We start from the raw sequence: 70,751 nt of genomic DNA on the forward strand, positions 1-70,751 counted from the left end.
TGTGCCAGGCTCTCACCACCTTCATGGGGAACAACTTCTTCCTAACATCCAATCTCAATCTACCCATTTCTGGTTGTATTCCATTCCCCCCAGTCCTATCTCTTACTCATTCACCCTGCCTGCTGGCCCACACTGAGAGGCTGGCTCAGACAGGACTAGCAAAGCCCTCTTGGCTGTGCCTTCCTTGAAAGCAGCTCACTGTGCATCATGGAAAACGAAAAATGGAGCCCAGCAAAACACTTCATGGCCAGGAGCTGGGACAACAAAAGAAAGGCTCTAAAAATTAGACTTGGCAAAAAGGCAGGGCAGATAAAATCCTGAGGAAAGGACAGGAACACATGAACACAAAATCTTTCCTGGGGAAATGGAAAGTTTCATAAGAGCATATTTTAACATCAACAGAGTTTTCCAAGGAACAAGGGGAAAAAATATCCCCTGGAGCCCTTCAGATGTTGGCCAAAACTGCCAGAAACCTGGGTTCCTTCCCAGGCAGGTCTGGCAGCAGCAGCCCCCAGCAAAAGGAGCTCAGGACAGATGGCAGCTGGAAATCCCCTGGTCCTGAAGCCACTGGCACTGCTGCCTCCAACCCTTCTTCAGCCACCAGACCCAGGAGGATGCAGGTGCATCCTGAACAACTCCAAGTGCCAGGTGCTGCACTTTGGCCACAGCAACCCCATGCAGAGCTACAGGCTGGGGTCAGAGTGGCTGAGAGCTGCCAAACAGAAAGGGACCTGGGGGTGCTGATTGACAGCTGCCTAAACATGAGCCAGCAGTGTGCCCAGGTGGCCAAGAAGGCCAAGGGCATCCTGGCCTGCATCAGGAACAGTGTGGCCAGCAGGAGCAGGGAAGTCATTGTGCCCTGTGCTCAGCACTGCTTAGGCCACACCTCGGGTCCTGTGTCTAGTTCTGGGCTCCTCAGTTTAAGAAGGACATTGAGAGACTTGAAGGTGTCCAGAGAAGGGCAACAAGGCTGGGGAGGGGTCTGGAGCACAGCCCTGTGAGGAGAGGCTGAGGGAGCTGGGGTTGCTTAGCCTGGAGAAGAGGAGGCTCAGGGGAGACCTCATTGCTGTCTACAACTCCCTGCAGGGAGGTTGTAGCCAGGTGGGGGTTGGTCTCTTCTCCCAGGCAGCCAGCACCAGAACAAGAGGACACAGTCTCAAGCTGTGCCAGGGGAAGTTTAGTCTCAAGGTGAGGAGAAAGTTCCTCACTGAGAGAGTCATTTGTCATTGGAATGTGCTGCCCAGGGAGATGGTGGAGTCCCCATCCCTGGAGGTGTTCAAGAGGGGATTGGATGTGGCACTTGGTGCCATGGTCTAGTCATGAGGTCTGTAGTAATAGGTTGGACTTGATCCTCGAGGCCTCTTCCAACCTTGGTGACACTGTGATACTGTGTGAAACTCACCAACCTCTTGCCAGCTGGGAAAGTCAGTGCTGGTTCAAGAGGAGCTGCACAGCATCCAGGCAAAGCCACTCACTGAGGCCTGATCTGGGGCTCAGAGTATGCTTCTGCTCTCAGGGTTTTTTTGGCATGTCTGTCTTGGTGTTGCTTTCCTGTGCTTTCTGCCCTCTGATGCCTTCCCATCCATCATCAAGACCAAGGGCAGGGTCCTGCAGCTGGGTCAGGGCAATCCCAAGCACCAATATAGGCTGGGCAGGGACTGGCTTGAGAGCAGCCCTGAAGAAAAGGCCTTGGGGGTGCTGGGGGAGGAGAAGCTCAACAGGAGCCAGCAGTGAGCACTTGCAGCCCAGAGAACCAAGCAGAGCCTGGGCTGCAGCAAGAGAACTGTGGCCAGCAGGGCCAGGCAGGGGATTCTGCCCCTCTGCTCCACTCTGCTGAGACCACAGCTGGAGCTCTGTGTCCTTCCTAGCACAGGAAGGATCTGGAGGTGCTGGAAGGTGTCCAGAGAAGGGCCATGAGGATGAGCAGAGGGCTGGAGCTGCTCTGCTATGGAGACAGACCCCCTCTGCTCTGCCCTGGTGAGACCTCACCTGGAATATTGCTTCCAGTTCTGGGCTCCCCAGTTCAAGAGGGACAGGGATCTGCTGGAGAGAGTCCAAGGGAGAGCTACCAGGATGCTGAAGGGACTGCCCTGTCTGGATGTGTTCCTGTGTGACCTGTGCTGCATTCTATGGTGCTGCTCTGGCGGGGGGTTTGGACTCGATGATCTTTGCAGGTCTCTTCCAACTCCTGACATCCTGTGAGCCTGTGAATGACACTTAAGGAATGGGCACAAGGTCTCTGCTGTCTGGGGGTGGTAACTCTGGGGATTGTGTGGTTTCTTGCTCTGGTTTGCAGGAGCTATCAGCTAACTCCAGCTCCCACTTCTGCCACAAGTGTGGGAAATATTGCTAGGAATAGATGTGTTTGTTATTTTTTGAAGTCACCTGGTCTCAAACTCCTTGTGAGGTGCATCTAGGACTAGCTGCTCCACTGAGGGACTGGGAGAGCATCCATCCTCTTCCAGCCACAACCAGTTCCCCTTTAGCAGTCACCTTCCTCATCCCCCCTCGGTGACCGCCGTGCTCCTCCACGCGGTGCGTCCCTGGCTCACAGGGCACTGCAGAGCCTTGTCTGGGTGAAGACACATTTCTCCCTGCCTTCCCCAGGCCTGGAGGGAGCCTCTCTGTCCTTGAGCACCAGTGGCTCCAGCTAGCTGGGCAGCACTGTGATGCCAGCCGTGCAGTTTCATGTCAGCCCTTCTCACCCACTGCTGTGCTGCCGAGGGCTGCCTTAGATTCATCAGAGCTCATCTTCATCAAAGGGCAAAGGGACAAGGGGCTGTGGATATAAACTGCAGCACAGGAGGTTCCACCTCAACATGAGGAGAGACATCCTCACTGTGAGGGTCCCAGAGCCCTGGAGCAGGCTGCCCAGAGAGGTTGTGGAGTCTCCTTCCCTGGAGCCTTTCAAGCCCTGTCTGGATGTGTTCCTGTGTGACCTGTGCTGGGTTCAATGGTCCTGTTCTGGCACAGGGGGGATGGACTGGAAGATCTGCAGAGGTCCCTTCCAACCCCTAACATTCCAGCAGTGTGCCCAGTTGGCCAAGAAGGCCAATGGCATCCTGGCCTGCATCAGGAACAGTGTGGCCAGCAGGAGCAGGGAAGTCATTGTGCCCTGTGCTCAGCACTGGTTAGGCCACACCTTGAGTCCTGTGTCCAGTTCTGGGCCCCTCAGTTTGGGAAAGATGTTGAGCTGCTGGAAGGTGTCCGGAGAAGGGCAACAAAGCTGGGGAGGGGTCTGGAGCACAGCCCTGTGAGGAGAGGCTGAGGGAGCTGGGGTTGCTTAGCCTGGAGAAGAGGAGGCTCAGGGGAGACCTTCTTGCTCTCTCCAGCTCCCTGAAGGGAGGTTGTAGCCAGGTGGGGGTTGGTCTCTTCTCCCAGGCAACCAGCACCAGAACAAGAGGACACAGTCTCAAGCTGTGTCAGGGGAGGTTTAGGCTGGATGTTAAGAAGAAATTCTTCCCAGCAAGAGAGATTGGCCATGGGAATGTGCTGCCCAGGGAGGTGGTGGAGTCACCACCCCTGAAGCTCTTTAGGAAGAGCCTGGATGAGGCACTTGCTGCCATGGTTTAGTTGATTAGATGGTGCTGGGTGATAGGTTGGACTGGATGATCTCAAAGGTCTTTTCCAACCTGGTTAATGGCACTTGGTGCCATGGTCTAGTCATGAGGTCTGTGGTGACAGGTTGGACTCCATGATCTTTGAGGTCTGTTCCAACCTTGGTGATACTGTGAGACTGTAATTCTATGACTCTGTAGATCCCCTTGAAGAGGCACAGCAGCAGCTGGGAGTGTGGGCACAGCCTGGTGAGCAGAGCTGATGAACTGCAAAGCATCCCAAACGGGGAAGCAGGACACTTTCCCAAGAGCTGCGCCTCTGTGGCATCTGCTCTGTAAACCCAGATAGCAATCCTGTTCCTGCTTTGCAAGTTTATCTTTACCAGAGGGTTGGAAAATAGGCACCATGACAGTTTAATTAATGCATGCCATTAATCCTGGAGATAACCAACTCCCTGATAAGCCTCTGATCTTGTAAAAAAAAAGAAGGGGTGGGTGGGGTGGAAGAATTAGAAAGCACTGAAACCTCTTTTGCTGTCTGTGAACCTTGTAATGAGATGTTGCATGCTTGGAGGGGGAGCCATGCAAAGGAGCAGTGCCAGAGGACATATTCTCAGCACATTTCACCACTGGACTGCTTGTGTGATGTTGTTCTTGGCAGGAAGGTTGCAACTGGAGCCTAAGGCCATCAACACTGGCTGCCAGAGCTCTCCTTCTGCTACCAGTACATAAAGTTGTGGATGTAAAGAGGAGCTTTAACCTCTCTACCCTTTCAATAGATTCATAGAGTGGTTTGAGTTAGAGTCATAGAATCATAGAATCAGTAAGGTTGGAAAAGAGCTCAGAGATCATCAACCTGTCACCCAGCACCTCATGACTACTAAACCATGGCTCCAAGTGCCTCATCCAGTGCCACTTGAACACCCCCAGAAGTGGTGACTCCACCACCTCCCTGGGAGCACTTTCCAGTAGCAAATTACTCTTTCTGGGAAAAACTTCTTCATAACCTCCAGCCTGAACCTTCCCTGGCACAGCTTGAGGCTGTGTCCTCTTGTTCTGCTGCTGGTTGCCTGGCAGAAGAGACCAACCCCCACCTGGCTACAACCTCCCTTCAGGGAGTTGTAGAGAGCAAGAAGGTCTCCCCTGAGCCTCCTCTTCTCCAGGCTAAGCAACCCCAGCTCCCTCAGCCTCTCCTCACAGGGCTGTGCTCCAGACTTCTCACAAACCTTGTTGCAGAATGAAAGGGATCATAAAGATGAGGCACTTCCAACCCCCCAGCCATGGGCAGGACACCTCCCACCAGCCCAGGCTGCTCAAGGCCTCATCCAACCTGGCCTTGAACACCTCCAGAAGGGAATATCCCCACCCTCTCTGGGCAACGAGTTCCAGTGTCTCACCACCCTCACTGTAAAGAATTTCTTCCTAATCTCCAGTCTAAACCTGCCCCCCCCAAGCATCAATCCATTCCCTCTTATCCTAGCACTACAGCCCTTGTAAAGAGTGCTGGAGCATGTCCAGAGCAGGGCCACGAGGATGAGCAGAGGGCTGGAGCTGCTCTGCTATGAGGATAGACTGAGGGAGTTGGGGCTGTTCAGCGTGGAGAAGAGGAGTCTCCAAGGAGACCTCATTGTGGCCTTCCAGTATCTGCAGGGGGCTACAGGAAAGCTGGGGAGGGACTTTTGAGGGTGTCAGGGAGGGATAGGACTGGGGGAAATGGAACAAAACTAGAAATGGGGAGATTGAGCTTGGATGTTAGGAAGAAGTTGTTCCCCATGAGGGTGGTGAGAGCCTGGCACAGGTTGCCCAGGGAGGTGGTGGAAGCCTCCTGCCTGGAGGTGTTTGCAGCCAGGCTGGCTGTGGCTGTGAGCAACCTGCTGTAGTGTGAGGTGTCCCTGGGCATGGCAGGGGGGTTGGAACTGACTGAGCCTTGAGGTCCCTTCCAGCCCTGACAACGCTGTGAGTCTGTGATTCCCTGATTTCTTGTAGCCCTCAGGCACTGGAAGGCTGCTCTTAGGTCTCCCTGGAAGCTTCTCTCCTCCAGGCTGCACAGCCCCAGCTCTCTCAGCCTGTCCCCATGGGGGAGGTTCTCCACTATTTGGGGACATTTACACTAAATCCTGCTTTCAGTCCTGCCTGTAGCTTTATGCTTTTACTTGTGAAGTGCAGCTGATGTGTTGTTAGCAATTATCAAGAAGTGTTAGAGAAGCTGCCTTGGAGGATGCAGGCTAACAGATGTGGACAGGGATTTGAGGAGCTCCTTTAACACTTGGATTCAGAGCAAAATGTCATGTACCAGGGCAGAATGTCCTGGTATCTGCTGCTCCTCTGGAGACCTGGGAACCAGCTGTGGCTGCTGAGGAGCATGGTGGGAAGGAACAATAATAAGTGTTGCTTCCCTTCCTCTCCAGAGACCCAAAGAAAACTTAATTTGTCCTCTGCAAAGCAGACTGGGGCCAGGAGTCTGCCGTGCAGGGAGGGATAGAGCTGGGTGAGAGCTTTTGTCTGGCTCCCAAAAGAGACTGAACAGATGGAGGAGCCAGAGCAGGACTGGGTTAAATAAACCCCTGGAGGGCTGGGGTTGGAGGCATGCAGGAGGAGGGTGATGAAATGAGAACATTTGTGGCAGAGTTGGAGATGTTTGGGTTGCTGTGTTTGGGTTTTTTTCCTTTTTCTTTTCTTTCTCTGTTCTTTTTTTCCTTCCTCTGAGGCTAGAAGCAATGCACAGTGCAAGGAGAGCCAAGCAGCATGTGGTGCCCCAGCCACAAGCTGAGGTCATGCCCATGCAAGCATGAACGTGACACCTTGGAAAGCAGGGGGCTTGGGCAAGTGAGGGGAGGAAGGGGCTGCAAGGGGGCTGAGGCAGTCAGGGCACCGTGAGCTCTGCCTGTGCTCTGCCACAGTTAAGGGATTGGCTGGCTGGGGATTATTGCAGCAGCAAGGGGGAATGTGCTCAGCCCCTAGAGATGCTCTCCCAGGACAGGGGAAATGTGCTCAGCACCTAGAGATGCTCTCCCAGGATAGAGGAAAAGTGCTCAGCACCTAGACATGCTCTCCCAGCACAGGGGAAATGTGCTCAGCACCTAGAGATGCTCTCCCAGCACAGGGGAAATGTGCTCAGCACCTAGAGATGCTCTCCCAGGATAGAGGAAAAGTGCTCAGCACCTAGACATGCTCTCCCAGCACAGGGGAAATGTGCTCAGCACCTAGAGATGCTCTCCCAGCACAGGGGAAATGTGCTCAGCACCTAGAGATGCTCTCCCAGGATAGAGGAAAAGTGCTCAGCACCTAGACATGCTCTCCCAGCACAGGGGAAATGTGCTCAGCACCTAGAGATGCTCTCCCAGGACAGGGGGAATGTGCTCAGCCCCTGGAGATGCTCTCCCAGGACAGGGGAAATGTGCTCAGCCCCTGGAGATGCTCTCCCAGGACAGGGGAAATGTGCTCAGCCCCTAGAGATGCTCTCCCAGGACAGGGGGAATGTGCTCAGCCCCTGGAGATGCTCTCCCAGGACAGGGGAAATGTGCTCAGCCCCTGGGATGCTCTCCCAGGACAGGGGAAATGTGCTCAGCCCCTGGGATGCTCTCCCAGGATAGGGGAAATGTGCTCAGCCCCTAGAGATTCTCTCCCAGGATAGGGGAAATGTGCTCAGCCCCTAGAGATGCTCTCCCAGGACAGGGGAAATGTGCTCAGCCCCTAGAGATGCTCTCCCAGGACAGGGGAAATGTGCTCAGCCCCTAGAGATGCTCTCCCAGGATAGGGGAAATGTGCTCAGCCCCTAGAGATGCTCTCCCAGGACAGGGGAAATGTGCTCAGCCCCTAGAGATGCTCTCCCAGGACAGGGGAAATGTGCTCAGCCCCTAGAGATGCTGGGCCAGAACAGCTACCAGAGAGGGTGCACCCCAAGGCTGTTTCAGTTCAGACCTTTCCTACCACACATGAACAGCATCTAGAGGAGCCATACCTGAAAAGTGTTGAATCCCAATATAGCTTGACCAGAAGCCTTCAAGACTGAAGATGTGGTCAAGATCTCAAGGAGGGGAAACTTTATTGTTTGTCCTAGCATCTCTGCTATAGAACCACAGAACTGTCAGGGTTGGAAGGGACCTCAAGGCTCAGCCAGTTCCAGCCCCCTGCCATGCCCAGGGACACCTCACACTACAGCAGCTTGCTCACAGCCACAGCCAGCCTGGCTGCAAACACCTCCAGGCAGGAGGCTTCCACCACCTCCCTGGGCAACCTGTGCCAGGCTCTCACCACCCTCATCCTATCATCCTATCTGAATCATCATCCTACCCTATCATACTCATCCTATCCTATCATCCTCACATCCAATCTCAATCTCCCCATTTCTAGCTTTGCTCCATCCCCCCCAGTCCTGTCACTCCCTGGCACCCTCAGAAGTCCCTCCCCAGCTTTCTCCCCAGCTTAAGATTAAGCTTTCTCATAGGCTCTTTAAGATTAAGCTTTCACCTCCTACCCATCAGTGTAAGGGCTGCTGGGCAAAGGGCACAGTGGCTTAGCCCATGAGACACACCACTTTGAGGCAATGCCTCTGCAGGCTGAAGAAAGGGCTCAGGCCCTGCATCTGGCCCAGCCACAAATACATCTCAATCAAGTTTTTCTGACCCTTCCCTTAGGAAGGCAATTGTTCAAAAGAGGAGATGCCTGGGGGCAAAATCAGCAAACAGAAAGACAGCTCAGGGAGACAAAGCAGAGTGTGACTTCTGCACGTTTTGCCTGCCTTCAGGCCAAGCCCTCTTGCTGGGCACAGGCACAAAGCCTGCTGAACTCTGGCTCCCGTATTTCCAACCCCATCTGCTGGTCCCAGGCCCTGGGCACGCTGACGTAGCTGCCTGTCAGACTTTCCAAATCTGAGGGTTTTGCATTCCCATCATTAAATAAACACATTCCAGCAGCGAGCCCCGCAGCAGGCAGCAGAGCTCCAGCAGCTGGGCTGAGAGCTGCAACCATTGGGCTGAGTGGCTGAGGCCTGAGAGCAAAGTTGTTGCTGGCAGATTTCTAGGAAAACCTATTATAATGCAATGCTATTTCCCTCCCCACCCCCCTTCCATCCCTCCCCACCCCCCTTCCATCCCTCCCCACCCCCCCTTCCATCCTTCCCCCCCCCCCAAAAAAAGAGCTCTTTTCTTTCTAGCTGAGTGCTGCATGCAAAAGCTATTAACCAAGCCCTGCACAAACAAACATTCTCTTTTCCATCTGACCTTTTTCTGCAGTGCTCTCCAAAGGATATTGTCTCTGCAGGCCAACATGCTGGTTTGGCAGCTTTTATTTATAGCTTAAAAGAAAAGGCTCCCCCCAAACTCTCACCAGAAATGTCCTTCTATAGGCATGCTGTCAGGGGAATGGCTCTCCTTCCCTGGGTGTCATCCTGGGCTCAAAGCAGAGAACCATAGAATGGCTCAGGATGGAAGGGACCACAGAGATCATCCAACCTCCCCTGTCATGGGCAGGGACACCTCTCAGCTAGACTCAGCTGCTCAAAGCATCATCCAGCCTGGCCTTGAACACACCAAGGGAGGAAGCATCCACAACCACTCTGAGCAACCTATTCCAGAGTCTCACCACCCTCATACTGAAGAACTTCTTCCTAAGCCCTAGTCTAACCCTGCTCTCCCTCAGTTTAAAGTCATCCCCCCTTGTCCTTTCTCTAGACACCCTTAGGAAAAGTCCCTCTGAAGCCTTCCTGTAGGTTCCATTCAAGTGTTGGAAGGCAGCTCTAAGGTCCTGTCAGAGTCTTCTCTTTCCCAGGCTGAACACCCCCAGCTCACTCAGTCTGTCCTCACAGCAGAGCTGCTCCAACCCTTGGATCATGGTTGTGGCCTCCTCTGGACTCACTCCAACAGCTCTCTGTCCTTCTTTGCAGGGGACACCAGAAGTGTACACAGTATGCAAGGTGGGATTTCACCAGGTACATTTTACTGAAGCACAAAGTGCCTCCACCAGCCATAGCATCATGAACCAGCCAGGTGGATCACTCTGGCCTAGGAGGAATTGTGAATACAGTATGAAAAAGCAAGGGTCAAACACAAGAGATAACCAAGAGGCAATGGTTTGCTGCCATGCAAAAGGAGGGCTACACACAAGAGATAACCAAGCAGCAGTGGTTTGCTCCCATGCAAAAGGAGGGCTACACACAAGAGATAACCAAGCAGCAGTGGTTTGCTCCCATGCAAAAGGAGGGCTAAGCACAAGAGATAACCAAGCAGCAATGGTTTGCTCCCATGCAAAAGGAGGATTAAACACAACAGATAACCAAGCAGCAATGGTTTGCTCCCATGCAAAAGGAGGGCTAAGCACAACAGATAACCAAGCAGCAATGGTTTGCTCCCATGCAAAAGGAGGATTAAACACAACAGATAACCAAGCAGCAATGGTTTGCTCCCATGCACACTCTCTCTGGTTTCTAATAACATCAGCAGACACTGGAACCCTTAAAGAACATTTTTATTCTTCTCTAATGTGCAGCAGGCAAGAACAGCATTTGCAGCAGTATGCTAAAACATCACATTACCTGAGGCCCCAGGACTCTGTATGTGTCTTAAGTTAGGAGCTGTAAGGGAAGGCCATGGGGCTTCTCAAACTGTGTGTACTCTGGGGATAGCCAAACTGACCAGACAGGGCAGCTTACAGATTGCAATAAATTTAGGAGCTCCTTTGCTGAGAGCTAGAGAGGCTGCTGCAGCTCCATGGGACATCCTCAAGTGGAGCACAGGACTTCATTCCTCGTTGTGCTGTTCAGGAACTTACTGAGATGTGGAAGAGCCAAAGATGTGCAGTGAGATAAGATGCAGTCCTCTGGAAAGTTCCCATGTACTTCAGCTGCCAAAGCAGGAAGGCTGGTCCCATGGATGGATCCTTGGAGGAGCTCAGCATTTGGTGCTGCCATGACTGAACACTTCAGCCAAAGCTGGTATTCTGCTCAAAGGCTGCTGCTTGCATTTGTTGTTTGATGACTGAACAGTGTTACCTATAAAGGTGAGGATCAGCCCCTGGGAGCTTGCTTTTGCATCCTTGTATCCTCAGTTTGGGACAGTCCACTTCTGGGCTTTGGGAGCTCCCCAGCTCACTCCTTCCCAGCACAAAGGGTGGTTTTGTCTCTTGCTGGAGCAGTCACTAAGCCAAGCTGTTCAGTTCAGACCTATCCTTGGCATCTTTCTCATGGCTTTTATTTTTGCCTTTCTCTTTGTGTTTCATGTGCCAAAACACACCTCCTACAATGGCACCTGGGAAACAGAGAGCACTCATCAGGAAAGGGAAGGGAAAGCTTCCTGCAAAAGTGTTTTAGCAAAGGTTCTGACACCCACACTGTAATATCTACACCTCTTTACCTCTTGAACAGAAGCAAACCCTTTAGGGAATGGCTTATGCAGTGTTAGACTGGAGTGTTCAGGCACCTGAGGCACTGGTGGGCAAGGCTTCAGGGCTCCCAGAGATGAACTTCTCCTCTAGAATCTGACTAGATGGCAAAGGGTGGGGTTTAGCCTCCTTTCCTCTGAGCAAGGATTTGTCATGTTTCTGTCTTGAACTGTTGCTTTGGGTTTATTTCCCAATGGAATGGCAACAGTTCAAGACAGAAACATAATGGTGAATGGTGCCACAGCCAGCTGGCAGCCAGGCACCAGTGGTGTGCCCCAGGGATCAGTGCTGGGCCCTGTGCTCTTTAACATCTTTATTGATGATCTGGATGAGGGCATTGAGTCCTTCATCAGTAAATTTGCTGACGACACCAAGCTGGGGGCAGGAGTTGATCTGCTGGAGGGTGGAGAGGCTCTGCAGAGGGACCTTGACAGGCTGGACAGATGGGCAGAATCCAAGGGCAGGAGATTGAACACATCCAAGTGCCAGGTTCTGCACATTGGCCACAGCAACCCCATGCAGTGCTACAGGCTGGGGTCAGAGTGGCTGGAGAGCAGCCAGGCAGAGAGGGACCTGGGGGTGCTGGTTGACAGCAGCTGAACATGAGCCAGCAGTGTGCCCAGGCAGCCAGGAGGGCCAATGGCATCCTGGTCTGCCTCAGGAACAGTGTGGCCAGCAGGAGCAGGGAGATCATTCTGCCCCTGTACACTGCACTGGTTAGGCCACACCTTGAGTCCTGTGTCCAGTTCTGGGCCCCTCAGTTTAGGAAGGAGGTTGAGATGCTGGAAGGTGTCCAGAGAAGGGCAACAAAGCTGGGGAGGGGTCTGGAGCACAGCCCTGTGAGGAGAGGCTGAGGGAGCTGGGGTTGCTTAGCCTGGAGAAGAGGAGGCTCAGGGGAGACCTTCTTGCTCTCTACAACTCCCTGCAGGGAGGTTGTAGCCAGGTGGGGGTTGGTCTCTTCTCCCAGGCAACCAGCACCAGAACAAGAGGACACAGCCTCAAGCTGTGCCAGGGGAAGTTTAGGCTGGAGGTCAGGATGAAGCCCTACACAGAGAGAGTGATTGCCCATTGGAATGGGCTGCCTGGGGAGGTGATGGAGTTACCATCATTGGAAGTGTTCAGAAGGAGACTTGGTAGGGTGCTTGGTGCCATGGTTTAGTTGATTAGATGATGTTGGGTGATAGGTTGGACTTGATGATCTTGAAGGTCTCTTCCAACCTGGTCTATTCTATTCTATTCTATTCTATTCTATTCTATTCTATTCTATTCTATTCTATTCTATTCTATTCTATTCTATAACAAATCCTTGCTCAAAAGAAAGGGGCCTTTGGGGCACAATTCTCTGTGGCCTATCAGCTATTCCTAGCAGATACTAAGGAGCTGCTGAAGAACAGCAAAGCTGAGACCACTGACAGCAAAACTGTTCTGTAAGGGACCAAAAGTGAGGCATTGTGTGATAATTAACAATGGAAGAAGCTTGAACAGAGATGGTAAAGATGCTGCTGGAGAAGTTCCTCTGTTCATGGGAGGTCTGAATATGCCTCCTTCCATGTGAAGCTCTTTTGCAGCTGTGTGTTGACGCAGGAGCACAAGCCAAGCAAAGCTATTCCTGCGATCCAGAGCTTGCAGGTCAGAAGCAACCATGAGATCTTCCCTCTTTACCCCCAGAAGGTGAATCAGCATCACAAATGCATCAGCACCCTCGTGCCTGGCTTTGCATCAAGCAGGAAATTGTGACTTACCAATGATGAGCAGGACTGCAAGGAGGATCCCAACTGCCTGCCCAACAGTTGGCCAGGAGTGCTCTCGTTCTACTTCAATAAAACAGGACATTTCACTTGAGCACTTGCAGATGTTGACTGCAAAACCAGATGCCAGGAGGTTAATCAGAGGCTTCCCAGTCCTGTTGCCTGAGTGCTCATTGATTTGTAGATTCATGGAATGGTTTGGGCTGGAAGGGACCTCGAAGATCATCCAGTTCCAACCCCCCTGCCATGGGCAGGGTCACCTCTCACCAGCCCAGGCTGCTCAAGGCTTCATCCAACCTGGCCCTTTTCAAAAGTCCCACCCCAGCTCTCCTATAGCCTCCTTCAGGTACTGGAAGGCTGCTCTAAGATCTCCCTGGAGCCTTCTTTTCCCCAGGCTGAGCAGCCCCAACTCCCTCAGCCTGTGCCCACAGGGGAGGTTCTCCAACCCTCTAATCATTGCTGTGGCCTCCTCTACACCTGCTCCAGCAGCTCATAACTGTAACTCTTGTCTTGAAACCAACTGTTATGTGCAATGTATACCTGGCAGATTCACTTCTCCTTGCAAAGGTGGCTTCCCATTGTCATTAACTGTGACTGGAACATAGTAGACCTTCTCCTCAAAGCCAGTGTGCTTCGGGGAGAGGTAAGCATGAGTAGCTGTAAGAAGGAAATGGAACATTCATGTCAGCATGAGACAGGGATTGAGCTCAACACTCACACCAGCTGCAGGAGCTGGGCTTTAAGGCTGCTTTGCACAGCATGGCAGTTCTGGTTTCCCCCATGTCTTTCCAGGTCTCAGTGGTCTGCAGACATCAAGTCAAAAGGGACCACTGACACTCCTAGTCTGGCCTTTAGCTGTCAGGGAATTTCCTTCCTGATTTCTACAGCAGGCCAGACTTGATCTGGGGTAGTGCAGCTTCACATATAAACCAAGACCTTATAGCAACCATAACCAACTTAAATTATCCCCCAGAAGACTTAGTAGGACAGGCCATCCTTCTACAGCACTTACAGAATCACATCTAAGAGTCTTGAAAACTCTTGGCCAAGTAAAGCTATCACAGCTGTGGAGATCAGCCCAAAGGTTGATCAATGGCAGTATCTTGTCTGTGTGTCCAGCAGAGCCAGGGAGGTTCTCCTCCCCCTCTACTCTGCCCTGCTGAGACCTCACCTGGAATATTGCATCCAGTTCTGGGCTCCCCAGTTCAAGAGGGACAGGGATCTGCTGGAGAGAGTCCAAGGGAGGGCTTACAAGGATGCTGAAGGGCCTGCAGCACTGCCTGGTGAGGAGAGGCTGAGAGCCCTGGGGCTGTTTAGTCTGGAGAGGAGAAGACTGAGAGGGGATTTAATCAATGTCTATCAATATCTGAGGGCTGGGAGTCAGAAAGGAAGGAACAGGGACAGGCTCTGCTCAGTTGCACCCTGGGATAGGACAAGGGGCAATGGATATAAACTCCAGCACAGGAGGTTCCACCTCAACATGAGGAGGAACTTCTTCACTGTGAGGGTCACAGAGCCCTGGAGCAGGCTGCCCAGAGAGGTTGTGGAGTCTCCTGCTCTGGAGCTTTTCAAGCTGTCTGGATGTGTTCCTGTGTGACCTGTGCTGGATTCTCTGCTCCTGCTCTGGCAGGGGGGTTGGACCTGATGATTTTTGAAGGTCCTTTCCAAATGCATCCAGATGGGCCTTGAATGTCTCCAGAGAGGGAGACTCTGCAACCCCCCTGGGCAGCCTGTTCCAGGGCTCTGCCACCCTCACAGGGAAACAATTCTTCATCCTGTTTCCATGGAACTTCCTCTGCCTCAGCTTCCACCACTGTCCCTTGTGCTGTCCTTGGGCATCACCCAGCAGAGCCTGGCTCCAGCCTCTGGGCACTCACCCTGCGCAGCTTTAGCAACAGGAATGAGGTCACCCTCAGGCTCCTCCTCTCCAAGCTACAGAGCCCTCAGCTCCCTCAGGCTCTCCTCATCAGGAAGATGTTCCTCTGCCTGCATCATCTTTGTGGCTCTGTGCTGGACGCTTTCAAGCAGTTCCCTGAGCTCCTTCTTGACCTGAGGTTCCCAGAACTGGACACAATCTTCCAGCTGTGGCCTCACCAGGGTGGAGTAGAGGGGTAGGAGAACCTCCCTTGACCTACTGACCACAGCCCTTCTAATCCACCCCAGGATGCCCTTGGACTTCTTGGCCTCAAGGGCACATTGCTGGCTCACAGTCCAAGGTTGGTACAAGAGCAGAAATGAAAAGCAATTCAGTATTTGTATTTCTCAGAGTCCTTAGAGCATCCCACAGAATTATCAGAACAGCTTTATCAACTCACCATTGACTTTTGAGAGTTCCCAGTTACTTCTTGTATGCAAATCATCAGCCAGAGTAAAGGTGAACGTTGAAAACCACCACAGTTGATCAGCATCAACAGCTTTGATCAAAGCCCTCTCTCCTCCACTGAGAGGGTAGCAGAAGAAAGGAGGATTATCTGTATCCAAGCCTGGAGGGTTGTCATTGACATCTTTTAAGTGTAGCACCAGGACTGCCCTGGATTTCTGAGCTGCATTATCTGTGGAGTTCAACAGAATGCAAAGTTACATCACACCTCCTACTTACAGCCTGGGTGGTTGTGTGTGTAGCTGTAGGGTAGGAACACCACCAGGCAGGCAGTGGGAGGTGCTGGTCTGTCTGCAGCTTGCAGGCTGCTGAGGCAAGGGCTCAGGAGGACTGGAAGGACTACTGGTAGCTGCCACCTCTTGCAAGTGAAAGGAGGCAGAGAGACCACCCGTGGCACCAGGCAGGGGTCACACCCAAGGTGATCAGTGCTCTTTGGAGTGCTCTGTTATACTTAACATTCCTTAAGTTTCCCATTTCTCTTCTTTCTATAGCAAATGCAGGTCAATAACCTGCCTTGGGGCCAAGAGAAGGGGCCCAAGGGCTTTCAGACCCTGTCACTCCTCCAGCCTGCTCCTGCAGGAACAGCCCCACTCTGTCTCTTTAGAATAGGATAGACTTAACCAGGTTGGAAAAGTCCTTCAAGATCATCAAGTCCAACCTATCACCCAAACACCATCTGATCAACTAAACCATGGCACCAAGTGCCTCATCCAGGCTCTTCCTAAACACCTCCAGGGATGGTGACTCCACCACCTCCCTGGGCAGCACATTCCAATGGCCAATCTCTCTTGCTGAGAAGAACTTCTCCCTAACATCCAGCCTAAACCACAGAATCACAGAATCACCAAGGTTGGAAGAGACCTCAAAGATCATCAAGTCCAACCTGTCACCACAGACCTCATGGCTAAACCATGGCACCAAGTGCCACATCCAATCCCCTCTTGAACACCTCCAGGGATGGGGACTCCACCACCTCCCTGGGCAGCACATTCCAATGGCTAACAACTCTCTCTGGGAAGAACTTTCTCCTCACCTCCAGCCTAAATCTCCCCTGGCACAGCTTGAGACTGTGTCCTCTTGTTCTGGTGCTGGGTGCCTGGGAGAAGAGACCAACCCCCTCCTGGCTACAACCTCCCTTCAGGTAGTTGTAGAGAGCAAGAAGGTCTCCCCTGAGCCTCCTCTTCTCCAGGCTAAGCAACCCCAGCTCCCTCAGCCTCTCCTCACAGGGCTGTGCTCCAGACCCCTCCCCAGCTTTGTTGCCCTTCTCTGGACACCTTCCAGCAGCTCAACATCTTCAGTGCTCCAGCAAACACTCCTTTTTCCTGCCATATGGAAACTACCTTTTGACCTATATCCCCCTAAACTACAGCTAGCATTATTGTTCAGCTGTGTTTAACAAGGGAAATCCAGATTTATACCCCATCAATCAGCTACAGTCTAGAGTTTTTCACCCCCAGATGGCCTTTTGGAAAGATTCCAAGATCTGGAATAATGCATTTGAGATAAGCTGGTGTAGAGAGCTGCAGATATGTTTTCAGGAAGCCCAAACATACCTACAAGGAAGATTAACATTTTTGTAGCTATAGAGGAACACAGTGGCAGAAACCTTTGATGCTGGAAACACTGAAGAAATTCTAAGCTTCTCCAGGTGACCTGTGGCAGATGACTCCATGAAAGCTGTTTTAACCTGCACTGCCTACAACATCAGGGCTTCTTTTAAGCTAAGTTAAATGCTTAAGAAATGTATACTTCTGAGGGTCCATCACATGTTCCTCTACTTTTTGTGGGAAGTCATAGTATCATAGTATAACAGTATCAGTCAGGGCTGGAAGGGACCACAAGGATCATCTAGTTCCAACCCCCCTGCCATGGGCAGGGACACCCCACACTAGATCAGCCTGGCCACAGCCTCAGCCAGCCTGGCCTTAAACACCTCCAGGGACAGGGCCCCAACCACCTCCCTGGACAACCCATTCCAGGGCTTCACCACTCTCATGGGGAAGAACTTCCTCCTCACCTCCAGCCTGAATCTCCCCACCTCCAGCTTCATTCCATTCCCCCTAGTCCTATCACTGCCTGAGATCCTGAGCAGTCCCTCCCCAGCCTTCCTGTAGCCCCCTTCAGATACTGGAAGGCCACAATGAGGTCACCTTGGAGCCTTCTCTTCTCCAGCCTGAACAGCCCCAACTCCTTCAGTCTGTCCTCACAGGAGAGGTGCTCCAGCCCTCTGCTCATCCTCCTGGCCCTTCTCTGGACACCTTCCAGCACCTCCACATCCCTCTTGTAATAGGGGCTCCAGAACTGGACACAGAAGTCCTTCAAGATCAGACTGGATGTGGCTCTGTGCAGCCTTCATCTAGTTGGAGGTGTCCCTGTTGACTAGAGGGGTGTCCTGAAGGCTCAAAGGAGAGGCTGAGGGAGCTGGGATTGTTTAGCCTGGAGAAGAGGAGGCTCGGGGGAGACCTTCTTGCTCTTTACAACTCCCTGAAGGGGGATTGTAGCCAGGAGGGAGTTGGTCTCTTCTCTCAGGCACCCAGCACCAGAACAAGAGGACACAGTCTCAAGCTGCTCAAGTTTAAGCTGGAAGTGAGGAGAAAGTTCTGCACCGAGAGAGTTGTTCACCATTGGAATGTGCTGCCCAGGGAGGTGGTGGAGTCACCATCCTGGAGGTCCTCAAGAGGGGATTGGATGTGGCACTTTGTGCCATGGTCTAGTCATGAGGTCTGTGGTGACAGGTTGGACTTGATGATCTTTGAGGTCTCTTCCAACCTTGGTGACACTGTGATACTGTGAAAGCCCCAAACAAGCCCTAGCCCAGCCAAGAGGCTAAGCAGCTGTGAAGATGCTAACCTGGACAGTTCCTGGGGTCCAGATGGTCAAGGTAAATGTATAGCAGGTGTGATTAACCTTGTGAGCACCTGTGAGTGAGTGTGCAAACCTCGACCCTTCCTGGGCTCCAGATAAACAGGGAGCACTGTGCTTAGCTGTGTGACACAGCTGTGAACTGTGTGTGCCCCTGGCCATGTTTGGATATGCCCCATCCTATGGGTCCAGTGATCAGGGGCCTGTGTTTCCAAAGGGCATTAATTGTCTTGGGACAGTATTTGAACCAGCCAAGAAGTCAGGCAGCTTGCCTTGTCCTCACCCAGACAGCAGCAAGAGCCAAATGCTGCCAGAGTAGCAGCTGGAGAACCTGCTCTAGCAGACCAACAGCTTCACCCAGGCCTTGCACCTGGGCCAAGGCAGAAAGGGGAAAAGCTCCAAGGGAATGGAATGCCAGAAGAGGCTGCAGCCCAGTAAGGGAGCACACAAGAGAGAGGCCTCCTAGACCTCTCTGAGCCAAGGGCAAGCTCCAGGCTGTGAACTGGGCATGACAAGAGAGAGGTCCTTAGCCCTCTCTGAGCCAAGGGCAAGCTCCAGGCTGTGAACTGGGCATGACAAGAGAGAGGTCCTTAGCCCTCTCTGAGCCAAGGGCTGCTCAAATCACAGCCACAGCATCTGGGAGGACACCAGACAGAGAGGCAAGTCATGAGTCCCCAGCTAATCTGCCATGGAATCCTGTTTGGAGGAAACCACAGATCACAGCACCTGTACTTCCCATTTGAATTGCTGCAGTGGGAAGGTTAGATCTGTGCTTGAATCATGCAACTGTCTCTGTATGTGCAGTGCAATCCCCACAAACCAACAACTGAACCTGTGGATACATCTTGTAAATGAGTTGCAGTGGTGTTTGAAGATTCAACTGCCCAAGGTATTAATTATATATCAAATACACATTTGAATTACAGGAGGGGGTGGGGTGGACAAAATTACTTTTGAGGCTCCCTTCCAACCCAATGCAAGCTGTGAATCTGTAAAGCCTCACAAAGCAGTAAGGGCAGTGTGGTAGAGGTGGTTGCTTCATCACTTACTCATCTCTGCTGCCACAACATCCACTGTGTATATTTCTTGCTGCTCTCGATCCAAAGCAGAAGCAGTGTGTACCTGCCCAGTGGCTGGGTCAATGCTCAGCCATCTCCTCACATCACCTTCTAAGGAGTAGCTTTGGAAAGAAGTAGGAGAAAACATAAAATAAAGTCATGTACACTGTTCCAAACCAAGGGAAAAAAAGAGAGAGACTGGGGCTGTTCAGTCTGGAGAAGAGAAGACTCTGAGGTGACCTCATTGTGGCCTTCCAGGATCTGAAGGGGGCTACAGGAAGGCTGGGGAGGAACTGCTCAGGATCTCAGGCAGTGATAGGACTAGGGGGAATGGAATGAAGCTGGAGGTGGGGAGATTCAGGCTGGAGGTGAGGAGGAAGTTCTTCCCCATGAGAGTGGTGAAGCCCTGGAATGGGTTGTTGAGGGAGGTGGTTGAGGCCCTGTCCCTGGAGGTGTTTAAGGCCAGGCTGGCTGAGGCTGTGGCCAGGCTGATCTAGTGTGGGGTGTCCCTGCCCATGGCAGGGGGGTTGGAACTAGATGATCCTTGTGGTCCCTTCCAACCCTGACTGATACTATGATACTATGAAACTGCTGCGAGAGCAAACCCTTCCTTGTGGATTTTAGGCAAGCAGCCTGGTTATGATTCTACTCAAAGAGAGAGAGAGCCAACCAAGGGAGACAGAGTGAGGAAGGGGAGCCAGAATCATTGAGGATAAGAGTTACAGCAGAACTGTGGAGACACCCCCTCTCCTCCAGCCTGCACACTGCAACTCCACCTTCCTCCTCACTGAGAAACCTGGGATGCTCCTGAGCTTTGGATCCCAAAGTGTGCTCTGTCCCAACCCCATGTCCCTCTCTCCCATCACATCCCCCCCACCATGCTTTTGATGGGGGCACAAGCCAAGGGCTGGGGGACAGAGGGAGCATTGCAGCCAGGCAGCCCTTTTGGGATCAGCACAGGGCCCCAAGGTTTGGTTTGAACTGTAGTGGTTCTCTCCTGCCAGTCTGGAGCAGCCTGTAACACAGAGTGCTTTCAACTTCACCACTTCATTATCTTTCCATAGTAGTATTTTTAAACACACACACCACCCCCCCACCCCCCCCCCCCAAGGTCTCTGGGTGTTCACTCAAGGAAATGTGACAATGAACACATGAACCACTTCAAGCACAGGCAGCTGCCTGAGCAGATCTGACCTGACCTCTTCATTCAACATCTTTGTCCTTTCAGTACCCTCTTTTAAACCCAGCACCTGGACATCTTGGACATCCTTTTATGCTGGTTTGAGTTGGGTTGTAGTATTTCATGTCCTTTGACCTATTCTTTTGAGCAGCAATGTGATTTTTATATACATGTGAATTCTGCTCATCTGTCTCTGTCATCATCCCCTAGAGCTTCTGGACTCTGTGGCTCACTTTCAAACCAGCTTGACAGAAGGCCAGAAATGCTAAGTTCCCAAAAGTCAGGGGAAAGTGGAATGCCAGATGAGAAACCTCTGGGACTAAACATCCATGGGAGGCCTAACAGCTGTATTCTACAACTCCATTAACTACTTGATGTTTTGCTGAACTGCAGTTAAATCTCGAGGGTGGTTTGCTTTTGGGTTGATCTCTTCAGTATCCCAGCTGAGAATCATGCAGCCAGAGCCACAAACACATGTGCCTCTGCTGTGCAAGGCAGGTTTACATCATGCCACACAGCACTGTGCATAGATCCATGGACTGGCAGAGACTCAAGATGACTTGGTCACACCACAAGGTGCTGGGCCACCAAATGAGCCTGTCTGAGGTTTTGCATCCCACTCACAGGCACGGGAGCTGCCTTTGCACAGAGCTTTTCACCCACAGTGGAAGCAGGCATATTGGCTTTGGTAGCTGGAAAATGACATGAATGAGTTGTCAGTTACAGACTTGAGCTTCACTACAGGTTTGTGTTTTTGGACAGCTTCCTGTGGGACATGAAGAGCAGCTCCTGCCCTGCTGCTTCCTAGGGGTACACAGAACATCCTTCATTTGTTAAAAGCATTATGGAAACCTTGCTCTGCCTCTTTCCTGGAGTCATGTTTTGGCCTCCTTCCTTTTTACTTCCATGATTCAGAGGCCCCACTGGTTGATGTTTGTCACAGCACAGAGATTAAGCTAGTCAGAAAAAGCACTGCCCAGCAGCATGCTGCAGGAGGGTGACCAGCCACCACCACACCACACAGGATCCCAGGATAGGATAGGATAGGATAGGATAGGATAGAATAGAATAGAATAGAATAGAATAGAATAGAATAGAATAGAATAGAATAGAATAGAATAGAATAGAATAGAATAGAATAGAATAGAATAGAATGAAATAGGATAGAATAGAATAGAATAGAATAGAATAGAATAGAATAGAATAGAATAGAATAGAATAGAATAGAATAGAATAGAATAGACCAGGTTGGAAAAGACCTTTGCGATCATCAAGTGCAACCTATCACCCAACACCATCTGATCAACTAAACCATGGCACCAAGTGCCTCATCCAGGCTCTTCCTAAACACCTCCAGGGATGGTGACTCCACCACCTCCCTGGGCAGCACATTCCAGTGGCCAATCTCTCTTGCTGGGAAGAACTTCTTCCTAATACCCAGCCTGAACCTCCCCTTGCACAGCTTGAGACTGTGTCCTCTTGTTCTGGTGCTGGGTGCCTGGGAGAAAAGACCAAGCCCCACCTGGCTACAACCTCCCTTCAAGGAGTTGTAGAGAGCAATGAGGTCTCCCCTGAGCCTCCTCTTCTCCAGGCTAAGCAACCCCAGCTCCCTCAGCCTCTCCTCACAGGGCTGTGCTCCAGACCCCTCCCCAGCTTTGTTGCCCTTCTCTGGACACCTTCCAGCATCTCAACATCTTTCCAAAACTGAGGAGCCCAGAACTGGACACAGGACTCAAGGTGTGGCCTAACCAGTGCTGAGCACAGGGCAGGATGACTTCCCTGCTCCTGCTGGTCACACTATTGCTGATACAGGCCAGAATGCCATTGGCCTTCTTGGCCACCTGGGCACACTGCTGGAATGTTAGGGGTTGGAAGGGACCTCCAGAGATCATTCAGTCCCAGCCCCCTGCCAGAGCAGGATCACAGAATCCAGCTCAGGTCACACAGAACACATCCAGACAGGGCTTGAAAGTCTCCAGAGAAGGAGACTCCACAACCTCTCTGGGCAGCCTGCTCCAGGGCTCTGTCACCCTCACAGTGAGGCAGTTCCTGCTCATGTTGAGCTGGAACCTCCTGTGCTGCAGTTTATACCCACAGCCCCTTGTCCCTTACCCTTTGCTTTCACCTTCTCTACCCCTTTTAACGAATCATGGTCAATCCTTGATGTTTTTTTACCGTACAGAATCCCCCTCAGGATCAGAGGCCTCCACTGTCATGACCAGAGTGTTGACAGGAATGTCTTCAGACACTTCTTCTTTGTACACAGGCTTGTGGAAAACAGGTGGCTCGTCCACATCTGTCACAAAGACTTTAAAGGTGGCAAGGGAGCTGGAGTTGTACTGCACGCCCGACACCAGGGGCTCGGGGTTTGTGGCGTTGATCACCAGGTCATAGGCTGGAGCTGTTTCAAAATCAAGAGCCTGGAAAACATGGGGAGGGGGAAATGGTGGTTTAAGCCATGGTGCTTACTAACCTGGAGTACTGCATTCAGGTCTGGAGACCTCAACACAGGAAGGACATGGACCTAAGGGAGAGGGTCCAGAGGAGGCCATGAAAATGATCAGGGGGTTGCAGCAGCTCTGCTACAAGGAGAGGCTGAGGGAGCTGGGGGATGTTCAGCCTGGGGAAGAGAAGGCTCTGGGGAGACCTAATAGCAGCCTTCCAGTACCTGAAGGGGACTACAAGAATCACAGAATCACAGTATCACCAAGGTTGGAAGAGACCTCAAAGATCATCAAGTCCAACCTGTCACCACAGACCTCATGACTAGACCATGGCACCAAGTGCCACATCCAATCCCCTCTTGAACACCTCCAGGGATGGGGACTCCACCACCTCCCTGGGCAGCACATTCCAATGGCCAATCTCTCTTTCTGGGAACAATTTCTTCCTCACCTCCAGCCTAAATTTCCCCTGGCACAGCTTGAGACTGTGTCCTCTTGTTCTGGTGCTGGCTGCCTGGGAGAAGAGACCAACCCCCACCTGGCTACAACCTCCCTTCATATAGTTGTAGAGAGCAAGAAGGTCTCCCCTGAGCCTCCTCTTCTCCAGGCTAAGCAACCCCAGCTCCCTCAGCCTCTCCTCACAGGGCTGTGCTCCAGACCCCTCCCCAGCCTCGTTGCCCTTCTCTGGACACCTTCCAGCATCTAAGCATCTTCAAGTGTCTCAATGTCCTTCTTACACTGAGGGGCCCAGAGAGACTGTTTGCAAAGGCCTGCAGGATCAGGACGAGGGGCAGTGGCTTCAAACGAGCTCAGAACAGATTTAGATTGGATGTTAGGAACAAGTTCTTTACCATGAGGGTGGTAGAGCACTGTAGTAGGTTGCCCAGGGAGGTGGTTGAGGCCCCATCCCTGGAGATATTCAAGGTGAGGCTTGAGAAGGCTCTGAGCAACCTGATCTAGTTGAGGATGCCCCTGCTTATGCAGAGTGGGGTTGCACTAGATGACCTTTGGAGGTCCCTTCCAGCCCAGACCATTCTATGATTCTATGAATCTATGAATCTATGATTCTTTGTTACCAGGGGGAGCTCCCACAGGACACCACAAAGTCTGCCTCTTCTCAAGCAGATACAGATGCTGGGTGCAGACAAAACAAGGGAGAGCTTTCAGCTGCAGGGACACTGGGAGAAGCCCTTTTAAATGAAACCTTTTGTCCACATGGAGGATTCCTCAGCAGCTGCATTTCCTCATGATGTTGCCACCTAAATTTAATGACTATATCCTGTTTACAGCAGGATATAGTATTTATAGACCTGTCCAACTCCCAGGTGGCCTCCAGCTGGCAAAAGTCACATGAGGGTTGCTACAACATGTAGGTTCTCACAATTGCCTCCTTGGGAAGAAGTAACTCAGTGGTTAAGCCTGAAGATACAGAGGTTCATAGGATGATTTAGGTTGGAATGGACCTTAAAAATCATCCAGTTCCAACCTCCCTGCATTGGCAAGGACACCTCCTGCTAGACCAGATTGTCCAAGGCCTCATCCATGGTTAGGTTGGCCTTGCTCCACTGCCAACCCATGTCCTCACCTGCAAACCATAGACTCATAGAATTGTCAGGGCTGGAAGGGACCTCAAGGATCAGCCAGGTCCAAGCCCCCTGCCATGGCCAGGGACACCTCACACTACAGCAGGTTGCTCACAGCCACAGCCAGCCTGGCTGCAAACACCTCCAGGCAGGAGGCTTCCACCACCTCCCTGGGCAACCTGTGCCAGGCTCTCACCACCCTCATGGGGAACAACTTCTTCCTAACATCCAATCTCAATCTACCCATTTCTAGTTTTGCTCCATTCCCCCCAGTCCTCTCATGGAATTATAGTATCAGTCAGGGTTGGAAGGGACCACAAGGATCATCTAGTTCCAACCCCCCTGCCATGGGCAGGGACACCCCACACTAGATCAGCCTGGCCACAGCCTCAGCCAGCCTGGCCTTAAACACCTCCAGGGACAGGGCCTCAACCACCTCCCTGGACAACCCATTCCAGGGCTTCACCACTCTCATGGGGAAGAACTTCCTCCTCACCTCCAGCCTGAATCTCCCCACCTCCAGCTTCAGTCCATTGCCCCTAGTCCTATCACTCCCTGAAATCCTGAGCAGTCCCTCCCCAGCCTTCCTGTAGCCCCCTTCAGATACTGGAAGGCCACAATGAGGTCACCTCAGAGCCTTCTCTTCTCCAGACTGAACAGCCCCAACTCTCTCAGTCTGTCCTCATAGCAGAGCAGCTCCAGCCCTCTGCTCATCCTCGTGGCCCTTCTCTGGACACCTTCCAGCACCTCCAGATCTTTCCTGTGCTAGGGGCTCCAGAACTGGACAGTGTGCTCCAGCTGTGGTCCCAGCAGAGTGGAGCAGAGGGGCAGAATCCCCTCCCTGGCCCTGCTGGCCACACTTCTCTTGCTGCAGCCCAGGCTCTGCTTGGCTCTCTGGGCTGCAAGTGCTCACTGCTGGCTCCTGTTGAGCTTCTCATCCACCAGCACCACCCCCAAGGCCTTTTCTTCAGGACAGTTCCTGTTTATGGCAAATACAGAGCTGTATATATAAAAGGGAGGAATATAAACCCATCTGCTCACCTTGTTAACCTTCAGGAACCCTCGGTTTGTTTCAGAATCTGTCTCTATGATGAAGGTGTTGTTGGGATCTCCCTCCTTCACTTGGTAAATGATGTAGGAGCTCCCTGTGCCAGGCTCATCTCCATCTGTGGCTTGAATTTCTAATAGTACAGTTCCTACTGGGAGATTTTCAGCAACAGTCACACTGTCATACTGAGGAGAGAGAGATTGTTGGAACAGGACACACAGAGCAACACCTGCAGATAAAAATCTGAGCACTGCAACAAGTTTGTGACCCTCAAGCATGGAGGTGTTTTAACCCAGAGCAGTTCCTTGAGGGATGAAGATGTGAGTGCAGAGGTGTAACCAGGTCAGAGAGGTGCACAAGAGCAGTTGTGAAGTGCCTTGCAACAGTCCAGGTGAGTTACCTCACTGCCCAGGGGCACCCAGAGCTGCAAGATGGGCACTAGAATCTCTGCAAAGTTGCTATATCCCCTTTTATTTTTAGCCATCTATTTAAAGGGGATGGGTTCTCTGTCAGTGGACAAGCTGCTAGTACAGCAGGAGTCCTACACCTTCAGCTTCTCTGGTGGAACCACACCACAAGCACTGCTCACAGCAGTAGGGCTGCTTTGAGCACTGCAGGCACAGCTCCTCTGCACCCAGTGAGCACTCTAGAGACTGAATCCCACATCATCTATTGCTCTGTGCACCCCAGGCCATGGCCACACCAGCAGCCTAGCTCCATCTACTCTATATGATGTGTGCCCTGACCTATCAGGTTCATCTTGAGACCAAGTCCAGGTCTGAGGCTTTGAGTTAAGAAGGTCACCAGCCTGCTATGGAGGCACCTAGTCTGCTTCTGTGATCATCATCAGAGAGCTGGGCAATGCAGCCAGCAAAACCCAGAATCCAGCACAGCTTCCCAGAGAGGGCACCTACACCTGATGGAGTAGGAGACAGCTCTCCTAAGCCCACCATCTACATTGCCTACAAGTATGGTGGGAGCTTAGACATGTAGAGGTGGACACTCTACCTACTAGAGCATCTGCAGGGAGGCTTGGGCTAGCTGGCAGGTCTCTCTCAGATGCCAGCACCTTCACAAGAGGAAGAGGCAAGAGCCTGATACCTGTTCCACAACCAAAGGCCAGCAGACAGACATTTGGACATGAATCCCTGGTCATTGTTTCTGGTTAAGGGAAACAGAGCCCTTGATTCCCATTCGCCTTCTGGCCTTTCTGGATACATTAATAATGTGTTTGGAAGGGATCTTGGGAGACATTGGCTCTTTTTTTGCTCTTCTCTATTTACCTGTTTTAATTCATTTTAAAGTCTTTCCTTCCCCCTTTCCCTCCAGAACTTAAATTTCTTTAACAGAGTCATTCCTTTCTGTAGACAGAGTTCTCCACTGAGCAAATTACTTAATGTTTCAGAATTAACTATGAGTCAGTCCCACTGCTCACTACCTAGGCAGAGCTTACAGGCAGGCTTTGCAGCAAGGCCTTGCCTTAATTTTCACTAGTGGCTTGTTCTGTTTCTCATTATGCAAATGGTTATCTTCCCATTGGCATTCTATGGAGATGGAATGTATGCTCACACATTTGTCAGACAGCAAACCCAGGGCTAAAAATACTCACATCTGATTTTTCAAAGATGGGAATCTGGTCATTGATGTCAATGACATGTACTTGCACATCACAGACTGTTTGGAATACTGCATGGAAAGAGAACAAACGTCATGGCAATCCTTCTGCTGAAAATAGCTTCCCTCCAAAAGGGTTCACTGTCAGCAAAAGTGAATGCTGCCAGTTGCCCAGGCCAAGCAAAGCTCTGCCGTTGTAAGAAGCACTTGAACTCCAACATCTCTTTGTCAGTGAAAACTTCACTCTCTCTCTTACTGTTCATCTCCCCAATTCCTTCAACATTGTCCCTTTCTGTTTCATTTCATTTCATTTCATTTCATTTCATTTCATTTCATTTCATTTCATTTCATTTCATTTCATTTCATTTCATTTCATTTCATTTCATTTCATTTCATTGTTTAATTTCTTTCTTTCATTGATTCATTTAATTTCAGTTTCACAGAATCACAGAATGTTAGGGGTTGGAAGGGACCTTTGATATCATCCAGTCCAACCCCCCTGCCAGAGCAGCATCACCCAGGGTAGCCTGCACAGGAATGCATCCAGGTGGGGTTTGAAAGTCTCCAGAGAAAGAGACTCCACAACCCCTCTGGGCAGCCTGCTCCAGGGCTCTGGCACCCTCACAGTAAAGAAGTGTCTCCTCATGTTGAGGTGGAACCTCCTGTGCTCCAGCTTGTACCTGTTGTTCCTTGTCCTTTCAAAGGGCATCACTGTAGAGAGACCATCACCTTCATCCTGCCATCTACCCCTCAGATTTTGACAGGCATTGATCAGATCCCTTCTCAGCCTTCTCTTCTCCAGACTAAAGAGCCCCAGGGCTCTCAGTCTTTCTTCATAGGAGAGATTTCCCTTGCTCTTTTCTAACCACATCCCTTTACCAGGACACTGATAGCTATGAATTGTGTTAGCTTTCTCACTATCCTTTCTGCATGTCAAAAGAGCAAGACCCAGGTTGTTGTGCTACCCTGTCGTCTTGGTGGGCCATCAGGTAGCACTCCTATTTCTGTTCTAGCCAGAGTTAAACTTCAGACCTATGTAAACCTACTTGAGCAGGGGCAACCCCAGCAACAAAGATTCATGACTGTAAAAGCATACTCTGGTCACATGTGGTGGATTGAAGCTTCCCGTCAACATTAACTCAGCACAACTAACTCAGCTGGAAGCAAATGAAAGCTGTATTTACAAGCAAAATCTACACTCTACAATGGAATGCAATGAATGTGGACAAAATATACAGATATTTACAATTAACTAATAACATGGAATCCCCCCTGGCACCATTCTGCTTTCCCCAGAGACCAGGGAAGCTGCTCCACTGCCCCCCCAAACTTCCTTCCCCCTGTACCAGAGGAAAAAAAGGAGTGGAAAGAGAAACAGTGTTAGTTCTTATTGTTTCTCAAGGTCAGCCAGAAGCGTTATTTATCTCCCCAGTGAAAGCAGAACAGCCAAGACCACAGGAGAAAAGAAAAGGAATGGGAATGGAAGTGAAACGTGAAAGATTATTATGGTACAGCTGCATCCATCCCATGGATTTTGTCCAATGCATTTGTTTAGAATAATCTTTTGTTTCCCTTTTTACACCCCATAGTGAATTATTTCTATTTTTCCACTTTTCTGCTCAAAATCTGCAGCTAAAGTTTAAAGGCATAGCCTAAAACTGCCACATCCTGTGCTGTTCACATGTATCTGGAAGCTGCTGGTTTGTGGCTTCACGAGCTGAAAGTTAGGCAACATTCTAAACAAAACTGTTTGCAGGGAAGAGGTGATTTGGAACAGTCAGCATGGCTTCACCAAGGGCAAATCCTGCCTGACTAATCTGGTGGCCTTCTATGAACAGGTGACAACATCAATAGATGAAGGGAGAGCAACTGATGTAGTTTCCCTGGGCCTGAGCAAAGCCTTCGACACTGTCCCACACCACATCCTGGTCTCCAAACTGGTGACACATGGGTTTGATGGGTGACCACTAGATGGATAAGGAACTGGCTTGATGGCTGCACCCAAAGAGTGGCTGTCAATGGCTCCATGTCCCAGTGGAGGCCAGGGACAAGCAGAGTCCCTCAGGGATCAGTCCTGGCACCAGGCTTGTTCAAGATCTTTGTGGGTGCCATGGACAGTGGCATTGAGTGCACCCTCAGCAAGTTTGCTGATGACACCAAGCTGTGTGGTGCAGCAGACAGGCTGGAGGGAAGGGAGGCCATCCAGAGGGACCTGGACAGGCTGGAGAGGTGGGCACAAGCCAACCTCAGGAGGTTCAACAAGAGCAAGGGCAGGGTCCTGCAGCTGGGTGGAGGCAACCCCAGGCACAAATCCAGGCTGGGCAGGGACTGGCTGGAAAGCAGCCCTGAGGAGAGAGACTTGGGGGTGCTGGGGGAGGAGAAGCTCACCAGGAGCTCTCAGTGTGCACTTGCAGCCCAGAAAGCCAATCAGATCCTGGGCTGCATCAGGAGAAGTGTGGCCAGCAGGGCAAGGGAGGTGATCCTCCCCCTCTGCTCAGCTCTGGGGAGACCCCACCTGGAGTACTGCCTCCAGTTCTGGAGCCCCTATTACAAGAGGGATGTGGAGGTGCTGGAAGGTGTCCAGAGAAGGGCCAGGAGGAAGAGCAGAGGGCTGGAGCACCTCTCCTATGAGGACAGACTGAAGGAGTTGGGGCTGTTCAGTCTGCAGAAGAGAAGGCTCTGAGGTGACCTCATTGTGGCCTTCCAGTATCTGAAGGGGGCTACAGGAAGGCTGGGGAGGGACTGCTCAGGATCTCAGGGAGTAATAGGACTAGGGGGAATGGAATGAAGCTGGAGGTGGGGAGATTCAGGCTAGATGTGAGGAGGAAGTTCTTCCCCATGAGAGTGGTGAAGCCCTGGAATGGGTTGTCCAGGGAGGTGGTTGAGGCCCTGTCCCTGGAGGTGTTTAAGGCCAGGCTGGATGAGGCTGTGGCCAGGCTGATCTAGTGTGGGGTGTCCCTGCCCATGGCAGGGGGGTTGGAACTAGATGATCCTTGTGGTCCCTTCCAACCCTGACTGATACTATGATACTATGAATTCAAATAAACCTCCAAGCCACATCACCCGCTTCTCCCTCTGCAAGGGTTACAAATCATCTGCCCAAGTGATGCTAGTCCATTTACAGACATGCCATGCAGCTTTCTTTGCAGGTCAGTTCCTCCAACCACAAATTTTGTCTGAGAAGGCTTCAAGATTTATTATGGGGTTTGACTTCCTTTTCATAGAGTGAACAGCAAGAGGCTCCTGGGAAATTATATTATGGACAAGATTCTTTTCTGAAGATTGATGTCAGCTTTTAATCTTTTAGGATACATTATCTGGACTCTCTGAGCATCTCTCTTTGATTTCTTGATTTTATGGGGTTTTTTTTCAGTGAGTCCCTGTAAAAGTTTGGATTTGGGGGAAAGCCACAGTCATGATCTCTCCTTTTTTTTCCCTGTAGAAGGAAATCTTTGACTGTAGGACTTGTTAACAGGCTTCCCACTTTATCCCCACTCTCCCATACTTGTCTGATGAATCATGGTTAACCTCCCTTGTGGTAGTTTTAGGCTGTGCCTTTGAAATCTTCCACAGGTCTTGAACAGATAGTGGTAGAATGCAAATAACTCCCCACTGGATGTGAAAAGGAAAACCATGATAAGTTCTAACCAATCCCCATTGGACAGATATCTACCACAAGAATTGGTTTGGTAGACTTTCTTTCTCTCTCTTTGCTTCCTCACTCTGGCTGGTGTCTCTGCTGGCTCTTTGCTGACCTTGGCTGTGTTGCTGTGCTTTGGCTAAGTCTAATAAATACATTTCTGCTCTTTCTCCTGTCCCTTTGTGTCTAGGGGGATAGAGGGAAGGGGGTAGAGAAGGGGAAGCTATCAGCACACCTTGAGTCCTGTGTCCAGTTCTGGGCTCCTCAGTTTAAGAAGGATATTGAGACACTTGAAGGTGTCCAGAGAAGGGCAACAAATCTGGGGAGGGGTCTGGAGCACAGCCCTGTGAGGAGAGGCTGAGGGAGCTGGGGTTGCTTAGCCTGGAGAAGAGGAGGCTCAGGGGAGACCTCATTGCTCTCTACAACTACCTGAAAGGAGGTTGTAGCCAGGTGGGGGTTGGTCTCTTCTCCCAGGCAAGCAGCACCAGAACAAGGGGACACAGTCTCAAGCTGTGCCAGGGGAGGTTTAGGCTGGAGGTGAGGAGAAAGTTCTTCACAGAGAGAGTAACTTGCCATTGGAATGTGCTGCCCAGGGAGTTGGTGGAGTCCCCATCCCTGGAGGCGTTCAAGAGGGGATTGGATGTGGCACTTGGAGCCATGGTTTAGTTGTCAGGAGGTGTTGGGTGACAGGTTAGACTTGATGATCTCTGAAGTCTTCTATGATCCCTCTGCAGCTGTTCCCATTGCCTATCTCTGGCCCCCAACTGTAAACAGCACAGGCTGGAGTAGCTTTGCTCCCTGTGCTGTACAAACTTGGGCTATCAGGGGCGGAGCACACTGCTCAGCAACGAGTTCAAAGATCTGCAGCTGCTTTGCCTTGACTCTTCAGTTTGCTTTTGGAATAGGCCTTTTAAAAAAGAAAGAAAGAAAAGGCAAGGAAAAAGAAAAGAGGGAAGTGTTTTTCCTGGCTTAGGATCCCTGACATGGGGATGGTGTCAATCTTCCTGAGCATTTCCCTGGCATTTGTTGCATTCCATTGTAGGTTGCAGTTTTGCTTGTACATACAGCTTCATTTGCTTCCAGCTGAGCTGCTCTGGCAATTTAATGTTGGGGGGAATTTTCAACCCACCACATCTCTGTATCTCAAGATCAAGGCAGTACCACACCAGAGCAAGCCTGACCTCAGTGCTGCTGCCTGGCCAGTGAATCCTCCAGGTCTCCTCTCATCCCTTGGACTCAGAGCACAGGGGGTGGCAATGTGAACAGAATTATTCCAATGCATAACAGCAGGTGTTACTTACCAGTATCTGACACCAGCACCTTCAAAGTGTAGTTGGATACGGTGCCCCTGTTTAAGGACTGGCTGATTAACTGCAAAACCCCAGTGTTTTGCTGAATGATGAACAGCTGGCCTGTAGGAATGGCAGGAACCTGACTTTGGATGCTGAATAGCAGACGAGAGTTCAGGGTGTCCTCCTGGTCCATGTCCGTGGCCAACACAGTGCCAATGCTGCTGCCTGTGGCAGAGGAGAAACCAGCCAGTCAGAAAATGCAATGGTCCTGTCCCTCCACAGAGGTGCATGCTGGCAACAGTGACCACACAATCCACAATAGAGCTGGTTGGAAGAGCCCTCCAAGATACGCCAGTCCAACCTTCCACCCACCCCAGAATGGTCAACACCAAACCTAACCAAACCAAGCCTAAGCTCCAGGTCTACAGGCTGCTTGGACACCCCCAGGGATGGTGACTCCACCACTGCCCTGGGCAGAGCATTCCAAAGGTTGAGAGCATTTTCAGGAAAGAAATATTGCCTAATCTCCAGCCTCAACCTCCCCTGGTGCAGCTTGGAGCCATTTCCCCTGGGCCTGCCGCTTGTCATCAAGGAGCAGAAGCTACCCCCTCCTCGCTCCAACCTCCCTTCAGGGAGCTGTAGAGAGCAGTACCAATGCAAATAGAAAATGCAGCTGTGTGGACAGCACTGCAATGGACACAATCATTTGATTTCTGGGGGTTTCTCCTTTAGCATCCAAAAAAGCTGGTTTGGGCTTGGGGCAGTCATGAGGTCTGTGGTTAGCCATGAGGTCTGTGGTGACAGGTTGGACTTGATGATCTTTGAGGTCTCTTCCAACCTTGGTGGTGATTCTGTGATTCAGTCCAGAGTGGCTGGACTACATGTTTTGATCAGAAACAGCCTTGAACCAAATACCTGATCCAGTACCTGAAGGGAGCCTAGGAGAGGGCTACAGAGGGACTGTATGCAAAGACCTGCAGTGATAGGATGAGGGGCAATGGTTTGAACTTAGAGAAGAGCAGATTTAGGTTGGATGTTAGCAACAAGTTCTTTATCATGAGAGTGCTTGAACACTGGAACAAGTTGCCCAGGGAGGTGTTTGAGGCCCCATCACTGGAGTTATTCAAGGTGAGGCTCAACAGGGCTCTGAACAACCTGATCTAGTGGAGGATGTCCCTGCTGACTGCAGGGGGTTTGGACTGGATGACCTTTGGAGGTCCCTTCCAACCCAAACCATTCTAGAACTTCTTCACTGTGAGGGTGACAGCAGGCTGCCCAGAGAGGTTGTGGAGTCTCCTTCTCTGGAGACTTTCCAACCCCACCTGGATGCCTTCCTGTGCAGACTACCCTAAGTGATCACAACTGTGGTTGTAGGAAAATGCAGTTTCTCTATTTCAAAAGGAGCAGCATATACTTAAGTAGGGGTCTTGAACAACCTTCTCAGGTTATGGAAATCCCTTCCATGTGAATTACTGAAGCAAACACAACAGGGCTGATTGCACAGGAGAACATTTCTCTGGGACAGCTACTTTTTACTCTTTGGTATCAGAGTTTCCAGCTTTATTTGCACCCAGAAGGAAACAAAACCAGGACTAGAATGATGTGTCAGGAAGGAAGGGGCAGCCTCTACTCACTTGTGCCCTGGGGTAGGACAAGAGGCAATGGATGGAAACTCCAGCACAGGAAGTTCCACTTCAACATGAGGAAGAACTTCTTCACTGTGAGGGTCCCAGAGACCTGGAGCAGGCTGCCCAGAGAGGTTGTGGAGTCTCCTTCTCTGGAGACTTTCCGGCCCTGTCTGGATGTGCTCCTGTGTGACCTGTGCTGGATTCTATGGTCCTGCTCTGGCAGGGGAGGTTGGACACGATGATCTTTGGAGGTGCCTTCCAACCCCTAACATCCTGGGATCCTGTGATGCTGTGTGAAGGAGTGGAAGATGTTTTCTTACCTGCACCTTCATTTTCTTGAACTTCCAGCACAGTGAGGGCCTGCTGGCACACAGGGGGGTTGTCATTAATGTCTTCCACAATAACATGAATCTTCAGGGGCTTGTCCACCAGTTCCCCCTCTTTATCTTTTGTGACCACAAAGAAAGTATACTGCAAGGAGAACACTGAGATTTAGATGTGCTGAATGGCTGCTGTGACAATATTTTGTGTTTAGATGCTGACCTATGGGATCATTCCGTGCAAATGAAATACCCTCTCATATGTTGGCTCAGTATTTTCATTCTCTTTCATTCAGAGCTCTTCCATCATCCCTCAGGGCCTGAGGTCTGAGTTGACAAAAGCATTTAAACCCCCTGAATATTTATACTGCATTGTAAACTGCCTCTCACAAAACCTCAACAAATCCAGGAATATCACTTTTTTGGCACTGCAAATTCATCTGTCAACATACAGAGATGGGATTCCTCCATCCTATCTGATCTCTGGCCTGTTCTGTGCCCAAATTTCAGAATTACAGAATTAACCAGGTTGGAAAAGACCTTCAGGATCATCAAGTCCAACACCATCAAGAAAACTAAATCATGGCACCAAGTGCCTCATCCAGGCTCTTCCTAAACACCTCCAGGGATGGGGACTCCACCACCTCCCTGGGCAGCACATCCCAATGGCCAATCTCTCTTGCTGGGAAGAACTTCCTCCTCACCTCCTAAACCTCCCCTGACACAGATTGAGACTGTGTCCTCTTGTTCTGGTGCTGGCTGCCTGGGAGAAGAGACCAACCCCCACCTGGCTACAACCTCCCTTCAGGGAGTTGTAGAGAGCAAGAAGGTCTCTCCTGACCATATTTTTCTCCAGGAAGCAAAAGGGGACAGAAGATTTGAGTGCTGTGTCCAGTTCAATTTAAGAAGGACACTGAGACACTTGAAGGTGTCCAGAGAAGGGCAACAAAGCTGGGGAGGGGTCTGGAGCACAGCCCTGTGAGGAGAGGCTGAGGGAGCTGGGGTTGCTTAGCCTGGAGAAGAGGAGGCTCAGGGGAGACCTTCTTGCTCTCTCCAACTCCCTGAAGGGAGGTTGTAGCCAGGTGGGGGTTGGTCTCTTCTCCCAGGCAACCAGCCCCAGAACAAGAGGACACAGTCTCAAGTGTGCCAGGGGAGGTTTAGGCTGGAGGTGAGGAGGAAGCTCTTCCCAGAAAGAGAGACTGGCCATTGGAATGTGCTGCCCAGGGAGGTGGTGGAGTCCCCATCCCTGGAGGTGTTCAAGAGGGGATTGGATGTGGCACTTGGAGCCATGGTTTAGTTAGTCATGAGGTGTTGGGTTGGACTTGATGATCTCTGAGGTCTTTTCCAACCTTATTGATTCACTGATTCTATGATTTCCTGTCTAAAAGACCCCCTGGTAAGGAATTTCAGTGAACTTCACAGTTGCAACTGCAAGCTCAACTCAGCTTCTGCTGTGAAGAGATCCCTGAGGCCCTTGGAATCTGGAGTAGACCTGAAACATCTACACTTCCTGCCCTTCACAAGTGCCACTGCCTGACTCTGGCTCTTTCCTACAATCCTGCCATGGTTAGGCTGTGTTGTATGTTACACACAGACTGTGGGCAGTGACTGGAACTGCCAGCCCTGTGGAGAGATGTTGTAGGGTTCCAAGCTGAAGGCTGTTTCCAGTGCAGTAGATGAATGTGCTTTCATACCTATTAAAGCCATTCCCAAACACAAATGACAAGAAACAAACCTTTTCCTTCTTTGCTCCCCCACCCCCACTCCCTGCCTTCTATGCTTTCTAGTTGGCTTCCCCACTTTTAATCCCACACCAGTAACCAGCTTCCTGCTGTGGGGAGGTTTTAGGCGGTTTGTTGTGGGGTATTTCCCCCCACCCCAGTCAGTGAGGATTCATGTGTTTACTTACAGCATCATTTTCTTCCCTGTCCAGTGGTTCAGTCACATAAATGACCCCATTCTGGTCGATGGAGAAGGGGAGCCTGGGCAACTTTTCCTTTTCAAACACGTCATAAGTGACATCAGGCTCATTTGAGTGCACCTAAAAACACAAAAATAAAGCAGGAGGCTGGACTGAGATTTAACAGGCATCCTTTCTGGACCAGAAACAGAAAAGGCTGCATTCCTGAGAGCTTCATAAACCAGAAAATCAGCAGTTTGGCAAGCTCTTGGGGTGAGCTGCAGAAAACCAGACTGATAATCTGCCTCTTCTCTTTGAAGTGCTGTGATGAAGCCATTTCACCTCAGCCTCTCCAGCTGTCCAGGTGGCCTACAGCACATGTCTTTTATAGAAAGGTATAGAGATGTGGAGCTGAATGGGAATAGAATAGAATAGAATAGAATAGAATAGAATAGAATAGAATAGAATAGAATAGAATAGAATAGAATAGAATAGAATAGAATAGAATAGAATAGACCAGGTTGGAGGAGACCTTCAAGATCATCGTGTCCAACCTATCAACCAATTCAACACCACCTAATGGTGGCTCTGGGCAGCCTGATCTAGTGTGGGGTGTCCCTGCCCATGGCAGGGGGGTTGGAACTAGATGATCCTTGTGGTCCCTTCCAACCCTAACTGATACTATGATACTATGATATTAATCAACTAACCCATGGCACCAAGCACCCTATCAAGTCTCCTCCTGAACACCTCCAGTGATGGTGACTCCACCACCTCCCCAGGCAGCCCATTCCAATGGGCGATCACTGTCTCTGTGTAGGGCTTCATCCTGACCTCCAGCCTAAACCTCCCCTGGCACAGCTTGAGTCTGTGTCCTCTTGTTCTGGTGATGCTTGCCTGGGAGAAAAGACCAACCCCCACCTGGCTATAACCTCCCTTCAGGGAGTTGTAGAGAGCAAGAAGGTCTCCCCTGAGTCTCCTCTTCTCCAGGCTAAGCAACCCCAGCTCCCTCAGCGTCTCCTCACAGGGTTGTGCTCCAGACCCCTCCCCAGCTTTGTTGCCCTTCTCTGGACTCATTCCAGCAAGTCAACCTCCTTCCTAAACTGAGGGTCCCAGAACTGGACACAGGACTCAAGGTGTGGCCTAACCAGTGCAGTGTACAGGGGCAGAATGACCTCCCTGCTCCTGCTGGCCACACTCTTCCTGATGCAGGCCAGGATGCCATTGGCCCTCTTGGCTGCCTGGGTACACTGCAGGCTCATGTTCAGCCTACTCTCAACCAGCCCCCCCAGGTCCCTCTCTGCCTGGCTGCTCTCAGCCACTCTGACCCCAGCCTGTAGCACTGCATGGGGTTGCTGTGGCCCATGTGCAGAACCTGGCACTTGGATGTGTTCAATCTCCTGCCCTTGGACTCTGCCCATCTGTTCAGACACAAGAAGAAAGCACTGTAGGTGTGCTTGAATGTCTTGACACTAATTCATTCCATCTCCTTACACTCTCTCTTGCCTGTGGCTTTGGTTTATCTAATTCTGAGTTATGGAGCAAGAAAGCAAGCACCCAGCACCCATCTGCACTTGTGTGTGTACCCATTGAAGTCTGTGATCTGGGATCTCTAGTGGGATGCTTCAGATTTAAAATGCAATGGATTCTTTTGGAGACTGCTAATTAGAGAAGGGGTCCATACTAATAATAATTGTAGTCCATACTACTAATAGTGTGGCCAGCAGGAGCAGGGAAGTCATTCTGCCCTGGACTCAACACTGGTTAGGCCACACCTTGAGTCCTGTGTCCAGTTCTGGGCTCCTCAGTTTAGGAAAGATGTTGAGATGCTGGAAGGTGTCCAGAGAAGGGCAACAAGGCTGGGGAGGGGTCTGGAGCACAGCCCTGTGAGGAGAGGCTGAGGGAGCTGGGGTTGCTTAGCCTGGAGAAGAGGAGGCTCAGGGGAGACCTTCTTGCTCTCTCCAACTCCCTGAAGGGAGATTGTAGCCAGGAGGGAGTTGGTCTCTTCTCCCAGGCAACCAGCACCAGAACAAGAGGACACAGTCTCAAGCTGTGCCAGGGGAGGTTCAGGCTGGATGTTAAGAAGAAATTCTTCCCAGAGATATTGGCCATAGGGATGTGCTGCCCAGGGAGGTGGTGGAGTCACCATCTCTGGAAGTGTTTAGGAAGAGCCTGGATGAGGCACTTGGTGCCATGGTTTAGCTGGTGAGATGGTGTTGGGTGTAGGTTGGACTTGATGATCTCAAAGGTCTTTCCCAAGCAGGTTCATCCTGTGATACAGATCATGTTTTACACTGCCTAGCAGCAGCTGCATTTCCTTTTCCCCTGGGCAGAATCAACATGGCATGTGAAATTAATCTCCAGAACGGGAGCTCCATCCCATGTTAGTTTTCTTTCCTTGGCACTGCTCAGTTAGTCTTGCACACTGGATCCAAGGAATCCTGCCATGTCCAAGGGATGACAGCACTGGGAATGTCAGTGCCAAGGCATTTCTCTAAGTCAAACATTACTGAAAGGCTGCTGGGCTGCTAGTTAATATTTATTGGTGGATGCATCACCACCGGTCTACCCTCACCACCAAACCATTTTGCATTTGCCCTGGTAAAAGAGGAATATCTTGGGAATGCAGCATGCTGAAGCAGGGCATCTCAGTCCTTCTGAGGCCCTTTTGATATAGCAGGTGTGCTGCATCAGAAAAAACAGCGACAAAACTGGTCACAGCAGCTGAGCCTGAGGGTGAGGGACTGCCTGCAACAGGGTTGCATTGGAGCTGGTCCCCTGCCAAGCTCTCCTGCAGATGGAAGAAGCTAACCTCAAAACAACCTTCAACAGGTTAACTCTTGGTTTGCCCAAAGCTTGAAAGGGCTGAATGTTAGAGCAATGCTGGAAGTACTCTAAGAAACACATTGGGAGAGAAGAGTGGCACCTCCACAGAGGCACCCAACTGCCATACATCTGTCTGCAAGTTCCCTTCAGGTGTCTCAGGAGCTTTGTCTCTCACACTGTGCCAAACAGCCTTTGTAAAGCACATATTGTTTTTTGCTTCTCCAGCCTGTAACAGAATTCTCCAAACATTTCCTTTATCTATGGGATATTCCCACACACAGGCAGTGCCAGCACCCTCTCCAAACTGAAGGGCAAAGTCTAGTCACACTGTTTGAATCATAGAATTGCCAGGGTTGGAAGGGACCTCAAGAATCAGACAGTTCCAACTCCCTGCCATGGCCAAGGACACCTCACACTACAGCAGCTTGCTCACAGCCACATCCAGCCTGGCTGCAAACACCTCCAGGCAGGAGGCTTCCACCACCTCCCTGGGCAACCTGTGCCAGGCTCTCACCACCCTCATGGGGAACAACTTCTTCCTAACATCCAATCTCAATCTCCCCATTTCTAGTTTTGTTCCATTCCCCCCAGTCCTATCACTCCCTGACACCCTCAAAAGTCCCTCCCCAGCTTTCTTGTAGCCCCCTTCAGATACTGGAAGGCCACAAGAAAGCTTCCTTGGAGCCTTCTCCTCTCCAGACTGAACAGTCCCAACTCCCTCAGTCTGTCCTGGTAGCAGAGGTGCTCCAGACTTAGTGACTCAGTCACCTTCAAACCATTAACAAGTTAATGAGACCTGCACTAAGAATCATTTCCAAAGGCTGACTATATAAAAATACAACTGGGAGGTGCTCAAGTCCTTCTGAAGATGCTTGATATTGAATGCAGTGGGGACAACCTCACAGTTAGCTGGGAGAAAATGACTCTGTGATACATGTGAGGCATGCAAGGGCCCTACCTGGCTGATGTTGACAGGGTGGACTTGGGTTGAGTTTTCTAGGATGTAGATGGTGGGAGGAGCTTTCCAGAGGCTCTCCTTCACTGTGATGATCACATCAGTGCTGCTGGTGAAAGCATTTGTTGTCATCCCAGCCATGTCCTTCGCAGTGACAACGAGCGTGAAGGTGTCCTGCTTTTGAGGATCTAAGTAATAAGAGCCTAGAGAGAGAGAGCAAAGAGCCAAGTGAAACAAAGCAGAGACTGTGGAGATGGTTCAGCTGCCCACTGACTCCTACATGCACTATGTTCTTCCATCTGCTCAGTATCAAATCTCAGCAAGCAGTTCCCTCTGGCTTCTCTGAGTGATGCAGCACAGCATCATGAGGATGGGATCATGCAAGACCTCTGTGCTGTGGTCTCCTGTTGTGCAGACACCTCACTGAAGGGCCTTCACATCACTGAGGCTCTTGTTCAGCCCAGAGGTAGAGATAAAGGGGGTTAAATCATTGCTGTTTAGCTGGGATTGTGTGGGCAGCTGAGCTTTCTCTGCCTTTTTCATGTTACTACTTCGAGGTTTCAAGGAAGGGAATGAATCCCAAGAGATGACTCATCATAGTCCTGAGGGCCAGAGGATCTGCCTCTCTTCTTCCTAGATAATAACTTAGTTCTGCTAACACCCCTTGAATCTGGTGGGGCACAAACAAACTTCCCCCACACCAGGGCCTTGCTGGAGTATGTTCACAGAATCAGAGTCAGTCACAGAATCACAGAATGTTAGGGGCTGGAAGGGACCTCGAAAGCTCATCCAGCCCAACCCCCATGCCAGAGCAGGATCACCCAGGGCAGGTCACACAGGAACACATCCAGGTAGGTTTTGAGTATCTCCAGAGAGGGAGACTCCACAGCCAGTCTGGGCAGCCTGCTCCAGTGTTCTGTCACCCTCACAGGGAAATAGTTCTTCCTCCTGTTTCCATGGAACTTCCTCTGCCTCAGCTTGCACCCATTGTCGCTTGTCCTGTCAACGGTGGAAGTGGAGGCATAGGAAGTTCCATGGAATCACAAAACTGTCAGGGTTGGAAGGAACATCAAGGACATCTCACACTACATCACATTGCTCACAGCCACATCCAGTCTGGCCTTACAGACATCCAGGGATGAGGCTTCCACCACCTCCCTGGGCAACCTGTGCCAGGCTCACACCACCCTCCTTGAGGAACAACTTCTTCCTAACATCCAATCTACCCATTTCTAGTTTTGTTCCATTCCCCCCAGTCCTATCACTCCCTGACACCCTCAAAAGTCCCTCCCCAGCTTTCTTGGAACCCCCTTCAGATACTGGAAGGCCACAATGAGGTCTCCTCAGAGCCTTCTCTTCTCCAGACTGAACAACCCCAACTCCCTCAGTCTGTTCTCATAGCAGATCAGCTCCAGCCCTCTGCTCATCCTCGTGGCCCTTCTCTGGACACCTTCCAGCACCTCCAGATCCTTCCTGTACTAGGGGCTCCAGAACTGGACACAGAGCTCCAGGTGTGGCCTCACCAGAGAGGAGCAGAGGGGTAGAATCACTTCCCTCCACCTGCTGGCTATGTTTCTAATTCAATCCCCCTACCACTCCCCACTTGATCAGGTTGCCCACAGCCACATCCAGCTTGGCCTTAGAAACCTCCCAGAGTAGGTTTATTCAGAACTGAACATCAGAGCTGTGTGGTTGTTTTGCTCCTACGAGCACCCAGGAACTCAGGCTTGCTTTTAGACAAACAAGACTCCTTTTACATACCTGTCCTGCTAGGAGAGATTGCTCCAGTGACACTGTCAATCTGGAAAAGCATTTCTGAGTAAGGGTTGGGAAAGTGATGGAGAATGCTGTAGGTCAGCTGCGCGTGGGGAGTTGTAGGATCGTCACGGTCAGTGGCGTGGACGTACACGATAGGCTTGCCTGTTGGGGTTAGAGAAGCAACAGTGGTAAGAGGAGAAACACATAGAGCATGTGAGCAGAGCCCTCAAACCAAGAGGATAGCTTATGGGAAACTGCTGCTGTTTCATTATTTCTTTACTCTGCTCATTTGAGATCCCATCTCGAATCCTGCCTCCAGCTCTGGTGTCCCCAGCAGCAGAAGGACACAGAGCTGTTGAAGCAAGTCCAGGGGAGGGCCACAAGGATGATCCAAGGGCTGGAGCACCTCTGCTACAAGGATAGGCTGAGGGAGCTGGGGGTGTACAGCCTGGAGAAGAGAAGTCTGCACCTTCAGTCTCCTCTTCTTCAAGCTCTAAGCCCCAGCTCCCTCATCCTATCCTCAGCAGGGAGATGCTCCCTTCAGCAGCTTTGTGGCCCTGTGCTGGAGTCTCTCAGGCAGACCCCTGAGGTCCTTCTTGAACTGAGAGGCCCAGAACCGGACACAGTATTCCAGATGCAGCCTCAGCAGGGCAGAGTAGAAGGGGAGGAGAACCTCCATGCCTATGCATTGTGCTGTAGCTGCTTGGATCCTTGTTTTGTACAATCCTGGGGAACGAAAACTGACCTTTACTTCAGGTTGTTGAAGTACAGCACCCACTTTATCTCTGGAGTTCACTAACCTACCTAGCTAGATTAACTATATTTTATATAGTTATATTTTATATACACAATTATAGTTTAAAATTATATATATATATATGTGTGTGTTTGTTTGTATTTATACATAATATATCTCTATATAAATAGATATAAACACATGTATAGTTGTTTGTATAGTTAATATATACTTTTATTTTTATATCTTTTATATATATGTGCATCTATTTACATGCATATAAAAGATACAGTCATATAAATTTATAAAATATATTAAATTATATTCATTTATGTAGTTAATCAATATAATTATGTCTTTGTGTGTTAGAATAGAATAGAATAGACCAGGTTGGAAGGGAGCTTTGAGATCATTGAGTCCAACCTATCATCCAACAACACCTAATCAACTAAACCATGCAACCAAGCACCCCATCAAGTCTCCTCCTGAACACCACCAATGATGGTGACTCCACCACCTCCCTGGGCAGCACATACTCTCTCTGTGTAAAATTTCTTCCTCACCTCCAGCCCAAACCTCCCCTGGCACAGCTTGAGACTGTGTCCTCTTGTTCTGGTGCTGGGTGCCTGGGAGAAGAGACCAACCCCCACCTGGCTACAACTTCCCTTCAGGGAGTTGTGGAGAGCAAGAAGGTCTCCCCTGAGCCTCCTCTTCTCCAGGCTAAGCAACCCCAGCTCCCTCAGCCTCTCCTCACAGGGCTGTGCTCCAGACCCCTCCCCAGCTTTGTTGCCCTTCTCTGGACACCTTCCAGCAAGTCAACCTCCCTCCTAAACTGAGGGGCCCAGAAGTGGACACAGGACTCAAGGTGTGGCCTAACACATATAGTGTGTGTTTATTTATAAAAGACTTACATAAAATATATCTTTATATAAATATATAAATATATTATGTGTATATTATTCATAGAATCATAGAATCAGTGAGATTGGAAAGACCTCAAAGATCATCAAGTCCAACCTGTCACCCAACACCTCATGACTACTAAACCATGGCACCAAGTGACACATCCAATCCCCTCTTGAACACCTCACAGTATCACAGTCTCACAGTATCACTAAGGTTGGAAGAGACCTCAAAGATCATCAAGTCCAACCTGGCACCACAGACCTCATGACCTCATGGCACCAAGTGCCACATCCATTTCCCTCTTGAACACCTCCAGGGATGGTGACTCCACCACCTCCCTGGGCAGCACATCCCAATGACCAATGACTCTCTCGGTGAAGAACTTTCTCCTCACCTCCAGCCTAAACTTCTCCCTGTGCAGCTTGAGACTGTGTCCTCTTGTTCTGGTGCTGGTTTATACAGTTAATGTATAATTATTTTTATATCTTTTATATATGTGTGGGTTTATTTATATTCTATTTACACATAAATATATACAAATAGCACTATATAAATATTTCATAGTTATAGAGTCAATGGATGTAATTACATTTTTCTGTTATGAGATTGAACACATCCAAGTGCCAGGTTCTGCACATTGGCCACAGCAACCCCAGGCAGTGCTACAGGCTGGGGTCAGAGTGGCTGAGAGCAGCCAGGCAGAGAGGGACCTGGGGGTGCTGGTTGATGGTAGGCTGAACATGAGCCAGCAGTGTGCCCAGGTAGCCAAGAAGGCCAATGGCATCCTGGCCTGCATCAGGAACAGTGTGGCCAGCAGGAGCAGGGAGGTCATTCTGCCCCTGTACACTGCACTGGTTAGGCCACACCTTGAGTCCTGTGTCCAGTTCTGGGCTCCTCAGTTTAGGAAGGAGGTTGACTTGCTGGAACGAGTCCAGAGAAGAGCAACAAAGTTGGTGAGGGGTTTGGAACACAGCCCTGTGAGGAGAGGCTGAGGGAGCTGGGGCTGCTTAGCCTGGAGAAGAGGAGACTCAGGGGTGACCTTATCACTCTCTACAACTACCTGAAGGGAGGTTGTAGACAGGCTGATGATGGTCTCTTCTCCCAGGCACCCAGTACCAGAACAAGAGGACACAGTCTCAGGCTGCGCCAGGGGAGGTTCAGGTTGGATGTTAGGAAGAAGCTCTATACAGAAAGAGTGATTGCCCATTGGAATGGGCTGCCCGGGGAGGTGGTGGAGTTGCCGTCATTGAAGGTGTTCAGAAGGAGACTTGATGGGGTGCTTGGTGCCATGGGTTAGCTGTTTGGGTGGCTTGGATTGGTTGATGGGTTGGACACGATGATCTTGAAGGTCTCTTCCAACCTGGTTTGGTTTATTCTAATAAAGTTTCTTTATATCATATTTATATCTAAATACATATAGATATAAATAGATTATATGTATGCTTATTTAATTAGTTAATAGATTTAATTATATTACATATTATATCTGTTATATATGTGTGACTATTTATATATATATACACATATATATATACATGGATATAAATTTATATATATTTTTATATATACATTGATATAAATATATAAATATATTCTACTTATATTTAATTAGCTAATAAATGTAATTGTATTTCAGGAAGTTCTTCCCCATGAGAGTGGTGAAGCCCTGGAATGGGTTGTCCAGGGAGGTGGTTGGGGCCCTGTCCCTGGAGGTGTTTAAGGCCAGGCTGGATGAGGCTGTGGCCAGGCTGATCTAGTGTGGGGTGTCCCTGCCCATGGCAGGGGGGTTGGAACTGGATGATCCTTGTGGTCCCTTCCAACCCTGACTGATTCTATGATTCTATATATGTGTGGGTATGTATTTATGTCTGTCTACAATATCCTGACATCTCTTAACTACACTCTTCAATGATGGTGATGAATACCTGGCCGGGAGTTCTGCCTCACCACTCCCGTGTACTGTGGCTGGTCAAATTTGGGTGGGTTGTCATTGATATCCAACACATATATTGTAACAGCACATGGGCCTTCCACCACGGCTCCCTCTTCATCCAGACTTTCCACCTTGATTTGGGAAAAACAAACAGAAACCACCAAACATCAAAATCCAGAGAAGCATCACGGTACCACACTGTGTGAGAGGTTGGAAGGGACCTCCAGAGATCACCCAGTCCAACCCCCCTGCCAGAGCAGCATCACCCAGGGTAGTCTGCACAGGAAGGCATCCAGGTGGGTTGGGAAAGTCTCCAGAGAAGGAGGCTCCACAACCTCTCTGGGCAGCCTGCTCCAGGGCTCTGCCACCCTCACACCAAAGAAGTTTCTCCTCATGTTGAGCTGAAACCTTCTCTGTTCAAGCTTGAACCCATAGTTCCTTGTCTTGTTACTGCACACCACCCAAAGAGCTTGGCCCTCTTCACTTGACCCCCAGCCCTCACCTACTGATAGACGTTGATCAGATCCCCTCTCAGCCTTCTCCTCTCCAGACTAAACAGCCCCAGGGCTCTCAGTCTCTCTTCACAGGGGAGATGCTCAAGTCCCCTAAGCATCCTCATGGCTCTCCCTTGGACTCTCTCCAGCAGGTCTCTGTCCCTCTTGAACTGGGGAGCCCAGAACTGGACACAGGATTGCAGCTGTGGTCTCAGCAGGGCAGAGTAGAAGCAGAGAACAACCTCCCTCGCCCTGCTGGCTACACTTTTCTTGATGCAAATTAAAAGACATAAATGAACATGGGGCTATCAAACACCAGGTCATTCCTACTGAGATGCAAACATGGTGAGAGCCAACACTCGGTGGCTCCATCTAGAAGGACAAATTTATGCTGGTTACTCACCAGGAGTAATTTGCCACACAATGAAATGCTAACACCACCAAACAACCTACTCCTGCCTGCTCCTGGTGACATCTTTTCAGAAGGCAATTTCTCCCTTCCAGCCTCAGCTGACTGCTTGTATTCTTGCACAGCTTGGACCTCATGCTTTCCTTCACATAGAAATAGATACCTTCTCTGGGACAAGGAGAAAACCTAACATGGAATCAGAGAATCAATGAGGTTGGAAAAGACCTCAAGGACCATCAGGTCCCACCTGTTACCCTACACCTCCTGACTACTAAACCATGGCTCCAAGTGCCACATCCAATCCCCTCCTGAACACCTCCAGGGATAGGGACTCCACCACCTCCATGGGCAGCACATTCCAATGGCCAAGTACGCTTTCAAGGAAGAACTTTCTCCTCACCTCCAGCCTAAACCTCCCCTGGCACAGCTTGAGACTGTGTCCTCTTGTTCTGGTGCTGCTTGCCTGGGAGAAGAGACCAACCCCCACCTGGCTACAACCTCCCTTCAGGGAGTTGGAGAGAGCAAGAAGGTCTCCCCTGAGCCTCCTCTTCTCCAGGCTAAGCAACCCCAGCTCCCTCAGCCTCTCCTCACAGGGCTGTGCTCAAGGCCTCTCCCCAGCCTTGTTGCCCTTCTCTGGACACCTTCAAGTGTCTCAATGTCCTTCTTAAACTGAGGAGCCCAGAACTGGACACAGGACTCAAGGTGTGGCCTAACCAGTGCTGAGCACAGGGCACAATGACTTCCCTGCTCCTGCTGGCCACACTATTGCTGATACAGGCCAGGATGCCATTGGCCCTCTTGGCCACCTGGGCATACTGCTGGCTCATGTTCAGCTGCTGTCCATCAGTACCCCCAGGTCCCTTTCCGTTTGGCAGCTCTCCAGCCACCCTGACCCCAGCCTGTAGCACTGCATGCCTTTGACACTGTCCCCCACAGCAAACTCCTGGCCAAGCTGTCAGCCCCTGGCTTGGAGAGCAGCACTCTGAGCTGGGTTAGGAACTGGCTGGAGGCTGAGCCCAGAGAGTGGTGGTGAATGGTGCCACAGCCAGCTGGCAGCCAGGCACCAGTGGTGTGCCCCAGGGATCAGTGCTGGGCCCTGTGCTCTTTAACATCTTTACTGATGATCTGGATGAGGGCATTGAGTCCATCATCAGCAAATTTGCAGCTGACAGCAAGCTGGGGGCAGGAGTTGATCTGTTAGAGGGTAGAAGAGCTCTGCAGAGGGACCTTGCAGGCTGGACAGATGGGTAGAGTCCAACAGGATGGCATTCAACAAGTCCAAGTGCCAGGTGCTGCCACTACATGAAACAGAGGACTCAAGTGTGCTGTTGTAAATCTCAACCAGAAAAATGAGCTGCAGGAAACTTAATTTGTGCTTCTGACTACATCTTTGTTCCAAACAATCTGACTCCTTATTTTTCAGCCTTCACAGGCTTTAAATCACCAGGTTTGTATCATGTCTGTCAAACATTATTCTGTTTGCATGATTGAATCCTAATTATTTATGCCTAACCTAGAATCATTTTTCAGTTCTGCCATCACTTCTTCTTGTCTGCAAAGGATTCCCATGCTTAGGGTGAATAACTTCTGGGGCTAGAAAATTCTCCTCTCCAATTCCAATCCAGGAGTGCTCCAAAGCTGAGAACATGACACCACCTTCTCAGCTGCCAGTGCCTCAGCAAAAGGCAAGGCCATTCTGACACAGAAGAACAGCACATAGAACCATAGAATTGTCAGGGTTGGAAGGGACCTCAAGGCTCAGACAGTTCCAACCCCCCTGCCATGGCCAGGGACACCTCACACTACAGCAGCTTGCTCACAGCCACATCCAGCCTGGCTGCAAACACCTCCAGGCAGGAGGCTTCCACCACCTCCCTGGGCAACCTGTGCCAGGCTCTCACCACCCTCCTGGGGAACAACTTCTTCCTAACATCCAATCTCAATCTACCCATTTCTAGTTTTGCTCCATCCCCCCCAGTCCTGTCACTCCCTGACACCCTCAGAAGTCCCTCCCCAGCTTTCTTGGAGCCCCCTTCAGATACTGGAATGCCACAATGAGGTCTCCTCAGAGCCTTCTCTTCTCCAGACTAAACAACCCCAACTCCTTCAGTCTGTCCTCATAGCAGAGGAAGTGCAGCCCTCTGAACATCCTCATGGGCCTTCTCTGGACACCTTCCAGCCTGGCTATGAAAACTTCCAGGGATGGGGCTTCCACCACCTTCCTGGGCAACCTTTTCCATGGCCATACTCAGACCAAAAGATTGCCTACCTGCTGTCCCACCCCCAGCAGTGCTTGGCATGAGATCCTCATGAAAGGACTGTAACAGCAGGATGAGCACAGCATGCTCTTCCCTCTGATAGCTCTCCAACATCTGCCAAGAATCTTTCTGTTGCTATCTAACAGAGGTTAGATCTGTCTCTCTGCCTCTAAATGCTATTTACTCACAGTGTTTGTCACTAAATGAATTATGATCTTCCTAAATAGATTACAGTCGCTTGTTTTCCCATCCCAGCCATGGAAATCACCCTATCAGTCTTCAGTGGATCTCATTCAGAAGCTAGATTTCACTTCCAGTCATGTGCCCTCCTCAGAGAAGGGAAATTAAAAGGTTGCTGGTGTTAATTCTTGTTTTCTCAACACAACCTTCCTGTGCTAAAGGAGAATTTCCCATGTATGAAGCCTTTCACAACTGTAAAACCATGTGTCTGCCAGAAAGGCTTCATGTTAGAAAGGAAAGAGCTGTCTGTACACACAGGCAAAAGGAAAAGAATCTGATGTCAACAGGTTTCATTCATTTGGGAGGAGAGGAGAGGAGAGGTTCAGAGAGGAGAGGAGAGGTTCTGAGAGGAGAGGTTCTGAGAGGAGAGGAGGGGAGGGGAGGGGAGGGGAGGGGAGGGGAGGGGAGGGGAGGGGAGGGGAGAGGAGGGGAGAGGAGGGGAGAGGAGGGGAGAGGAGAGGAGAGGAGAGGAGAGGAGAGGAGAGGAGAGGAGAGGAGAGGAGAGGAGAGGAGAGGAGAGGAGAGGAGAGGAGAGGAGAGGAGAGGAGAGGAGAGGAGAGGAGAGGAGAGGAGAGGAGAGGAGAGGAGAGGAGAGGAGAGGAGAGGAGAGGAGAGGAGAGGAGAGGAGAGGAGAGGAGAGGAGAGGAGAGGAGAGGAGAGGAGAGGAGAGGAGAGGAGAGGAGAGGAGAGGAGAGGAGAGGAGAGGAGAGGAGAGGAGAGGAGAGGAGAGGAGAGGAGAGGAGGAAACCAAACCAAAACTGAATATGAATAACTCTACCTTGCATCTTTTTCATTCATTTTTTTACCTGCAGCCTGTGCTGTGTTTTGTTCTCCCAGTCCAGAGACCCATTGAGATACAGGATTCCTTTCCTTGGTGCCAGTTCAATTATTCCATCTGTTTCACCAGTCACTCTAAAGCTCACAGCAGGTGGTTTGGACGTGAACTGAAATGAGGCAAACATCAGTGACAAAGTCATGGCTTTTTTAGTACTTTCACTATAACTGAAACAATTTCATGGGTTTGATAACTATTAAAATCTATTGGAAGTTCCTGCTGGGTTGAGGGAATGATATTCCAAGAGTTTGCTCAAACAAATCTTCTCTTTTCTGCTCCTCAGCAGAGGAGTTTTCCACATTATCTCCTGAATGATGCAGGAAATCCCAGCTGCTGTTTCCTTTCCAAAGCAAACCCCTGGTCAGGACAGGGCTCTGCCTGAGCAAGGGGATGGAGAAACATCATAGAGTTATAGAATCAATGAGGTTGGAAAAGACCTCAGAGATCATCAAGTCCAACCTATTACCTAATGCCTAACACCTCCTGACAGCTAAACCATGGCTCCAAGTGCCACATCCAATCCCCTCTTGAACACCTTCAGGGACAGGGACTGCATGACCTCCCTAGGCAGCACATCCCAATGGCCAATCAATCTTGCTGGGAAGAACTTTCTCCTCACCTCCAGCCTAAACTTCCCCTGGCACAGCTTGAGACTGTGACCTCTTGTTCTGGTGCTGATTGCCTGCCTAGGAGAAGAGACCAACCTCCACCTGGCTATAGCCAGTAGTTGTAGAGAGCAATAAGGTCTCCCCTGAGCCTCCTCTTCTCCAGGCTAAGCAGCCCCAGCCCCCATTTCCCTGGGAGCTGGAGCTATCCTTCTGTGGTCATGGCTTTAGGAAGCAAGCCCCAGAGCTGACTGAAAATGATGACCTCTGGGAACCCATTCTCTGGGAATGTGAATTTTCTTAATACCTGTCTGAGGGCAAGCTCTTTAAAAATGTGTTTGTGAGCAGAGCAGAGGTTGTCTCCTGCCCTTTGCATATAGCCTCTTGAATTGCCAGATAGAGGAAGTCAGAGTTAATTTCACATCCTCTCAGCTCTTTGTTTTTCCCACCAGCAGAGATGACAACACTTCCCACCAGCTCAGTGTGTGCCAGCTGTGGACTTCTTGACCCGAGGGGATGCCAAGGGGCGTTTGATTACCTGGTAAATGAAGCGCACTCCTCCTCCTTCTGGAATAGAGAAATTCATGTCCTGCAGCGGCCCAGTTACGTGCAAGTCCCCCACATCCTGGCACACAGCCTGGGAGAGAGAAAGAAAAGGATGGAGGGAAGCAGCTGAGGGATGTCTCCTGTCACCAGGCACAAACAGCAGCTCTCCATCACCCGGCCTCTTGCAAGCCGTTCTGCTGTGGTACCATGGAGGAGAGGTTTGAACAGCTCTGGGCTCTTTCATAGTTTCATAGTTTCATAGTTTCATAGTTTCATTCAGGGTTGGAAGGGACCACAAGGATCATCTAGTTCCAACCCCCCTGCCATGGGCAGGGACACCCCACACTAGATCAGCCTGGCCACAGCCTCAGCCAGCCTGCTTTTAAACACCCCCAGGGACAGGGCCTCGACCACCTCCCTGGACAACCCATTCCAGGGCTTCACCACTCTCATGGGGAACAACTTCCTCCTCACCTCCAGCCTGAATCTCCCCACCTCCAGCTTCATTCCATTCCCCCTAGTCCTATCACTCCCTGAGATCCTGAGCAGTCCCTCCCCAGCCTTCCTGTAGCCCCCTTCAGATACTGGAAGGCCACAATGAGGTCACCTCGGAGCCTTCTCTTCTCCAGACTGAACAGCCCCAACTCCTTCAGTCTGTCCTCACAGGAGAGGTGCTCCAGCCCTCTGCTCATCCTTCTGGCCCTTCTCTGGACACCTTCCAGCACCTCCAGATCCCTCTTGCAATAGGGGCTCCAGAACTGGAGGCAGTACTCCAGGTGGGGTCTCCCCAGAGCTGAGCAGAGGGGGAGAATCACCTCCCTCGACCTGCTGGCCACACTTCTCCTGATGCAGCCCAGGAGCTGATTGGCTTTCTGGGCTGCAAGTGCACCCTGAGAGCTCCTGTTGAGCTTCTCCTCCCCCAGCACCCCCAAGTCTCTCTCCTCAGGGCTACTTTCCAGCCAGTCACTGCCCGGCCTGGATTTGTGCCTGGGATTGCCTCGACCCAGCTGCAGGACCCTGCCCTTGGTCTTGTTGAACCTCCTGAGGTTGGCTTGTGCCCACCTCTCCAGCCTGTCCAGGTCCCTCTGGATGGCCTCCCTTCCCTCCAGCCTGTCTGCTGCACCACACAGCTTGGTGTCATCAGCAAACTTGCTGAGGGTGCACTCAGTGCCACTGTCCATGGCACCCACAAAGATGTTGAACAAGCCTGGTCCCAGGACTGATCCCTGAGGCACTCTGCTTGTCCCTGGCCTCCACTGGGACATAGAGCCATGGACAGCCACTCTTTGGGTGCAGCCATCAAGCCAGTTCCTTATCCATCTAGTGGTCACCCATCACACCCATGTGTCACCAGCCTGGAGCCCAGGATGTGGTGTGGGACAGTGTCAAAGGCTTTGCTCGGGTCCAGTGCACATCCAGTTGTAGAAGCAGTTAGGGTTCTTTAGTGCACATCCAGTTGTAGAAGCAGTTAGGGTTCTTTAGTGCACATCCAGTTGTAGAAGCAGTTAGGGTTCTTTAGTGCACATCCAGTTGTAGAAGCAGTTATCTGTCCATTAATTTGAAAGCAAACCTTTGGGCCCTGCCCTTTTCTAACCACTACATAATTAAGAGCTTTGAGCATGCTTCCACCAGCAAACAGAAGCACCAAAAAGCTGAGAGCAAGAGCAAGTTCCTAAAAGCCTTTCTGAATCAGCTCTGTGTTCCTAGCAGGATCAGCCACATCCCATCCAGGAGCTGCACAGTCCTGTGACCACAAATGTGTCAGGAGACCCTACCCCACAGCTGGGGATGGGGAGGAATTGGACCTGCATCCCTTGTAATTTCCTCAGTAAATCCAGACTGGATGAGGGCTTGGGCATTCCAGCCTAGTTGAGAGGCATCCATGTGTTGGAGCAGATGACCTCTGAGGTCCCTTCCAGCCTAAGCCAGTCTATGACTTGGCTGCACAGATAAAACTCCCTTTCTTCTGGAGTAAACCCAATTATGTGATGTTATGGGGTTTTTTGCCTTACAGCCTTGGGATGCCACTGTCACCCTGTTGATCACCCTATGGAGCAGGGCTGTGGGAGTGCATGCTCTCTGCTGCATGACTTTTCCCCTGGATTTGGTCCTAGTGCTGCTGGGGCAGCTATGTGGCCTCTCACAGAAAAGCACAGTCTACATATGACCAAGGGAAAACCTAACTCTGCCTAGGACAAAACCATGGCCAAGTGGAGTGCAGCCTCCCCTCAAGCACTGCTGTGGATGTGTGGGTGGGTGGGTGGATTACAAGAGGTGTTTGAATAATGTCAGATTCTGCATAATATTAGTCATGGATGTTGCCCTCATCACCTCTGAGGGCTTGTGACTCCTTTCCCAAACAGGAAAACTAAAACATTGTGAGAACTGGAAGAGGAGGGGGTGGGATGCTAGGGAACATTACTGACAGCAGGAAAAAACACAGCCCTTTAAAGGGCCTTGCAATAGGTACCTGTTCACAGGTTCACAGATTGCATTGGGTTAGAAGGAAGCCTCAAAGGGCATCTTGGCCGACCCCCCTGCATTAAGCAGGGACACCTCCAGCTACAGCAGGCTGCACAGGGCCACATCCAGTCTGAGCTTGAATGTCTCCAGGGATGGGACCTCAACCACATCCCTGGGCAGCCTGTTCCAGTGTTTCACCACTCTCACTGTGCAGAACTTCCTCCTGATGGCCAACCTAACTCTGCCCTGCTCCAGTTTCAAACCATTGCTCCTCATCCTATAACTCCAAGCCCTTCCCACATACAAGGAAAATGTATTTTACATCTACCTGTCCCTATTTTTGTTGACTGCTGGGCTCCTCCAGAGACAAGATAGAATAGAATAGAGTATCACAGTATCACAGTATCACAGTATAACTAAGTGTGACCGTTTGACCCTACGACACTAAGGTTGGAAGAGACCTCAAGGATCATCAAGTCCAACCTATCAACACAGACCTCATGACTAAACCATGGCACCAAGTGCCACATCCAATCCCCTCTTGAACACCCCCAGGGATGGGGTCTCCACCATCTCCCTGGGCAGCACATTCCAATGACAAACAACTCGCTCGGTGAAGAACTTTCTCCTCACCTCCAGCCTAAACCTCCCCTGGCACAGCTTGAGACTGTGTCCTCTTGTTCTGGTGCTGGGTGCCTGGGAGAAGAGACCAACCCCTTCCCGGCTACAACCTCCCTTCAGGTAGTTGTAGAGGGCAATGAGGTCTCCCCTGAGCCTCCTCTTCTCCAGGCTAAGCAACCCCAGCTCCCTCAGCCTCTCCTCATAGGGCTTGTGTTCAAGGCCTCTCACCAGCCTTGTTGCCCTTAAGTAGAATAGAATAGAATAGAATTAATAAGGTTGGAAGAGAGCTTTGAGATCACCAAGTCCAACCTATCACCCAACACCATCTCATCAACTAAACCATGGCACCAAGTGCCCCATCCTGTCTCCTCCTAAACACCTCCAGGGATGGGGACTCCACTACCTCCCTGGGCAGCACATTCCAATGGCCAATTACATTTCTGGGAAGAACTTCTTCCTAACATCAGCATAAACCCCTCCTGGCACAGTTTGAGACTGTGTCCTCCTGTTCTGCCACAGGTTGCCTGGGAGAAGAGACCAACCTCTGCCTGTCTACAACCTCCCTTCACGTGGTTGTAGAGAGCAAGAAGGTCTCCCCTGAGCCTCCTCTTCTCCAGGCTAAGCAACCCCAGCTCCCTCAGCCTCTCCTCACAGGGCTGTGCTCCAGACCCCTCCCCAGCTTTGTTGCCCTTCTCTGGACACCTTCCAGATAGCAGGACCCTGGATCTGAGCTGCTCCACCTGTCCCTGTGCCACACTGCTGGGCACAACCTGGCTGCAGGAGGGTTGTTCCCAGGGCCATTTTGCGGATGGGACCTGCTTGGTCGTGTTCTTTTCCGTGGAGGAACAAAGGCTGCCATTATAAAACCCAAGAGGTCCAAAGTGCAGGCTGTGAAGCAAGGAAGAGATATCTCTCCCTGTTGATTAAAATGACTTTATGTGGCCCATAAATGTTTCCAAACGTATGTCTACAGCATGAATCACTGCTCAGGGGCCTGAAGGGGAAAGAGGGCTTTTCTCCTCGGCCCATATCTGGCAGGCATCCCTTTTGAAGATAGCTACCATGCCTGCAGACTGGCTTCACAGGGAGTTGGCACAGCCAGAGGCAGCAGCTTCTGAAACAGGAAGGGAAGAGCAGGTTCTCGCTGCTGCACATCAGTCCCACCCCCCAGGGTCCCCATAGTCTGAGGCATATTTAACTGATGTGTGTTTTACTCTGCTTGTAGCTTTTTCTGTTAGCCTCATTTGTAAAGCACAAGTCATGACTGCAACCTTTACAGACTTCAATAAACCTGAGGGTCAGGGAATCAGAGAATTGGGGAATCAGAGATTCAGGGAATCAGGGAATAAGGAAATATGAGAATCCGAGAATCAGAGACTCAGGGAATCAGGGAATATGAGAATCAAGGAATGAGGGAATAAGGGAATATGAGAATCAGGGAATCAGAGAATCAGGGAGTCAGGGAATATGAGAATCAAGGAATCAGGGAACCAGGGAATCAGAGAATCAGGGAGTCAGGGAATGTGAGAATCAAGGAATCAGAGAACCAGGGAATCAGGGAATCAGAGAATCTGAGAGTCAGGGAATCAGAGAATCAGGGAATCAGGGAATGTGAGAATCAAGGAATCAGAGAACCAGGGAATCAGGGAATCAGGGAATATGAGAATCAAGGAATCAGAGATTCAGGGAATCAGGGAATATGAGAATCAGAGAATCAGGGAACCAGGGAATCAGAGAATAAGAGAATCAGGGAATCAGAGAATAAGAGAATCAGAGAATCAGGGAATCAGAGAATCAGGGAGTCAGGGAATATGAGAATCAAGGAATCAGGGAACCAGGGAATCAGAGAATCAGGGAATCAGGGAATATGAGAATCAAGGAATCAGAGAACCAGGGAATCAGGGAATGTGAGAATCAAGGAATCAGAGATTCAGGGAATCAGGAAATATGAGAATCAGAGAATCAGGGAACCAGGGAATCAGAGAATAAGAGAATCAGAGAATCAAGGAATCAGAGATTCAGGGAATGAGGGAATTAGAGAGTAAGAGAATCACAGAAACAGGGAATCAGGGAATCAGACAAAATGGTCTGGCTGGGAAGGGCCCTCCACAGGTCATCCATGCCAAACCCCATTGAAGTGAAGAGTTGAGGCCAATAAATAGCATAATTAATCCATTTCACTTGCAGAAAATGCTCTGAAAAGGGATTCACAGAGATGGGATGATGAGGAGAAACAATCAATATGCATGGTTTAAACTCTGTGCCATTATAAGCCTTAGAGCACGTTTGATATGTCAGCAGCACGTGTCTGGATTATAGCACAGAAGATGATACAGATGTCCTCACTCTGTGCTGATTTGTGGCAGGCTTTTAAACCTTTTCCAGCATCAAACCCACTTTGGGGGGTGGGAAGCAGTAGACAAGGAGGAAGCACAAGAGGTAACACAGGTGAATTGGTGTCTTTCAGGCTTTTTCAAGGTTTTTTTCCCCTGATGACTGACATGTTGTCTTAACTTTTGGCCATGGGGGTCACACACATGTCAGGGCCACACTCCCACACCCCGAGTTAGAGCTGCTCTGCTGACACAAGCTGCCAGCCTGACCTGCAGACTGGGATGCCCTGTGGGTTAGAGCTCAGAGGCTCGCAGGCAACCTTTGCTGTTTGCTCCCAGATAAAAAAAGGAAAAGCTGGAACTCACCAAGTGAATGACAAGCAGAAACTGAAGTCCACACAGCTTAAACATACTGCAGTATGCTTTGCTCCAGCTCCTGAAAAGAAGAGGTGAGAGCCACTTTAACCCCACAGAGCTGGCCCAGGCTTTTGGAGGGTAAAGGCTACAACTAAGCTTCCCTGAAGCTGAAGGAAGGACCAGGGAGGCTCTGCCCATGGAAGGAGAGACTCCTAGCTAGTTGAGAATCTCATGCCCATCAGGTCTGTCCCAAGTGGTGCAGAAGGTGCCCCACAGAGTGAGAGCCTGAAGCAACTGTCAGAGATTGAGAGTGGCACCAAGCATCAAGCCACACAACCTCACTGTTGCAACAGCTGTGTGTCATGCAAGCCCCTTTTTCATTTCTGCTTTGCTGAAGGCACCAACACGTTCACAGGAAACACTATAACCACAAGCAGATGAAAGGCTTGCAGGGGCCATCCTCAGGCCTCTGTCCTCTGGTTACAAAACCCCCACAACTGTTTGGTGCAGCTTGCAGAGGAAGCTGGAGGTGCCACAGAATGGTAGAATGGTAGGGGCTGGACAGGACCTCTGGAGACTATCGAGTTCAACCCCTCCCTGCCAGAGCAGAGTCACCCAGGGCAGGTCACACAGGAACACATCCAAGCAGGTTTGGACAGTCTCCAGAGAAGGAGACTCCACAACCTCTCTGGGCAATCTGTTCCCAGTCTCTATCACTCTCACAACAAAGAAGCTTTTCCTCATGTTGAGGTGGAATCTCCCATGTTCCAGTCTGTACCTATTGCCCCTCATCCTATCACCAGTGAAACGAGCCTGGCCCTTTCTTGACACCCACCCTTCAGGTAGTTGTAAACATTGGTAAGATCCCCTCTTACTCTTCTCCAGACTAAACAGCACTCCTTAAAACACCATGCTCAATGGAAACAAAGTTTTGAGGTCTAAGGAATCATAGAATGGCTTAGGTTGGAAGGGATCTCAGAGATTATCTGCTCCATTTCTCCTGCCATGGACAGGGTCACGTCTCAACCAGGCTTGGCTATCCAAGCCCTCATCCAGCCTGGCATTAAACACCTCCAGGGAGGAGGCATCCACAGCCTCCCTGGGCAACCTACTCCAGAGTCTCACCACCCTCATACTGAAAAACATCTTCCTAAGCTCCAGTCTAACCCTGTTCTGCCTCAGCTTCAAACCATTCCCCCTTGTCCTGTCTCTAGATACCCTTATGAAAAGTACCTCTGCAGGCTTATGTAGGATCCCTTCAGGTATTGGTGGCTCCTTTCAGGTGCCTGCTTTGAATTTGAAATGGCTGAGCAGACACTGTCATGCCTTATGTTACATCCTCCTGGAATCTAGGTGAGTACCTAGGAGGCTGCTCCTGGAGAGAGGTGAACCTGGGTTACATTGCTGTACTCTTCAGTAGTGCTTTGTGTAGCTCATAGAATCATAGAATCAATAAGGTTGGAAAAGACCTCAGAGATCATCAAGTCCAACCTATTACCTAAGACCTCGTGACTAACTAAACCATGGCACCAAGTGCCACATCCAATCCCTTTTTGAACACCACCAGTGATGGTGACTCCACCACCCCCCTGGGCAGCACATTCCAAAGGCCAATTACTCTTCCTGGGAACTTTCTCCTCACCTCCAGCCTAAACTTCCCCTGGCACAGCTTGAGACTGTGTCCTCTTGTTCTGGTGCTGGGTGCCTGGGAGAAGAGACCAACCCCCACCTGGCTACAACCTCCCTTCAGGGAGTTGCAGAGAGCAAGAAGGTCTCCCCTGAGCCTCCTCTTCTCCAGGCTAAGCAACCCCAGCTCCCTCAGCCTCTCCTCACAGGGCTGTGCTCCAGACCCCTCCCCAGCCTTGTTGCCCTTCTCTGGACACCTTCCAGCATCTCAACATCTTTCCTAAACTGAGGGGCACAGAACTGGAGACAGGACTCAAGGTACTCATATCTACAAGTACCCTTCAGCCAGCACAGCACTGTCCCATGTGAGCCCAATGAGAAGATGGTGCAGAGGCACAGCTCCCACCAGATGCCTTCCTATTTGGGCTTCTCATCATACCTCTTTTTTTTTTCCTTTTCTTTTAACTCTTTTCTTTCACCTCTTTTCTTTCCTCAGTGGCTGACCTAATCCAGGACCTATGAATACAGAAGCTGCTGCCCACACTGCTGCTCTCTCCAGCACTCAGTCTAGGGCATGCCACAGGACTTTATCATGCAAATCCCATTCTGAGCAGGGTCTTTGTGTGTGTGTGCAGCTATGGCCTTTCCCTGGGCTGTAGCTAGCTGCAGGGGTACTGGTGGAAATAAAATGGCACACAGAATCACAGAAACATTCAGGTTGGAAAAGACCCTCAGGATCACCAAGTCCAACCATTAACCCTACTCTACAAAGTTCACCCCTAAACTATATCCTCAACCACCACATCCAAATGACCTTTAAACACATCTGGGGTTGGTGACTCAACCACCTCCCTGGGCAGCCTATGCCAGTGCCTGAAACCCTTTGGAACCAGGAATGATCATGAAAATCATTACATTTTCTAGGAAATAAAGGCTGAAGGTGATCCCCCTGTAGCTGCCTGGCAGTGATGCCTGCTGAGAAGGTCCCCTCACTTCCCTGCTTGCAGCCAGAGAGGAGACAGGGCCTGGCACAGGCAGGTCAAAGGTAAAGAAGGCATTCTGAACTTCCTGGGAAGACATTTTGAGACAAGTCTATTGCTGATATTTCAGTTAGATAGTCAAAAGAAAATCATTTAATTCCACTCTCTCTTCAATAGTCTCTTCACTTCCCTCCTCCTGGTCCCTTCTGAATACATCAGCCAGTTTCAGCTGCTCTTTACGGCATGGTAGGCACTCCAAAAATAACTAATCCCTTGTTAATTTGGAGTGGCAGGTGGGACAGAGGACTGTCCCCAAGGGGGAAGCTTTAGTGTGTGCCCTGCATGCTTTGGGCTCCCCAGCTCAGGAAAGACAGAGAACTGCTGGAAAGAATCCAAGAGAGAACCACGAGGATGATTAGGGGACTTGAGAGAGGCTGAGAGCCCTGGGGCTGTTTAGTCTGGAGAAGAGGGGATCTGATCAATGTCTATCAATAGCTGAGGGTGTCAATTGGAGGGAGCCAAGCCATTTTTGGTGGTGTGCAGTAATAAGCCAAGGACCAATGGATGCAAACTCAACATGAGGAGAAACTTCTTTGGTGTGAGGGTGGCAGAGCCCTGGAGCAGGCTGCCCAGAGAGGTTGTGGAGTCTCCTTCTCTGGAGACTTTCCAACCCCACCTGGATGCCTTCCTATGCAGACTACCCTAAGTGATCCTGCTTGGGCAGGGGGGTTGATAACCTCTTGAGATCCCTTCCAACCTCTAATGCACTGTGATATTGTGACCTGCCCCTCCGAGGGAGGCATGGCCCCTTGACCAGCCAGCAGTGGGGCGACAGCAGGGAGCTAAAAATCCTGAGGAAAAAGGCTATGGGGTGGTCTGGGGATGCCAAAGAGAGAGAGTAAGACCTACTCTGCTGAGGAGAAAGTTTAAGGAAGGGACACATCCAGCCCTGGCAGGGGGGACAGAAGAAGGAGGGAAACGCACTCATCATGAGGCTCTGTGAGCGTGCTGGGGCTCAGCCAGGATTCTCTGTCCACATCTGGTTATGAAACACAGCAGTGGAAACAGAGCCATCTTGTAGGTTACAGGTTTACATGGCAGCAGCCTTTTGCTCTTCCCTTCTTGTTGAATGCAAACATCAGTGCCTAAGGTCCTGCCACTTGTGGTGGGGGTAGCAAGGCCAGGACGAGTGGCCCGATCAAGCCCTTGAACGTCCCCGTTTGGGCTGGAAGCTGCCACCAGGCATCAGACTGCCAAGGAACCAAACCCCCAAAAGACACTCCTCTGTCACCCAGAATGGAATCATTTGTATATATAAATTCACACAGAAGTTTTCAATAATAGGGCAGCTTCAGGATTAGAATAGGATCAGCTTAACTAAAAGCAGCCTGAGGTCTGGCTGAGGACTGAAGCCATATTTTTCCCCCTCCATTTCTTTGTTTCATCTCAGTGCTGTATCCACAATAATCCCTTTTGGTTCCCCTGCCTGAGCAGAGACCTCTAGGAAAACCATCACAAACATCCCAGCGTCTTTTAACAATAAACATTCAGAGAGCAAAGAATACTCCCAGAGATTAAAATCAGTGACAATCACAAGCATTTTGTTCCCCTCCTCCCCCCTCAAAAGAAACAAAAAAAGAGAGATTGATTTTCTGTAAGTTATTTCAGATGTTCAAAATTCAGTGAGGAGAAAACAGAGGAAATTGATCCAAAGCAAACACAAACCAGACAAAGCCTTAGCACGGCAGCCATCCATTTTAAAGGACAACTGAGTTGTCCAGAAACACTGCCAGAAAAACTCTCCAGCAAGGCTCTGCCTTCAGCTTTTCCAATCTTTCCATGACATGGAAGTCAGATCAGCCCTTACCTGTAACATGAAAAGCTTCTTTGGCTCTACAAACACCTCTTGCTTTCAGCTGTGGGAATCTCCTTTACACAGGTTGGCAGTGTCTGGCTGTGCTTCTCCACACAGTTTATAGTTCCTCAGACTCGCCCTGGAGGTTCAGGCTCAAACATTAACAGCACGGAGAACTATTGATTCTTAATGACTGGGTGTGGTATGAAACGGCAGCCATGTGAGGAAGCAACGTTGCTCCAAGATCCTTTACAACCTTCAATATTCCTGTGTGCTTTGGGCTTTTCTTTCTGAATGCCTCCTTTTTTCAGTGAGGCTGTCAGTTCTGGCCCCGTCAGTTCTGGGCCCCTCAGTTTAAGAAGGACATTGAGACACTTGAAGGTGTTCAGAGAAAGGCAACAAGGCTGGGGAGAGACCTTGAGCACAGCCCTGTGAGGAGAGGCTGAGGGAGCTGGGGTTGCTTAGCCTGGAGAAGAGGAGGCTCAGGGGTGACCTCATTGCCCTCTACAACTACCTGAAAGGTGGTTGTAGCCAGGAAGGGGTTGATCTCTTCTCCCAGGCAAGCAGCACCAGAACAAGAGGACACAGTCTCAAGCTGTGCCAGGGGAAGTTTAGGCTGGAGGTGAGGAGAAAGTTCTTCACTGAGAGAGTCATTCGTCATTGGAATGTGCTGCCCAGGGAGGTGGTGGAGTCACCATCCCTGGAGGTGTTCAAGAGGGGACTGGATGTGGCACTTGGTGCCATGGTCTAGTCATGAGGTCTGTGGTGACAGGTTGGACACAATGATCCTTGAGGTCTCCTCCAACCTTAGCGATACTGTGAGACTGTGAAATGAAGAAGCAGCCCACCATGGGCTGGAGCTGCAGGAGGGAAGTTACTGAAATCCAACAGGGATGAGTGTAGAGTTTTGCATCTAGGAAAGAGCAGCCCCATGAACCAGTGTGGGTTGGGGACTAACCTGTGGAAAGAGCACCTCTGGGGTAAAGAAGCTGGGAGTCCTGGTGGGCAGAAGGATGCCCATGAACCAGCAATGTGCCTTTGTGGCGAAGAAGGCTTTGCAATGGCATCCTAGGGTGTATTAGGAGGGCTGTGGTCAGTAGGTCCAGAGAGAGGTGCTCCTGCCCCTCTACTCTGCCCTGCTGAGGCTGCATCTGGAATATTGTGTCCACTTCTGGGCTCCTCAGTTGAAAAGGGGCCTCAGGGAACTGCTTGAGAGAGTCCAGCACAGAGCCACAAAGCTGCTGCAGGCAGTGGAACATCTCCCTGTGAGGACAGGCTGAGGGAGCTGGGGCTTGAAGCAGAGGAGCCTGAGGGTGACCTCATTGCTGGTGATAAAGATGTGCAGGGCAGTGTGGGGAGGACAGAGCCAGGGGTGCCCAGTGAAAGGACAAAGAGCAGAGGCAACCTGGAGCAGAGGAGGTTCCCTAAGGAACAGAAGGGGAAACTTTTTCCCTGTGAGGGTGCTGGAACCCTGGAGCAGGCTGCCCAGAGAGGTTGTGGAGCCTCCTTCTCTGGAGACATTCAAACCCCACCTGGTGATCCTGCTCTGGCAGAGGGGGTGGACTGGATGATCTCTGGAGGTCCCTGCCAACCCCTAACACTCTGTGATTCTGTGACTCTTTCTGTAGGAGAGCAGGTGGAGAGGAGAAGGCATGGGCCTTGGGTGAGGATCATGTTTGCTCCTTGCTACAGGAAATGTTGCTTTTCCTCCAGGTCCTAACTTCTGCTTTCAATTTCCTCGCTGCATGAGACTGCTCTCCAATGTTGCTGAATTATTTGTGCAGCACATGAAATGCTTTCTAACTTATGCATCCAGAGACAGAAGCATGAATTACAGCTGGAAGGTGACAGCTCTGGGAAAGGTCAGCTTTCTCTTTCAGCTTCAGATCCTCACACTTTTCCCTCAAGATCATTGTTTGTTTCTCCAGGGGAGAAAAGAATAAATAAATAAGGTCTCAATTGGGCATTTTCAGTGTGATTCCAAACACAACTGTTCTCCATCTGCTCATGCACTCAGAGTTACCCAGACTTTCTCAAAGCTGCCTGCTAGCAGTGAGTTATCCTTAGAGCCCAGCTCAAACACCACCATTAAACCATTAGAACTAACTCATTGTTAATGATTTCAAAGTCAACATAAACAAGGGGGGAGGCAATTGAACCTCCTAGGAAATATGTTGGCTCTAAGTGCCTATGGTGCAGATTAATTGTGCACCAGATGTGAATGTGAGCAGGGCTTTCAGCAAGAAGTATAAACAAATATAACAATGGCACTGAAATATAAAATAAGGAAATAACAGAAATATAGGCAATCATTCATGCTGCCACCACAAACTCACACAGATCAACCCCTGATAGCACTGGCAGCCCTCTTTTACATGGCAAGTGCAGAACAACTCAAGCCCCCACGTCGTGTGCCTCCCAAGTCAGGGCCACAATAAACAAGTCAGGAGTTTGTCTTTCAGGTGTTAGTGCCTCTAAGTCCAGTTATTAGGAAGTGTGATGTGGTGCTTGGAATGCATACTGAAGGTACCTAAAATGCTTCCTTGAAGGCCTATATCCTACGAGGATGATTAGGGGATGTGATGGCTTCATTGGATTCTGACTGAGTTGGCCTGGAAAAGTTGATGCTGGGGGGAAACTTCAACCCACCACATGGGACTGGAGGAATGCCTTACAAAGAGAGGCTGAGGGACCTGGGGCTTTTCAGTCTGGAGAAGAGAAGATTGAGAGGGGATTTAATCAATGTTTATCAATATCTGAGGGCTGGGGGTCAGGAGGGAGGGGACAGGCTCTGCTCAATGGCACCCTGGGACAGGACAAGGGGCAATGGATGTAAGCTGCAGCACAGGAGGTTCCACCTCAACACAAGGGGGAACTTCTTTACTGGAAGGGTCACAGAGCCCTGGAGCAGGCTGCCCAGAGAGGTTGTGGAGTCTCCTTCTCTGGAGACTTTCAAGGCCTGTCTGGATGTGTTCCTGTGTGACCTGAGCTCGATTGCATGGTCCTGCTCTGGCAGGGGGGTTGGACTCGATCTCTTTGGGTCCCTTCCAACCCCTGATACCCTTTGAGCCTGTGATAAGTCTGGAAACAAAACCTGCAAGTTCTGAAACACGAGCTTGGGTGAAATGAAGAAAGACTGATGAGGCTGAAACACTCAGAGAACTGAAGGAGGACTGATCTTGGTGCTTCTTCAAGTGAAAGTTACAAAAACTACTTGTAGGGAGAGATAAACTTAAAACAGAAGCACTCCAGACTTAACTGGTTGAGTATCCTCTCAAAGAAGTAGTTAGGAATGATCCTGTGATCCTGTATCTTTTAAAGTCACTGGAGGGCTTGAGCCTGCTCACCCTCTGGTGAGCTCTTCCTCTGGGTGAGACGATTTCCCAGCGCAGAGCAACCGCTTCCAGCCTGTTACCACACAGGGGAAAGAGGGAAAAAAAAAACACCACCTCCCATGTCAAACACATTACAAAGTCCAGAAGCACTTGGGGCTTTACAACAGTCATAACATGGTGCAGCAGATAAAATCACAAGAATAAGCTCAGCAGTGAGACTGGTTCCTCGAGCCAGCTGCTGCGCCGAGTCAAGCTGAGGAGAAGGCGGCAAACCTCGCGGTGTTTGTTGTGTGAATCATTGGCCAACGAGTCAGTTTTTCCAGAAACAGCTTTTCTCATCTCATTAGTCACATCCTCTTCACTCTTTTCCACTTTATCAACTTTGTCATTTTCCCACCCCCACTCCTTTTCTTTTTTTCTTCTCCCTCTTTTATTTTTCACTTTCACTCCCTGTTTCTCTTCCCCTGAAGTGTCTCCACGTACTTCTTCCACTTCCACAACTCACAGGACCTGCTTGACTTCAGCTTCTTTCCCTTTCTGGTTGTTTGCAACCTATTTAGCTATTTGGCTATTAGCATAGCTAGCAGGTGGAGGGAGGTGATTTTCCCCTTCTGCTCCTCTCTGGTGAGACCACAGCTGGAGCTCTGTGTCCAGTTCTGGAGCCCCTAGCACAGGAAGGATCTGGAGGTGCTGGAAGGTGTCCAGAGAAGGGTCACGAGGATGAGCAGAGGGCTGGAGCTGCTCTGCTATGGAGACAGACTGAGAGAGTTGGGGCTGTTTAGTCTGGAGAAGAGAAGGCTCCCAGAAGAACTAATTGTGGACTTCCAGTATCTGAAGTGGGGTCCAAGAAAGCTGGGGAGGGACTTCTGAGGGTGTCAGGGAGTGATAGGACTGGGGGGCATGGAGCAAAACTAGAAATGGGTAGATTGAGCTTGGCTGTTAGGAAGAAGTTGTTCCCCATGAGGGTGGTGAGAGACTGGCACAGGTTGCCCAGGGAGGTGGTGGAAGCCTCCTGCCTGGAGGTGTTTGCAGCCAGGCTGGCTGTGGCTGTGAGCAAGCTGCTGTAGTGTGAGGTGTCCCTGGGCATGGCAGGGGGGTTGGAACTGGCTGAGCCTTGAGGTCCCTTCCAACCCTGACAATTTTATGATTCTATTTCTCTCATGGATGCCTCAGAGCATGACAATTTCACAATGCCTTCAATATGTTTGAAAATGTGCTAGCACCAGTGGAGGAAAAAGAAGTACAGACAAACAATGCTTGCAAGAAACTCAGCTTCCAAGAAACTCAGCTTTCTGGTCACCTCATTCCTTTACTCCTCCTGAGGCAGAGTTAGCCACACCTGCAATCTCCCTGGTTGTAAACCATGCAAGGAGTGGCCACTCCTAGTCTCCAGAAGCAACCTGCTGTACCCTCAGATGTCTGCTTACTCACATTATTGTCCTCTGGACACTACTCAGTTCTTTCCACCTCAGCTAATGCGCTGCTCCCTCAGCTTCTCCCAGGTGACTCTTCCCAATGCTGCTGAGGACAGGCTCCTACAGAAGGTAGGAGCACCTCCTACCAGTGCAGCTCTTACCAATGCACTTAGCATGTATTTTCCTGTCATCTCTCCTTCCTTCCTTCCTTCCTTCCTTCCTTCCTTCCTTCCTTCCTTCCTTCCTTCCTTCCTTCCTTCCTTCCTTCCTTCCTTCCTTCCTTCCTTCCTTCCTTCCTTCCTTCCTTCCTTCCTCCCTTCCTTCCTCCCTTCCTCCCTCCCTTCCTCCCTTCCTTCCTCCCTTCCTTCCTCCCTTCCTCCCTTCCTTCTGTCATTTGCTGGCAAGCATAGGACCTGTCTTTCTCCAGGGAAGCTCGCAGACCATTTCCACCCTACTGAGGGGCATGCTTCTTCCCCGCTATTGCTGCTTTATGGCTCCAGCATTTGTGTTTGGCTTCATTTGGAGCAGCCTGTCTGCCATATTAATGCTCTTCTCCTATCCACTGCTGTGACTCTCAGCCTAGCCACCTCCTCCAGCAGCCCTTCACCCCCATGGTACCTCGTTCTTGGCTTGCACTGATGTTGATGCTACTTACAGTTCAATAAATCCCTGCCAGGGCTTGGGCAGAGATACCCCCAGCTGGCTTAATTTGTATGCATATGTAGCCACCCTCAAAGGAGGAGGCAGCTAACTCAGCAGCACACCTGGCTCTGATGAAGCAGCTCCACTCTTGTACCAAAAGGGGAATCTCCTTGAAGGCCCCACTCAGCCTCACCCCTGCAGAAGCTGCCCTGCACATGCAGAGCTCTCAGCCACAGCCCCCATCTGCCCAGGCACAGATGTGTGACCTCTCCCACTGCACACAAGCAATACCACCTTGCCTTCTTCATCCCTGACAGAAAAGGCATCTCAAGAAGTTCCTTATTTGTTATCATAAGGTCCTGGACCCTCTTAGGTGCTGAGCTAATGCTGTTAAACTCCTGGGCTATTAAACTTGCCCAGGTCAAGATGATAGATTTTAGTTTCCCTTTTACTCCTTGCAAGCAATGACATAATGGAACCAAATGGCTCTTATGGAATAAACAAAGCCAACTCTAGAGATCACTTGTGTTTACACTCTTTACTGCAAGGCCTCTGAAGGAGACTAAACCTTGACCTCTGTGCTGAGACACAAGGAAAAACACTTTCTTTCAGCATGCTGGGATCTTCTACCCAATTTTTAGTGTGGCATGTACATTGAAGTTATGAGCTACATAGCTCAAAATCATTTTTTTCCTTATTCATGCAGAATGTTAGGGGCTGGAAGGGACCTCCAGAGATCATCCAGTCCAACTGGGGGGAATTTTCAACCCACCACACCAAGATCTTCTGATTCCCACAGCAGGATGAGCCACAAGCATTTCCCACTGTGGAAAACAGAGTTGCCACTAGCAGCTCGTTCCTCAGCAGCCCTGCAGCAGGTGCCACCCACCAGGGATGCAGAAGTTCTGCCACAGTCTTTACAACTACCTGAAGGGAGGTTGTAGACAGTCAGGGGCTGGTCTCTTCTCCCAGGCAACCAGCACCAGAACAAGAGGACACAGTCTCAAGCTGTGCCAGGGGAGGTTCAGACTGGATGTTAGGAAGAAATTCTACACAGAGAGAGTGATTGCCCTTTGGAATGGGCTGCCTGGGGAGGTGGTGGAGTCACCATCACTGGAGGTGTTCAGGAGGAGACTTGATAGGGTGCTTGGTGCCATGGGTTAGTTGATTAGATGGGGTTGGATGATAGGTTGGACTTGATGATCTTGAAGGTCTCTTCCAACCTGGTTAATTCTTTCTATTCTATTCTATTCTATTCTATTCTATTCTATTCTATTCTATTCTATTCCATTCTCTTTATGGTACTTTCTAGTAAATCTTGCCTTCCAGAGTCAAGAATTTAAAGCCTTTTGTGGATCTGAAGCACTCTGGTTTTTCCTCTCTTCTTTTTAAATAGAAGAGCTCAATCACCATGCTGATCACAGAATCACAGAATCTTAGTGGCTCAAAGGGACCTCGAGAGATCACCCAGTCCAAACCACCAGCCAGAGCAGGGTCACCTAGATCAGATCACACAGGAACACATCCAGGTGGGTTTGGAACACCTCCAGAGAGGGAGACTCCACAACCCCCCTGGGCAGCCTGTTCCAGGGCTCTGGCATTCTCACAGGGAAAAAATTCTTCCTCCTGTTTCCATGGAACTTCCTCTGCCTCAACTTCCACCACTGCCCCTTGTGCTGTCCTTGGGCATCACCCAGCAGAGCCTGGCTCCAGCCTCTGGGCACTCACCCTGCACATCTTTATCAACAGGAATGAGGTCACCTCTCAGTCTCCTTCTCTGCAAGCTACAGAGCCCTCAGCTCCCTCAGGCTCTCCTCATGGGGAAGATGTTCCACTCCTTTCATCATCTTTGTGGCTCTGTGCTGGACTCTCTCTAGTAGCTCCCTGCCCTTCTTGAACTGAGGGGCCCAGAACTGGACACAGTATTCCAGATGTGGCCTCACCAGGGCAGAGCAGAGGTGGAGGAGAACCTCTCTAGTCCTACTGACCACAGCCCTTCTAATCCACCCCAGGATGCCCTTGGCCTTCTTGGCCACAAGAGCACATTGCTGGCTCATGGTCAACCTTCCATCCACCAGGACCCCCAGGTCCTTTCCCCCTTCACTGCTCTCCAAATTGTTTACCTCTTTCTCTCATCAATCCATACACATAAAGACACATCCACAACTTGCACAGCTCAGAATGTGTAAGGCTGGTATCAAAACCAAATAGGAAGCCCAAGTCTTTTCTCAGCCCTGGTCAGTTTAGGAAGCATGGGACATGAAAGGTCATCAGTCTGGCAGGCTGGGACTGTTTTTTGTTTGTTCACACATGTATGTAAATACAGATGGCCTTAGGACCTGTGAAGCAGATGGTCTCAGAGCACTCTATCATCTGGATGTACATGCCCACCTGTAGGACATTGAAACAGGCATAATGAAACAAATCAGTCTCCAGGGCTTTGTTCAGCACTGTGATCACAGATATTCTGCTGCCTGGCCTGTTACATACAGCAGCCACTGGATCAAAATCAGAAATAAGCCCAGGAGCAAAGCCCAGATGCCAAGACTTTTCCCCTTCTAACAGAAGCAGGACTCAGGTGCTCCTCATTTCCTTTCTCTGCTCCTCAGACATCATGCCCACCAAGCTGTGTGGTGCAGCAGACAGGCTGGAGGGAAGGAAGGCCATCCAGAGGGACCTGGACAGGCTGGAGAGGTGGGCACAAGCCAACCTCAGGAGGTTCAACAAGACCAAGGGCAGGGTCCTGCAGCTGGGTGGAAGCAACCCCAGGCACAAATGCAGGCTGGGCAGGGACTGGCTGGAAAGCAGCCATGAGGAGAGAGACTTGGGGGTGCTGGGGGAGGAGAAGCTCACCAGGAGCTCTCAGTGTGCACTTGCAGCCCACAAAGCCAATCAGATCCTGGGCTGCATCAGGAGAAGTGTGGCCAGCAGGGCAAGGGAGGTGATTCTCCCCCTCTGCTCAGCTCTGGGGAGACCCCAGCTGGAGCACTGCCTCCAGTTCTGGAGCCCCTATTGCAAGAGGGATCTGGAGGTGCTGGAAGGTGTCCAGAGAAGGGCCAGGAGGATGAGCAGAGGGCTGGAGCACCTCTCCTGTGAGGACAGACTGAAGGAGTTGGGGCTGTTCAGTCTGGAGAAGAGAAGGCTCTGAGGTGACCTCATTGTGGCCTTCCAGGATCTGAAGGGGGCTACAAGAAGGCTGGGGAGGGACTGCTCAGGATCTCAGGGAGTGATAGGACTAGGGGGAATGGAATGAAGCTGGAGGTGGGGAGATTCAGGCTGGAGGTGAGGAGGAAGTTCTTCCCCATGAGAGTGGTGAAGCCCTGGAATGGGTTGTCCAGGGAGGTGGTTGGGGCCCTGTCCCTGGAGGTGTTTAAGGCCAGGCTGGATGAGGCTGTGGCCAGGCTGATCTAGTGTGGGGTGTCCCTGCCCATGGCAGGAGGGTTGGAACTAGATGATCCTTGTGGTCCCTTCCAACCCTGACTGATACTATGTGATACAGGTGTAAGGACAAGCATTTTCATCCAAGCTTGGACAGGCACTCACATCCAGCCCTGGGCTTATCCTTTCCTGCTCCCCAGTGCTGTGCAGCTGACTGCTCCACCTCCTCAGCCTCTGGGTTGGGCCTCCTGAGTTGTTTCACTATCACTATTAGCTGAGTCAGGAATAAGAACTTAAAGCTTTGGGGCTGGATTTTACTCCAAGTGCTTGAGGAAATAAAAAGCCCAGAAGTGTTCACTTTTTTCTCTTGTATCTGATTCTCAACTTTGCTAAACATTGCTGAGCAACCTGCTGTAGTGTGAGGTGTGCCTGCCCATGGCAGGGGGTTTGGACCTGGATGATCCTTGAAGGTCCCTGCCAACCCCAATAGTTCTATGATTACTGTTGCAATGTGCATTTGGTGCATGTGCATAAATTAAACGTGTGCATGGTGACTGACTTACAGGTCAAAGCCAAAATGAAATTCACTGCACCATACACACAGATAGGGGCAGTCCCTTGTCCCACAGCTCAGCTGGGATGCTGCAAAATTGGGTTTTGAATGAAAACATCTTTCAAAAACCAGCACAAGAGACTGGAAGCTGATGCCATTTGTCACTCTCCCCCACCCAGCCCTGAATATGAAATGAGTTTTTCTGCTCAGGCTTTGCCCTGGCTGTGTAAAGCCAGCAGCAGAGAATCGGTCCAACACCCTAACCTCGAGCCTGGTGAGTCTTCTAAGCGGTGAGATTTATTGCTGTTATGCTGATATAAACCTGAAAAAATGGGAGGCTTGACCAGTGAAGATGAAACAGCTTCAGCTTTACAGTTTACAACCAGCTGCTTCTGCTGGGATGAGTTGAAAGAAACCACACTCCCTCCCTGAGCAGGGATCAGACACTCCTGGCTCGCTTTCCCTTGGGTTTAGCCCTTCTCTCCCCCATGAGCTGCCCAGGGAGCTGGTGGAGTCACCATCCCTGGAGGTGTTTAGGAAGAGCCTGGATGAGGCACTTGGTGCCATGGTTTAGTTGATCAGATGGTGTTGGCTGATAGGTTGGACTCCATGATCTCCAAGGTCTTTTCCAACCTGGTTAATTCTGTATTCTGTATGAAGACAATACTCAGACTGACCCTGCTTTACATCACAGGGTGGAACTTTAACAGCCTGATAAGATACCAAGTGGCTCCCTTGAGCACAGAGCCTCTCACAAATATTTATACCAGCAACTGCCAAGGCAAGAAGAGCAGCAAGCTCCAGCTCCTGAGGAATTCTTACTGATCAGCTGATTTCCCAGGCTGTGTTTCCCTAAACAATGGTGGAGTCACCATCACTGGAGGTGTTTAGGAGGAGACTTGATAGGGTGCTTGGTGCCATGGGTTAGTTGATTAGGTGGTGTTGGGTGATAGGTTGGACACGATGATCTTGAAGGTCTCTTCCAACCTGGTCTATTCTATTCTATTCTATTCTATTCTATTCTATTCTATTCTATTCTATTCTATTCCATTCCATTCCAT

General features: G+C 50.5%; 1 protein-coding gene across 1 annotated transcript; it reads right to left on the reverse strand.

Moving 5' to 3' along the window:
- Positions 1-10,004: 10,004 nt before the first annotated feature.
- On the reverse strand, positions 10,005-60,452 carry CDH17 (cadherin 17). The gene is made up of 18 exons (XM_068164293.1): positions 60,380-60,452; positions 55,916-55,985; positions 50,125-50,223; positions 48,953-49,090; positions 44,738-44,876; positions 41,174-41,332; positions 39,416-39,615; positions 35,641-35,772; positions 33,732-33,882; positions 31,793-32,008; positions 26,847-26,923; positions 25,231-25,422; positions 22,338-22,582; positions 18,974-19,104; positions 14,998-15,234; positions 13,223-13,339; positions 12,677-12,793; positions 10,005-10,801 (listed from the first exon to the last, which is right to left on the reverse strand). The coding sequence occupies exons 2-18, from the start codon at positions 55,958-55,960 to the stop codon at positions 10,692-10,694; spliced, it is 2,505 nt and encodes an 834-aa protein (XP_068020394.1). The 5' UTR covers positions 55,961-55,985; positions 60,380-60,452; the 3' UTR covers positions 10,005-10,691.
- Between the last annotated feature and the right edge of the window lie 10,299 nt (positions 60,453-70,751).

The sequence above is a fragment of the Melanerpes formicivorus genome, unplaced genomic scaffold (assembly GCF_026170545.1).
Source record: "Melanerpes formicivorus ecotype bairdi unplaced genomic scaffold, bMelFor1.0.p_v2 SCAF_79, whole genome shotgun sequence".
NCBI classification, from domain to species: domain Eukaryota; kingdom Metazoa; phylum Chordata; class Aves; order Piciformes; family Picidae; genus Melanerpes; species Melanerpes formicivorus.

What these genes read in the sequence shown, in the direction of transcription:
- CDH17 (XM_068164293.1), bottom strand. Translation starts at nt 55,960, where the DNA reads ATGTTTAAGCTGTGTGGACTTCAGTTTCTGCTTGTCATTCACTTG. An exon ending in GGTGCTGGTGTCAGATACTG is followed by an intron (nt 26,924 to 31,792) that starts GTAAGTAACACC and finishes CTTTCCATGCAG; the next exon opens with TATTCCAAACAGTCTGTGAT. An exon ending in GGAACTCTCAAAAGTCAATG is followed by an intron (nt 13,340 to 14,997) that starts GTGAGTTGATAA and finishes TCCTTCTTACAG; the next exon opens with CTACTCATGCTTACCTCTCC.